A 60,948-nucleotide genomic window follows, 5' to 3' on the forward strand; every position below is an offset into this window, starting at 1 on the left:
CCTCACTTGTTGATTCACACATCTGATCTTTCCATCAAAGACACATTAGAACGCTCAGTGTTGCCCGGCATGGATCTCCTTAAGCCTGGGGGCAAATCCTTCCCTCCATTCCAGGGGTTATCACGTGATTCTCGCTGTCTGCATCCAGTGCTTATATGTGACCAAAAGGCCTCATCGCACATTTCACACCCCAAGTGCATGAACTCATCACATGAAAATGTCTACACCAACATCATTTATTGTGCATGGATGTTTTTCCACCTTGTCATTGCTTCAAAACAAGCATCCAACATTAATGCAGCCACAAATCTTCAAAGTAAGTCCTGTTATGTGATTGCTAAAAGAAAACTGATCCAATAATGCAAACCAGTCAGTTTGTGAATGTTGAGAAACAACTGCACTGTTTTTATTGTGTGAAATCTTGAAAAACATTCACACATACAGTATTGCAATGTAGGCTCACCACTAAAATTGTACAGGATTGTAGTCACACTAATATTATTGTTTCTTGTTGTTCCCTTTTGATAATGTTCTTCTTTAACCATACATTATTAGCCACCAGCAGTCATGTTTTTTTTCATACTCTCAATGCATTGTGGTCTATATCAACCCGTTTGAGTGAACATCGATATTCACTACTTTTCAGAGTAGTTTTGGGTAATTTTGAGTGCCCTACATTTTCGCTCCCAAGACATTCGAACGCCACTACAAAATGGCGTGACACCTCAGTAGGGTGCTATATAGGGAGTAGGGTGCACATTTGGACACAGCCAGTAACTTACTAACTTCCCTCTCCTCCCACGAGATGCGTGTTGCGTTTACTAATAGTCGGACATAAGAGTGCTAAAGAGAAATGGCAAAACCGGAACATACAACACACTTAGTTCGTCACATTATTATAGTCTCTTGTATTGCAAGTCATTAAAAAAATTTATAAAATTAAAAAAGCTTTTGAATTCAGGATGGGTGTACCGTGTTATCAATGTTCAGGATGGATGTTATCCATTTTCTCTCTCTTTTTTTGTGGTTAATGGAACACTATAAGATCAAATAGTAGGATGGAGACGGATTTCTTCTGGAACAACGCTGCTTACTAGTCACACACGCAGCTACAGCGACAACACTTCCTGACAACTTATCAGCTGACCAACACTAACGAATCAGGAGCTAGCAAACTTAAGGTAATTGCAAGTGAATGAGAACAGCAGATTCAAAACGTCAATTTAGCTACTTGTATTGAAAAAAATACAAACATTTATAAATATGTAAACAATAATTCTAGGAACATAAATGCACAAGTAAATATATATTTTAACAAATTAACTTAAATCATACTCATTTTTTAACCTTACAATGACATTGCTATGCTGCTCACAAATACAGTCATTTCCAAAAGTATTGGAATGGCAAAGTCAGTTCACTCAGTAGCACTAAAGCAAACTTCTTTCTTAATTTCTGGTCCTTGGAGCCCTGAAGGTCTTAGATGTTTCCATCCTCCAACACACCTGATTCTAAAGAGCAGGATCATTATCAGGCTTCTGCAAAGCTTGATGATGAGCTGATTATATGAAACAGGAAACAGGAAACATCTAAAACCTGCAGGACTCCGGCCATAGAGGATCAGGACTGAGGAAGCCTGCACAAAATACATTTGATTTCAGCTTAAAAGATGAATAAGAGACAAAAGGTCACAATTGCAGCTTTGATTTATAAGGTATTTACATCAGTACCATGAAATAAAAATGTGGAATTCTGAACTTTTATCTCATAACCATCTTTTGATCCAAAACCAAAATGTCTTCAGTATACAACAAAGGAAAATAGTTTTGTAAGGGGTTTGCCTTGGTTATAGTCCCTGATTCCTTTCTTTTTTTTGGAATCTCAGCTCTGTGATAATACATCTCTTCATTCAATTGTGTGGAAAATTTTGTAGTGTGTACTGTACCTTGAATTCGGTCTCCCCAGGCCACATCGAGAATATAATTTTTATGACTTTGTTCTGCCACCTAGTGGATAACAACAAAAATGTTGCCCTGAAAATCAAGCCATTGAGAGAATGAAACAAAGAACACTGTTCTTCTTTTACTCTAGTTGTTGTCCATTAACAAGTCAGATGTAAAATATCCTGTAGAAGATATTTTCAGGTGACACTAACTTGTGAGTGTGATATTTACAGCTCTACTCAAATACAAATTAATTTGAGGATTGTATTGTTCAGTGTCACTCCCAGGAAAGTGGCATAATTTACAAGCCCTGGAGAGTATTGGACCGACTCTGTGTTGGCAGTAAGACTTGTCAGAGCTGTAAGAGTCAGCAAACCATGTCATGCATAGACTTGGTGGTCTTGTGTAAGGGGAAGACATTTGAGTAGACATGACAGAGTGACAAACTCCTGCACTTCACATTTGTTTGAGTGCAGCAAGAAAAGGATTCCATGAGGAACTTTGAGTTGAGTTTTCAAGTCAAAGTGATGTTTTCAGTCAAGATAATATAGTCTGCCACCTCTGTAATGATCAGATTCCAAAAGAACAACACCATTTTTTTTTTATAACCTTTATTTATTCATTCAGGTATGGCAATATGGCAACAGACAGCAGTTAGAAATAAATAAATAAAAACAAATACAAATGCATACAGTGGACAACAAACTACAGTGTGATATTGTTATGTAATACATTACATCACAGCACATGGGAACTAAAAGGTTCAAACAAAACAGCTAAAAACAGGTGCAGCAATCATGTACACAGTATCCCTCACTAACTTTTCAAACAATGTTATTGGGATGAATGAGGGAGTTTTATTATTGTTGCACAGTGCTCCAGTCATTTGGGATGGAAAATTTAAAAAATCTACCAAAAATAGTGAAAACAACATGGCGGGGTCTTACAAATGAGTGTTTCATAGATTAACACAGACCAGTAAATGTGTCAGTGTGAGTCAAGAGAGGAGACACTGATCAGGGAGTAAACTTCACAGTGGTGTCTGTTAAAGGTAGCTTCAGTGACAAAGAGGCTGGCTACTTAACTGTATATGGTGTCTAGTTTTTTAAATTTAGCAGAATGTGTTACAGTTTTTTACGAGTACATAAACACTAACAACAAAATAATTCCATAATTATCAACACCTTACACTGAAGGAGCAAAACATTGGACCAGATTTTCACCACTATAAACAAGAAGTCAATGATTTGCGAAACACTGAACACACTTTTATACATTAGACACAGAGGTATGTCATAATGTCACTTCCTTGCAATTCCAAAGCACTGACTGACAAATCACCACAAGCATGAGCCAGTTGATTAAACACATGCACATGAGCTGTTTTAACACATGATTGCTTTATTGTAGATAAACCAATCAGGTTTGAACACTACAAAAATGCAGCAGGTATGTTCACCTGCTTTCAACCAAAATGGAAGAAATCAGAGGAAGAAGAATGAGGGTGAGAGGGGGAATCCGTGGAGGACGAGCAGGAGGTAGAGCTTGAGGAAGAACTGAAATAGGAGAAAGAAGAGGACCAAATTTGTCAAATAAAATTCGTGCAACGCTATTTGATAATGTCATCAACCATGAATTGATGCTGAGGGAGGCCTTCCAACAAGACAATGGGTTAAAAAAAAAAATCCAATGAGAATATTGCCTACGATGTTGATTAAATTTGCTGGTCAGATCGAACTAAACCAGGGGTAGTCCAACCCCGGTCCTTGAGAGCCCCAGTTTTGCGTGTTTTAGATGTATTCCTCCTCCAGCACAGGTGAATCAAATGATCAACTCAGCAAGCTCTGGAGAAGCCTGATAAGGATCCTCACCTATGATGGAGGAGGACATTTAAAACACATGGGACTCTGGCTCTCAGGGACCAGAGTTGCCTACACCTGAACAGTGATTTATTTACATTTATTATATTATTTTTTCTTTTTTACAGTAAATTTAACCTGTCCTATTTGTCTATTTTCTGGGCTTTTGTTCTGGGACACATTTTGTTGTGATTGTCTATCTTGACTGATTTTGGTTATTTGAAGATAAATGAATCCTATTTTCAATAGTGTGTAGCATTGATCTTGTGTTTGACTAATTTACCATATTGTGTATTTGTTCTTTATTTGTGTACTTCGCTTACTGTAACTGCTAAAAGTTGATTAAGTAAAACATTGCAGTGTGTAACTGGGTCAAACAGAGTTAAACCTTATGACACGTGTGTATGTCATATGGCAACATAAGATTATTTATTATTTATATACATGTATTTTGAGTTTTGACAAGAGTGATTTCGTTTGCACAGGATGTGAGATGTTCTGCATCTCATGTGCATGGTTGTGCTAATTGTGTGTAGTGTTTTTAAAATCCGAGCCCTGTTTTGGATTTCGTACTTAAGCAATCGTAAAAAACTGTAATGAGGATTTATTCCGGTAGGGGGACCTTAATTTGTTTTTAACTTTGGCGACAAGAATATGTTTCAAATGTAAGTGAACTGTCACGCCAGAGTCCCATGAATTTATAGCAAATAATGAACTGAAGGGTACAACCATTGCAGTTTTTTTTTTTTACGATTGCTTAAGCATGAAATAGAAACCAGGTCTTGGATTAATAAAACAAACAAACAAAAAACACTACACACTATTAGCACAACCATGCACACGAGATGCAGAACATCTCACATCCTGTGCAAAAGAAATCACTCTTGTCAAAACTATAAGCATGTTACGTAAACTTATATAAACTTATCTTATCTTATTTTAGCTTATGAAACACCGGTACACGTTTCATACATACATAAAGAAAGTGCAAATATTGAAAATAGGATTTATTTCTCCTCATATAACCGAAATCAGTCAAATCACAACAAAATGTGTCCTAACGCTCTTAAGCCCAAAAAATAGACAAATAAAAAATACTGTACTAACCATACAGGTTACATTACAGGGTTTTTTTTTCCGATTGCTTAAACACGTTTTCAAAATAGTATGTTTTTTTTTCCTAAACTGCACACACAAAACTCAAAAACCATGGCATCCCTTTGCAAAACAACTCTTTGCCCTCAAATCTTTTAACATGTTCACAAAATGGGACTGGTAAAAAGCCATATTTTTACATGAATAAACACAACTAAGCTTTTGGCTGAACACCAAGCATGTAGAACACTGAAGAGAAAACACAATTATAGGAATGGAAAACACTTGTCCACTTCTTTCAGACAAACATAAAACATCACACGGATTTTCAGACAAAACATCTTATTTTTGTAAATGTCGCCTCTACCCCGACCCACATTCTGATTAGGAAACTGCTTCACCTGGCTCTTCATACACAGCTCTGCTCCTGGATTATGGACTTTCTTACAAATCGCCCCACAAAATGCCACACTCAATCCTCATCTCTCCTCTACTATCACTATCAGCACCAGCTCCCCTCAGGGCTCTGTGCTGAGTCCACTTCTGTTTGTACACCTCGGACTTCACACCCATCCACCCCTCCAACCACATGATCAAGTTTGCGGATGACACAACGGTGGTGGGACTCATCTTAGGTGAGGATGAGTCCGCCTACCGTGATGAGGTCCAAAATCTGTCACTGTGGTGCTCTGCAAACAATCTGATTTTGTGCACAAAGAAAACTACAAACACTACAGCCATCCACCGTTAAGAAGGCCCTGCAACGTCTTCACTTCCTTTAGATTTTAGAAAGAAATCCTTTTCCTGTCCTTTTACCGTTCTGCTGTCAAAAGCATCTTACAGTTTTTCACAGTTCGTAACACACAACACTCGATAATATGGCACAGTTTGCAAAACCCTCACTTCAAGTACTAATTGCTCGTCTCAACACTTCCTTATCTGCATTAGAAATCTCAAAGCATCAACCCACAACACACAATTTTGCAAATCTCTAAACAAAAGAGTAGGAGGCCAAGGAAGAGGAAGAGTGGGACACAGGACAAGAAGGAGGAGGAGAGCAATCATTTCTGATCACATCCGCCCTGAATCATGGTCTGAGCATGAGAGAAGCTGGCCTGAGAGTCCAGCCAAACATCAGCCGTTTCACTGTCGCTGGCATCATCAGGACCTTCAGAGCAGAGAACAGGTACTACAGTAAATCTATTTGCCTTGTGTTCTCTACTGTATAATAGTGTAATACTGCATATCAATAGAATACAGTGTGCTGACAGTATTTGTATTTTGCAGGACAGAAGGACAAACTTATCGGGGCGGGAGACAACGCATTGTTTCTGCAGAGTAGGAGCCAGAAATTGTGAACATGGTGAGAGAAAACAATGTCATCACACTGAAGCAAATCCAGACGAGGATCCTTGCAGACCATGCAATATTCACATCGTGTGTTGCATTTTTATAATTGTTTTATCAATTGACTAGTATGTGTGTGCCATTCAAGAATGTGGCTGTGCGAACCAAATAAGAACACAAGTTCTATTTTGTGAACAGGTAAGAGATTTGAAAAGGGAGTATCAGGTATAGCAGTTTGTGTGTGAGGTTTTCAGGTTTGTGTGTACAATTTGAAGGAATGCATTAGTGTTTTGAGAAACGTTTGTTACCAATTGTGAAAATCTGTAACATACTGTATCATGATATGCAGGCTGCTCTGCTAAGGACAAAATATCACTACAAAAAGTCATTGGCTGCCCTTTTCCACCACACATGGCATTGCTATCACCCAATCAGTACGGATATTTCTCACCTCTGCCATCACCTTTTCTCACTTCTGCCCTCAAGGGAGGCGATATAGATCAATCAGATCACACACCACCAGATTCATAGACAATATTTTCTCCCCCCCAAAAGCCATTCACTCCCTAAATCACCAACGACCATAGTCATCTGTTCATTTAATTTTTATTGCACTTGTATACAGCTCTTAGTGAAGCACTTTTAAATATTGATATGATATGGAGTGGAATTTTTATTGCATTGATGTTGTGTGTTTGCTATGGCTGTTGAGGTGTGTTTGCAGTTTTTATGTGGGAGGGACATGTGCACTTTTGTTGTATATTTTATGCAATAACAATATCTATCTATCTATCTATCTATCTATCTATCTATCTATCTATCTATCTATCTATCTATCTATCTATCTATCTATCTATCTATCTATCTATCTATCCATCCATCCATCCATCCATCCATCCATCCAGCCATCCATCCATCCATCCATCCATCCATCCATCCATCTATCTATCTATCTATCTATCTATCTATCTATCTATCTATCTATCTATCTATCTATCTATCTATCTATCTATCTATCTATCTATCTATCTATCTATCCATCCATCCATCCATCCATCCATCCATCCATCTATCTATCTATCTATCTATCTATCTATCTATCTATCTATCTATCTATCTATCTATCTATCTATCTATCTATCTATAGCATTGTTTTTGTTTTAGCTTGTAATTACAATTACACAAAAAAGTGGTGAAAAATCCGAAAAAAAAACAATTATCCACTCTTTTTACACTACAATATTTTGACAAACATGGGCCAGATTGTTTAAAAATGAATATGATTTTTGTTTTTTTAACCCCACACACATAGGTCTATCGTGTATCTTGCCAAAAGAAATTCATTCAACGAATTAAAAGGACAATGGGCAGGGTAATTCGAAGCATTATTACTTGTTTACACTGTTTTAACACTAGATGGTGGTGGTGTCACTCTCGTTGCAGCTTGCCTGTCTCGCGTGACCTCACTATATGCAAACTTGCCTTTAATTTTCAGTTCACCTTGACCAAAATCTCTTTTGATTTGTTTTGTTCGTGTTTCACTTTTGACCACAGTATGACAAAAACAACCACTGATGGGGATGTGGAATTAAAGGGTCAAATTGGGAAATGTGTTGCTTGGCTCAAATAATTATAGACTCCAAGATAATGTGAAATAATTACTGTATTAGCTTTTCTGTTTTGTTAGCCACTAGTTGTGAAAAAGTCCAAGGAAAATACAAAAATAATAACACACTATGTGCTCTGTCTGGAGTGTATGAAGCAAATTACGTATAATGAACATAACAGTTATGAAACTGCAATGTCTACCTCTTGTGTGCAGTTCAATTACAGATGATTATGAATTACTTCTAGGCAACATTAGCAAGTATCTTGCCAATGTAAATCTTTAAAAAGGCCCATGATGACTTATGTGACATCAGTAGGCCTAGTCGGGACCAGGACTGGTTGTTCCATTCCTCTGTGTTTGTTTTTCATCAGCACAAGACATCAACAAAGTCAATGTTATCGATGATTATTGCTACAACTATGTTGTTGAAATCAAACCACACAGTAATGGAGCCTGGTGGATCCTGAGAAAGATCTCCCTCAAGTCACATGCAAGTTAGCTCCGTGTTGCCAACAGGCCCTATATTTAGTGCAGGAATGTACACAGAGGCCTCGTGGAAAGCGATCATAACAACAAGCAGCATGTGGCACGCTCCTACCAAGAGACAGCCCCCTCTGGATTACAGAGTCACACAGCAGAGACACGAGATTAAAGGGGGAGAAAGTACAAGAAAATGTCAAGGCTCACTTTTTCTGCTGAGTGCCTGCTACAAATACATCGAAGGACCCTGCAGTAACCTTATACTGGGGCAAGAAGGTAAGCCTAGTCATTGGATACATCTGAGGCTGCTCTGCAATGGGTTGGGGGGAAAAGATACTTATAGTTTGATCATTACTTAATTTGAATTTTTTTTAAAAAGCACAGTGCTATGGCTTTGCATTTGAAATCCCTATCTGTTCTGTTCAGAGCATGCAATGTTTCTACATGAGCTAGAGCTAATTGCTGATTTTCAGACTAATTGATCAACATGTTTCTTATTCGTAGTTTGTAGTGTTGTAAAATTGTACAGCATCATACATCTCATAGTTTGCATCTCATTTATGAGAGAAATTTAGATAATGACAATAATTATCACAATAGTGAACAAATTCCTCTGGACATCCATCCATCCATTTTACATTGTGACAGTCATGGCCATAAGGTAGAGCGAGTACACCCTGGACAGGTCGCTAGTCAATCGCTGACCCCTAAGCATTACTGACATATTATAAAAGTTGATATTTTTTATACTGTACACCTTTTATATTGTATCTCTGGATCTAAGGCTGTGTAGGTGTACCTAATGTGATGGCCAATGAGAGGTGGGGCCTATATTTCAATGTTGACCCTTATTGAAACATGTTTCAAATATGTTAATAATTAAATTTTTGAATATTGGTTTTCAAAGCTTTTTATGTTTTAATCAATTCAACACTGTTCAACAGTGTGATAGCAAGAAAACAAAATTATAAGGTCAAGTTTAATGTTGTTTTTTCAGATCTTTAAAAAATTAAATACAATTTTAAACGACATTTGGCCTTTCCTTCATATTTACAGTATTGACCTTTTGCACGTGACGTCACCGCCCTCATGGGAACGCCCCCTCTGGGACGCTGGACGGCAAAAGAGCCACTTGCCTGTATTGTAACATTCAATCTCGTACAGCGTGAAGTCCTTTATCTAATCGATTATCATATAAAATGGTCATATCTTGCTGTGTGGTCGGTTGTACAGTAGAAAGACAAAGGAGTAAACCAATTTTTGCTTTTTATTGCATACCTACTAATGAAGACAAAAGACGTCGATTGATAGCAGCAATCAACATAAAGGACTGGCAGCCCACAAAGTTTTCATGGATTTGCAGCGATAATATTTTGCGAGGTTAGTAGATAAATGTTGTAATTAGTAGATAAATGTTCATACATTTTACTAGTAAACGTACACTCTAACAAAGATTGTAACAGAGGTGTCGAATTGCGTGTTTCAAATCACATAAACGAGCCAGATAGTTAGCGTCCACTCCAACTGCACAAACACACAGCTTAGTTTTAAAATGCACCTTCTTCAAAACTGTTAAGTGCATTCGACTGTTTAAAAATGTGGGATTTCGTCTTTGTGTTTGGAGTTTTTCCACTCTAGAGCCGGAATCATATTCATGAAATTACTGCATAGCTTGCCACTACGATAGTCATTTGTTCAATGCTAGTAAACATAGTAACATATCATCATCACAGCGTTTCAATATAGAACGGACTATTTAAAAATAGGGTGCGAGTGTTGGAACGCGGCCAGCAGTGGCCGGAAACGCCGCTGATGTGTAAAACCCGAAAGTCGGAAGTCCGTGGCATCTACCCTATTATGTTATGAAAGCCTCAATTATAAAAATGTTTTAGGTGTCTGGTATCATAACTGCATTTCTGATGTTTCTAACAAACCAATTTGTGTCCAAATGAGTAAAGAATTTGACGAGTTATGATGAATCCATTGGAGCCAAACACAGTTACCTCAATACAAGTGAATGGAAAAAAATCACCTTGGACTTGGTTCAAAATGGCGGCTATGTCTACACGTCTTCAATCAGTCGCAGGGCACATATAGAGACAGACAGCCATTTACTCTCACATTCACAACATCACTGAGTGGGATCTGAACCCACACTGCCTGCACTGATGTCAGGCGAATGGACTTACATATTTACATGACTTTGGTGCATGCACCAGCAGTGACAATTACCGAAATGTGGCTTGGTGTAATTAACTCATTCACTCCCGGGGCTGTTTTACTGGATTTTGATTGATTTTGCAAGGCCCACAGAATATTGTGTTCTATTGCTTTAAAAACATGAAACCTACCATAGGAGAGATTAGAGTCTCTTCTTTCATCAGGAAAAAAAGTTGTTTTTGTTTGTTTGTTTGTTTGTTTGTTTGTTTATTGAACATATAAGCCAGTAACAGAAATACTGAAATAAAAATATAAAGATTTAAAAGAAAAGTTTTTCTGTTTTTTTTTTTTTTTTACATATACGGTCATCATTAAGCACAGCTTACATGTTCAAAAGGGAGTAGGAAGAAGTAAAAATCGATTCCTACCCCCTTACAAGAAAAAAAAAGCATATATGTATTTTCATCTGTTTCCGTTTTGCAGCATTTAGCATTAGAATATAGCTAAGTTTCATCATTATTCACAAATCTGTTGAAAACACTGGGAAAAAAGCTTGTTGCAACATGGCCCTGGCTGATCTCTTATACTCTTCTGCCACATGTTGGCATTTTTTTGTAATAACTACCATTGCTTTAAGCAACCTCCTCAGGTCAGAAACTGCATAATAGCCTTTTGTATGATTTAGCATTAAAAAAACATTTAAAAACGTATAAACACGTTTTTGGGAGTGAAGTATTGAAGTATTAAAACGTGTTTATACGTTTTTGGGGTTTGAATGAGTTAATTCAAGATATAACTTTGGCGTTTTCTCCCTGCCAACTGAGAATTTGCAATGTGTTTCTCCCCAGGATAGAGAGACCAGCAATGGAGATGTTCCACTACAAAGATAAAGAACAGTCATCCAACTTGCTCCTCCAGCTCAATAGCCTCAGACAGGAGAAACTTCTCACAGATGTGTTGCTTTGTTCCGACAACACAGAGATCCCCTGTCACCGCAACGTCCTGGTCTCCAGCAGCCCCTACTTCCGAGCCATGTTCTGTAACAACTTCATGGAGAGGCGGCAGACCAGGATCTACCTGCAAGGCTTAACGTCAGCCATCTTGAACACTATTATTGACTATGTTTACACTGGCCTGGCTCAGATCAGCATGGATAATGTGCTGCCTCTCATGCAGGCCACATCGATGCTGCAGTATGTTCGTCTTTTCGAGGCCTGCTCCAGTTTTCTTCAGGATCAGCTGAGCCCTGACAACTGCTTGAGCATGATAAGGCTCTCAGAGATCATGAACTGCAACACTCTTAGAGAAAAGGCAAATGCTATGGCAATGAAGAGCTTCCACGACGTGTCTCAATCTGAAGATCTGCGTGAACTGTCTTTACCAGAGCTGATGGGCTATCTGGAGGATGATAGTCTTTGTGCAGATGAGGAACAGGTCTTTGAGACGCTTATTGCTTGGATCCAGCATGACTCTTTATCAAGGCGTGGCGCCATAAATGACCTTTTTAAGAAAGTGCGTCTTCGCTACATCCACCCCACCTACCTGTTCCAGTTCATTGCCAGCAACCCTCTGATCCAGTCCTCAACACTCTGCATCGAGTTCATCGAATCAGTGCGACGCCTCATGTTTTCTGTCAGCACCAAATATTTGGGGGACTCAACAGGCGACTTCAAGCCTATGTGGACTGCACCGAGGCGCTGCACCTACCATGACAATCTGGTGGTGGTTGGAGGAAGGAAGAACAATGAGCAAACCTCAAGAGAAGCTTTGGTGTTTGATGAGAAGTGCCAGGAGTGGAAGCGTCTGGCCAAACTTCCTATCAGATTGTACAAAGCCTCCTATGTGGCCCTTCACAGTGTGGTGTATGTTACCGGAGGCCTAAGCACCAACACAAAATACTGCCAAGTCTGCACAACTGTCTACACCCTCTCACTCAAAACTAACGAGTGGCGGGTGGCCCAGCCCATGCTGGAGCCTCGCTTTAGCCACCAGTGTGTCTCTTACCTACACTTTATCTTCGTCATAGGGGGGCTCGGACCCGATAGACGGATTACAGACAGCGTGGAAAGGTAACATGAGACTGGAGAATTTGGAGTTGGAGCAGTAACTTACAGTATCATCACTTTTTACAATGCTCCCAGGTACAACAGCATGTTCAACCAATGGGAGTCTATGGCCGCCATGCCTGTGGCTGTGCTGCATCCTGCCGTGGCCACCACCAACCAGAGGATCTACATGTTTGGAGGGGAAGATGCCATGCAGAACCCCGTCCGACTCACTCAGGTAACATTCACTGCAAGGCAAAAAAAACAAAACGTTTTTTCTTTGCTGAGCATTTTGCTTCATTTGAGGGCAACTTTGACATTTTGAGAAGGTATTTAAAAAAAAAAAGTTTATCCCAGGTACCTGAATGAAGGGCAACAAAAATATAACAATATAACGAACAAACAATAATTTTTTTAATATTTATTTTATTCACATGTGCATTGCAGCAAAGTGTATTTTCTTTTAATCATTTTAGTGAGGCAATTACAAACACAAATGTAAATTTTTGTTCAAACTTAGCATTTTCTCAATTGGTTGCAATGCTAAAATTGAGCAAAGATAAAGTACAATTTTGAATTTAGCGAGTCCAATTCAAAACTAAAGACTGTTTTGTGAATTCAGATAAATTAAATAACCTTACTGATATTATAAGGATTTTATACTATACAGTATTGATATACTTTTATGCTTAGAGGCCACTCCTCCTGGCTGACATACGCCGTAATGGAAGATAATTCATTTCCAGTTTTGGGTCTGTTAAGCATTATTTTGTATAATTTTCTCTCCAGACACTTACAAAATTCCTGCTATTTTGCTGTTTAAAGTTGGATATACTCTGCTTTAACGTGGTTCCAGCCACACTTCTGTGAAAAGAGTACTCATTCACTCCCAGCCATTTTCACTGAAGCAACCTCCTTCGCTCCTGGCTGTTTTACTGGATTTTGACTGATTTTGCAAGGCCCACAGAGTATTGTGTTCTATTGCTATAACAACATGGAACCTACCAAAAGACAGATTAGAGCCTCTATATAATAAAAAAATTATTGTTGTGTCCGTTTCACAACAATTAGCATTAGAATATAGTTTCATCATTATTCACAAACCTATTGAAAACACTGGGAAAAGAGCTTGTTGCAACATGGCCCAGGCTGAGCTCTTATACTCTGCTGCTACCTGCTGACCATTTTTTGTAATAACTACCATTGCTTTAAGCGGCCTCTTCAGGTCAGAAGCTGCATCAAAGCCTTCTGTATGCTCCAGCATAAAAACAACAACAACATGAAAATCGTATAAATATGTTTTTGGGAGTGAAGGACAAATGATTAAAAAAAACATTTATTCGTTTATGGGTTTGAATGAGGTTAGGGTTAGGTGTTAAAAGATCGGTGTCAATCTTAGGTTAGTTTAGAAATTAGCATGACTTCCTGGTTAAAAGTGTATCAATGGAGGTGATGATTACTTACTTAATAGCCAACGCTCATTGCCAACTAGCTGGTGCTGCATAAATAGCACAGAGCTTGCCTTTACGTTACGACTACTCACGTGGACGTGGCGTGAGCAAGTCCAACATTTTCCGACCTTTTCAGTGTGCCAATTATTGGAAAAATTCTCAGTTTTGCTATAAATGTATTTTGATGAGGCTCAAAATTCTAATGAATACAAGCAAACTGATGAGAGAACGAGGAATACCTGGACAAGAAACAGGTGGCAGAGGAAGCTGATTGGTTGATATAAAGGAAAGGTTGACAAGAACAGGTGGAAACAAAAAACTCTAATGAATGAGACAGGACACAAACCACAAAAAGCAAGACATAACATGAAACAAAACAAAATGCAATCAAAACAAAAGTCCAAATACACATCATGGCAGTGTTTTTGGAATGTGGGAGGAAGTAAAAAACCCACACAAGCACAGGCAGGGAGAACATTCCAAGTCTCAAGAAGCAATAGTTGTTTATTGTTTGGGTTTTGATTCATTTAGTCGATTTCCTTTCATCCACTTCCACCTCTGCAGGTGTATCATATCGCCAGGAACATGTGGTGCAAGATGGAGAACAGAACAGTGAAGAATGTATCCGCTCCTGCTGTTGTGATGGATGAAAAAATCTACATTATTGGAGGTACTGGCCCAGAATAGAATAAATTAGGAAAGAAATGTACAGTGCAACACAAAAGTCTTATGAGTTGTTGCTTTAGCAATGCTATGATGATATCCATACACCCCAGTTTGTTTATTAGAATGACTAGAATTTTGTTTATTACAATACTGCGTCATTACTTGTTAAGATTTATATTTATTCATAATTTTGTTTGAAAGCATAGATGTCCAAGCTGCTTTCATGAAATGAAGAATGCAAAGGAGTGTCTCGTTATTTTTGATCTGGTTGTCCAATTTGTTGATGCCACCCCAGTCTCACATTAATATCTTGCCCGTCGCAGGATACACCAGGAGGATGATCGCATAGGCCAACCGCTTCCTAAATTGTGCCAACTTGAAAGAGAGGAGGATGCATCATTCAGCTACAGTGCTCAATAACAAACTGTATATCACCGGCGGACGCTACATTAACAGCCACGATGTTATTGAAGACTCGGACAACTTTGAGTGCTACGACCCAAAAACAGATGCTTGGACAACAAAAGGGAGTCTGCCGTGTAAACTCTTTGACCATGGCTCTCTTACGCTGACGTGTGTTTCACAGACATGGACAAATTCAAAGCTGAGAGAGTAATTTCATATTGATAAAAGTTGTCTACATGCAGAAATAACTGACTGATTTATAAAATTATATGAATTGTGTTTTGGAGCAGGTCCCCTTTTGGGTTATTTGCTCATAGCTGCAACACTGAAAATATATATTACGTGTGTAAGTAAAACGCAGTCTACCTTGACTTTTGAGTGAGCCAATTTAAAGAACTATAATGCCCTCACACGCACACACACACACACGCACACACACACACACACACACAAAACAAGAAGACTCACAAGATGCTGTCAGAAACCAACTCATGCTCAGATGCATCATGCAGATGAGAGTGTAACCTGCACCAGCTGCTGGCATCCATCACTCCTCGCTCTTAAAAAGCACACATCAAATGCACTAATATTATAGTTATTACACTTTATAAAGCCGTATTGTTTTTATTGTATTCTTTTTTATTATATGTTCTTGTGTTTTTATAAAGTACAGGGCTATTTTTGTTTATTAAAACATGAAACAAAAAAGCTTTTTTGGGTGTGGGGCATGTAATGGGTTAATGCATCTCATTTCATTTCTATGGAGGGGCATTTATTTGATTTACATAATTGCTTTTCCTCATACTTTTTTGTTTTGTGAACATTTTGCCATTTCCTGTTTGGGCTTTATATTGATTCTCTGTATAAAGTTTTATTTGTTCTTAATTTTTACCTTTTCTAAAGGCTGTGGTGTTTGTTTTAACCTCATTTCAATAACAAATGGCTTGCTAGGAAGTCTTTTCTGTGAGTGAAAATGACTTCCTGTGCCAAAATTCCTTTTGTTCAAATGTCAGTGTTTCCTGTGACAACTGAGTAAAAGGAAAATGGCTCCAACTCGTCTCTAAAACTGGAGAAGGTGGAGCTCATTTACATCTCTAATCTATAAATGTGTAAAATAACACCTACTTAGGACACAATTTAACTCTGAGAATATTAAAATTATACTTCAGGAGTTAAAATCTGCTCCCAAAAAATTCAAAATGAAATTTAATTTTTTTTAAACCATTTTTGATGTGCGGATGGGCTCAAGGTGAGCCTCATATGGTCCAAATGGGCCCCAGCTAATACCCATATGGGCATTGGATGGGCTGTTGAATGGGACCCAGTTGGCAGCCCAGATGGGTTGATTTTGTAAGGAGTTTCCATGGTGGTCCCATGTGGGTAAGCCATCACAGTAAATTTTGTAGAGTGAATTTTACTCTGAAAAAGACTATATTCGGCCCCGGTCTAAACAGAGTAAACTTTATGCTTGGAAGAGAGTAAAATATTCAATGAAAAAAAAAATCTCAACAGTTTTTAGTATTTTACTCTCTTCCAAGTGTAAAAGTTTACTCTGTTTAGAGTGGGACCAAATATATTTTTTTGAGTAAAATGTACTCTATTGGGCTCAAGGTGGGCCTTATATGGGCTGCAACTAAAACCCACATGAGCAACCCAGCTTTCTTACATCTGGTGCCCACTCTCGCTGGGCTGATTATGTTATTCCTGATTGTACCCGTAAGGGCTCCTTTCACACTCACACCACATAGTTATTTTGTTACAAGCTTTAATAACAATGAGACCAGTAATGTAATCAATTACCTTTTTATTATTATTGATGCTAAAAAACAACCAAGGGTCAGTGTTCCCTCACTGTCAAACTGAATTATTCATTTTCTTCCTCAAATGAGCCTGGAGTCTGAAGTCCTTGTTGAGGTGGCAAAATGTTGCTAGGCTGCAGACTTCCTTTAATTGGCTTGAAGGGGGAGGGGTTTTCCCATATCTTTTCGGAATGCTGTACACAGCGCTTTCTTCTAGGTTTGATTAATCTTGCGCTATCTAACTTGAAATGGCCAATTAATAGTCCAAATAATACATATTAATTTGAAATATATATATAAAAAAAAATTCTGCATTTTTTATCAAAAATTAAATCTTATTTAATTGTAAAGATATATAAGCTCCACCACCCATGCTGTTATTGTGCAAAATATCAATTTTGAAGATTCAAAATATAAGAGCCACTTATTGCCAGTTCTTAGTTTAGCCCATTTACTGTCCAAGTGGGGCCCAACAACAAAGCATACCCTAAGCCCATGCCCAGCCAAAGCCCAACTAGCCCAAGTGGAGTACATAAGGGCCCCAACTGTACGTGTTTGCTAGGTAGTGACTGGCTTTCTTCCAGTAAATGCAACGTGAGTTCCACGAGCCCCACATGTCTCAACATGTCTGATGTTGCTCATGCAGACCAGACTTTTATTTGGACTAGACAGGTTCTTGGGATTGACAGGAGAGAAAAAACAGAAGCGTATCTAGAGAAAAAAAAACTCAACAAAACTGTCATTTTATAATGACTAGCACTAAATCACTTTCAGCACTAAAATCCACATGAAACTAAAGCTTGGGTTTGACTGAGATGCCAAATGACAGTATTTTTTTATTTCACAGCACATGGAAAATAGAAAACAGATAAAGTTACAGAGCCCAAGTCTGATTTACACAACTATGAATGCAATATAATCAAATTTTCTGATTAGAGGCCCACTGTTTGTTTTAAATTTCATGAGAATTTAATTAAATATTAAACAGCTATAATTTAAAAACCTATGAATACACGAGCATTTTGAGTTATTTTGCACAGTCAGTATCAGTTATTCAGATGACATTTATAGAAAGTCATGTCAGCTGTTAAGTGAATGCAATGTGACCAGCAGGTATTACATTGGCGTGTATTTTATTGAAGGTCATTGGGGCAGATGGTGCCGTTGAAGGCTGCCAGCAAATGAAGTTCAGGGGACAGTGGGTGGAGAGAGTGTGTGGGTCCGTCATGGGGCTGTTGGAAAACTATAGGTGAGCCGATGTTATTTTGAGGCACAAATAAGAGGGCAACTGCGACACCACGTGAGTCATGTGGGCTGGCAGATCTGAGAAGGGGGAAAATCGGCATTCAAGGTTTCACAAGAGAGAATGTGAGCAAATGATGAAACCCATCCGGGAGCAGAAGCAACAGGTGTTGTGCATGAAAAGGGGCGGTCACGATGGAGCAGCTGTCTCATCTGCTCACAACATCACAACAAAAACAGAGATGATGGACTGAGTAGAGGGAGGAGAGATCCACTATTGAGGTTTCCAAACAGCTAGGGACATTCAAAGACCTCCACCAACATGGCATAGTTGCAAGGTCTGGTCGATGGTTGCAGTGGTGTAACCTGGCTTGTTTACAATTTACAATTTATATTACATACCCAGACACATTTTTGAGATGTCTTGAGACGTCTTCTTAAGTCAAGACATGTCTATAAGATGTGTCTATAGGTATGTATTGAGATGTCTTGATAAGTGAAGACATCTATAAGACGTGTCTATAGACTTGAGTCTTTTGATGCCTTTATATGTCTTGAGATGTCTTAAGATGTCTTGAGATGTTTTGGAAATATGAAGATATCTTAAGATGTCTGAATATGTCTGAATATGTCTGAATATGTCTGAATATGTCTGAATATGTCTGAATATGTCTAAAGATGTCTTCATATATACAGTAGAATAAAATAGAATGCCAGTGGTGGGTGGTTGAATCCAAATACCAATAATATCGATAACAAGTCAGCATCAACAAGAGATGGTGTGTCCCAACTACAGGGGATCACACCCCTCATCCTCTTTAATAAAGTCTATTCAGGTGTGCTGGAGAAGAGTTTCCGTTGGGGGGTTGAATCACAGATTCAAGAGGAGCAGTGGGGGTTTTGACCTGGCCGTGGAACAGTGGACCAGCTCCAGACTCTTGGCAGGGTTCCTGAGCGTGCGTGGAGTTTGCCCAACCAGTCTACATGTGTTTGACACCGCGGTGTCAGAGTTTGGTTCACATTGCCTGCAGTAAATCTGAATCCTTTCCAGTGAGGGTTTGACTCCATCAAGGCTTCCGTTTGTCACAGATTCTATTATAACCTTTATGGACAGAATTTCTTGGTGCGACCGAGGAGTTGAGTGGCTGCGGTTTATTACAGTATTACGTCTCTGGTCTTTGCAAATTATGCAGTTATATTGGCTTCATCAAGCTACGATCTTCAATCAGTATCTCCGTATCTGTGGCCATGATACTCAGCCGCAAATGGGTGGCGTGCTCTCCTCAAGTCAGGGATGAGATTCTGCCTCAAATTGAGGAGTTCAAGTATCTTAGGGTCTTGTTAACGAGTGAGGGAAGAAAGTATCAGGAGATCGGCAGGCGGATTGGAGCATCTGCAATGATGCGGACACAGCAACAGTCTGCCATTGTCACCGGTTGATCTACATCCCCACCCTCACCTGTGTTCACGAGATGTGGTTCATGATCTTTTGCGGATACAAGCGGCTGAAATTGTTTCCTTCGCGGCATCTGATGAATGTGCCTCCTTGGCGCCGCCCTGGTGAGGTTTTCTGTGCACGTCACACCAGGAGGAGGCCCCCGGGAACAACCCAGGACATGCTAAACACACGGTTTCCCGGCTGGCCTGGGAATTGTCTTGTGATTCCCCTCCCGGAATTGGATGAAGTGGCTGGGGAGATGGAAGTCTTGACTCACCCTGCTTAAACTGCTGCTCCCATAACCAAAACCCGGCTAAGCAGAAGAAAATGGATGGATTGATTTCCTTTTATCATTTTTTTAATTCTTTATTGAACAAACATAAACAGTTCAACACAAACCATCCTTCAGTTACGAGTTGACTGAACTCTTGTTGGGACTTTCTGTGCCATCTTGTCGTTTGGTCTATTACAGAAGTAGAAGCAATTGCACATCGCAGGATAATTTACCCCCACAGTTCACACCATAGTATGCATTCCGTCATGAAACTATATACACATTTGACCTGTATATTTTGTTGCACATCTGTTTCCTAGTGACTGTTAAATTGAATTGGTGGCAATTGCTGCAATCAATGCTTAATAAATGTCCAAGTTCGAGTCTGCATGTGATGTCGAAGACAAGAATCAAGCATGTGTGTGACCTTTTGCCCACATCAGGGTGTTGCATTAATACCACAACACTAAGCTGTAGAAGCAACCGTTCCAAAAAAAAGCATGGGATTAGAAATGAACGAGTCATACAGTGAGCGTCAAATGATGAAATAATTAAAACAAGCCATTTTCATACATATTCTGCCATTGTCACATTTTCAGGACTGTAAGAAGTATATTGTGATGAACAGAAAATGAACAGATGCAGTCAGTACAACAACACTCATAATGTTGCCCGCATAAACTTGAGATGATCTTCTTCCAAGAAAACAGTGTTGCACACCATGTGCTGCTGCTGGTCACATGTATGTTTTGACAGATTGTATAGTGTTATGAATTATGAAGACACTGAAAATGCCCTTCTTGCAATACAGACATACATGTATGAATACATTCCTTTACTCTCAAGTCCATGGACTCAATCACACTACACAGTATGGGCAGCTATCCGTAGCTTTTTCCCCCTGTCACTGAATTTTCTATGCTTATTATGCTGCAGGACACTAAGGAAGTGAACTTTACACGAGCAGACAGACATGTGGTTTCACTAATCTGAGTCTGTTGACTGAAGAAATGAGGGCTGACCTAGTGCTGCAGAGATCTTTACTTCGACAGCACAATAGAAAGTGTGAAAAAAAACTGAAAATGAAATACAATGGGATGGCCCCAAACTCTTTACAAGATAAACAAATGCACACAATACACAATGTAACTTAATACCCATGCCGAATGAGAAGGATAACTTGATCTATTTATATTACCTGGAGTGACTAAAGATCATGGGAATACACTTCCAAGCTTCCTTGTTATATGTCTAGATGTTTTGTTCTTATATTGAGTGGAATACATTGCCATAAAAAAAAGGGATTTCTCTAAAGACTGGTTTGTGTGACCACAAATTATGTAACATTATTAAAGTGAATCTCAGTTCCAACAAATTATGACAACATTAAAAATGTAATCAATTGTAATTATGGTAAAATATACATTTATATGTGTCTTATATTATATAATAATGTACAAGGTGATTTAAAAAGAATACACCAAAAACATCATGCGATATTTAAAAATAAATTAACTGTAGCTTGAACACACGCGCTATACATACCTTCAAGTGCTCAATGTGACCACCACCAGCAGCACGAACAACATAAAGCCGATATGCGAGTTCAATTGAATGGCGCCAGAAAGATTACGAAACGGCAGCGGTGAAATTGACATCTAATCAAACCTGGATAACTCCACCCACTATCAAATGACCAGTGATTCAATCCATTTCATTATCGATGACATGAAAAATCTAATAATGGCTGCAATCAACACAGTGGACTGCGACATCATGAGGCGCATTTTGGAGGATTTCTCATATTGGCTTGATGCTGTGTGTTCTGCCAGTGGTGGCAACATTGAGCACTACGTAAAACATAAAATAAAAACTTGAAAGTATGTACAACACGTGTTCAAGCTAGAGTTTTCTATTGTTTTTTTCGTTTTTGAAATATTGCCTCATAATTATGGCGTATTCTTTTTGAATCACCCGGTATTTTTGTGCTTAATTTTCTTTGAATAATGTTTTTGTGACTTTCAGCTCAAGCCAATGGAGCACTTTGTACATGGTGGCTAAGTCAGCAGTTGCTCACTGTTATCACACACAAAATGTGGGAGAAATAATCAGTTTCGTTCATTTGTGCTGCTACGGTTTAATAGATACTATTAATAACTGACCAACACCATAAAGAAGACTTTTTACGGCATAAATTGCCGAATTAGCAGCTGCTAAGTTGCTAACATACATAAATAACACTGCAAGACTTGCGTGAATCGTTGATCGACAGGCGTATCGGTGCAGCGTCTGCAGTGACGCGGACTCTGTATCGGTCTGTTGTGATGAAGAAGGAGCTGAGTTTATCGATCTACGTTCCTACCCTCACCTATGGTCACGAGCTGTGGGTCGTGACCGAAAGAATAAGATCCCGGATACAAGCGGCCGAAATGAGTTTCCTCCGCAGGGTGTCCGGGCTCTCCCTTAGAGATAGGGTTAGAAGCTCGGTCATCCGGCAGGGTCTCAGTGTCGAGCCTCTACTCCGCCGCGTTGAGAGGAACCAGTTGAGGCCCCGGGGACGACTCAGGACACGCTGGAGAGACTATGTTTCCCGGCTGGCCTGGATACGCCTTGGAGCTGGTTGAAGTGGCTGGAGATATGGAAGTCTGGGCTTCCCTACTAAAGTTGCTGCCCCCGCGACCCGACCTCGGATAAGCGGCAGAAGATGGATGGATGGATGGACTTGCGTGAAACTGCTAATTTCTATGGCATTTTGACCACACATAAAAGGGGAAATAAATCTGGATTGTACAAACTTGTAAAGCCTTTGTCTGATCAGATTTGAATGCACTCACTGGTAAGAGAGGAGGTAATTCCACGAAGCAGCATCACCGAGTTAAAAAAAAAAACACTCCTGACACTTCATCGGCAATCCAACATGTCCACCTCGCGCATGCATATCATGTTCTTTTCATCAAAGTGACTGTCAATGCTCTTGGGCGAAAAGTTGACGAATAAATGCTAGTTTTAGCCCTCCCCGCCATTGTAGACGGCGGCCGCGGCCCAATTAGCAGCTGCTAAGTTGCTAACGTACCCAACCCTGCAAGACTCGTTTTTGCCCTCATTGCCGTTGTAGTCCATTAACGCTGCGCCACTACTTTCCTGCCACAAGGAGGCGTGTTCAGAGAAATAGTCACGTGACGTCTGGATCTCTATAGACAGAGATGTATAATGACACAGTATGAAGTATAATAACAATCTGTACAGTATCTGAAATTGCATTGTCATTTTTGCTAGTCTCTTTTGTGGAAAAGTACTTACCCAAGGGGTCATAAAAGTCGCTAAATAAATATAGTGAAACGTTTGCTAGGTTGGCAACACTTCAGCCATAGTTACCTTGTTTGTAGTAGCGTCCACATGTGTGCTAACCTGGCAATAGCCAAGTTGATATTGTGATTCATTCAACGGAGTTCTCCACAATATCAATCTGGGACTGCTCCACGGTGTTTTGCTCGGGAAAGGTGGGAAATTCTGTACAGTACTTCAAGCTCATTGGACGATGCAGCATCTTGTGCAGTCTTCCTAACTTTGTTTTGACCAATCACGGCCGTGGATGAAAATGTCGTCTTCATTGTCGTTGTTGGGGGGGTGTAGTACGAACATCTAAAATGCACGAGGCGCCTCTCGCTGTTCAACATTCAACAAGGAAACGGTGAGTAATTCTGTGAGAACAGAATTATTTGCAACGTCCATTCGTCCATTTTATGTTAGTTTGTTTCACACGGTGTCCGTGGTTCCTGGTTTCGTCAAAGCTGCATATCCCGCCCCAAACACAATGTTGCTCTGTGATTGGTGGTTCGGATCGGTGAAAATCAACGGCCTCGGTACAAGATGTATTCTTGGGAGTGAACTCACAAATGCTGCGAGAATTCAAGGTTACAAGGTAAAAAGCACAATTTTCTAAATAAAAGCACTGCATATTTTACATTTAACTTTGACTTCATGGTCACTATGAAGGCGGACCAAATGTGGCCCCTGGGCTGTACTTTGCCTAGAGCAGGGATGGGCAAACTCGGTCCTTGAGGGCCGGAATCCTGCAGGTTTTGGAAGTTTCCCTCTTCCAACACAAGCTGATTCCAATCAACAGGATCTTTATCAGGCTTATGCGGAGCTTGCTGATGAGCTGATCGTATATCAGTTGTGTTGGAGAAAGGAAACATCCAAAACCTGCAGGACTCCGGCCCCCGAGGACCGAGTTTGCCCACCGCTGGCCTAGAGTGTTCTAATGTAACAAAATATCAGGATAACATCATTTTTGTTACTGCTATTTTGCCCATTTTCATTACCCAAACCGTTTTTCCACGTTTGCTGTTCTGATTATAATCCTCCTCTAGTTAGTTTAACAATGATGGATTCATTATCAATATTATTTTGACAAAATAGAGGACCTCAAAATCACATTTACTTGGGTCGGCTTTGTTTGTACCAGATGAACGAAGCACGCGTTTCTTTAGAACACTTTCGCCCGAGTCATCATCAGCAACAACTCCAAACACTTGGCCGAGTGTTTATATTGTATCCTATCCATTTGTAAAATGGATGGGGTGTATTCAAAGAAAACGTTTAATGGATTTAATAAATAAATAAATAAAAGTTAAATACATTTGAGTAAGTTAGTTCGTTTTTAATAGAGCGTCCTCGAGGTAACTGCTCGCTTCATAGTCCCAGCTGCCTGAGACGGTTACGTAATGCCAATGGTCTCTCAAAGCAGATCGAGCAAGCATAAAAACATTCCTTCTCGCGTATCTCCGACTAATATTTATGAACACGTGCATGTGGTGTCATCAGGACGTTCTTGTGTGATGTTGCGTTTCCGTGCGTGTTTTTCTCCCACGACGTTTTGCAACACTCCAGTAGATAAACAAAGCCACGTGCTGCAAGGGAAGTTTCCGAGGTGGGCGGGGCCATCATGCTTCCGGGAGCATTTAAGAAGCTGCGCAATGACAACACCGCAAGAACAACAACACGTTGAAGAACAAGGGTCTAACAAGGAGGGCTATATATTAACGCGTTCAGTGTTTTGTTTACTTCTTTTAGCATATTTACTCCACCCCGAACAAGTTAAGGATGCCTTTCCTTGGACAGGACTGGAGGTCGCCGGGACAATGTTGGGTTAAAACCGAGGAGGGATGGAAGAGGACAACGGTGGACGACAAAAACAACAACATCTCCGTGGAGAGGTTTGTTATCAATCTGCATAACCAAAAACGTCATTACGTTTTGAAAAATGTGATGGAAAAATAGGTGACACTTAGAAGACAGTAACATTAAATACACGCATGTTTGTTTTTCTTATCTGATCCTTTTGTTCCATGCCTCTTCTTCTTTTGCTAATCGCTCATCCTATTAATAATAACCCAACAAGCGAGTGGATTAACGCTGCGTGAGTCACTTTAAAAACGGATTTGATTTCCTTCTGCCACGAACATTTTGTCTTCAACGTGACAACAGGGAGAATGCAATCCAGATGTTTTTCGTGTATATAAATGGGCCAACAGTGTTGTTTTCTAAGAGTGTATGGCGTTTCCCAACCTTTATCGAGGTCAGGCACATATTTTGTGTAAATCGGGCACAACAAAAACGTCACAAAAAGAGGAGACAGTACACATGTTAATTACCTTATGCCATCTAGTGGAAGAGCATTATTTGTTCTGCTTGTCATTATGTGTCACTGGCATCTAGATGAAGAAAGACAATAAGTGTAGTATATGCTGACCATTCAAGTGGAATTGGATAATTTCCCGCACCACATCTGATGATTTCTCAGAGTTTATATTTGTTGTCCATTGCTGGTGTAACTAATAAAAATGTTATCTTTTATGGGTTTTGTAGCTTCTGCAAAGCCGAGCAAGAGTGTTTCATCAAGGAGAACTTGTTGCTTTCTCTCAGCTATGACATGGCTGCAAAGAAGAGGAAAAAAGACCTCATGAACAACAACACCAAGGTCCCATGTAAGTCACACACCACCATCTGACTGATTGTATCACTATACAGTGTCTGTTATTGTTGAGTCTGGATTTATTAATGATGCAATTAAAACCTCCAAGATAGCTTCCAGTCATAGATTGACATTAGATGCTCAAAATGTTTTTTTGTGATTAATTTCCCACCATGTCACAAACTCTATTTGAGGCCACTAATACAAACATTGCGCTTTCTCACAGATTTCCACAGGGAAAAGTGGATTTATGTTCATAAAGGAAGCACCAAGGAGGTAATACATAACCTTAGCTACCAAAACATTTTGTCATTCCTTATGTCAACATGTTGAAAGAACTCATTCGTCCTGTGGAGGGTAACTTGTAACCCTAATACCTTGTTAATTAAATTCTCCCAGCGCCATGGATATTGTACCCTGGGGGAAGCCTTCAACCGCTTGGACTTCTGCAGTGCCATCAAGGACACGAGGAGGTTCAATTATGTCGTCAGAGTGAGTCCTGTCTTCTCTCACAGTCGTCTTTGTTTGTTGATGAGTTTGGATTAGCCACAGTGATGGAGAGTGTGTGTCACTTATCAATGTTGTGCAGACAGTGCTGATGATTTTGACCGACCGAGCCAGTGCATATTTGTGTGTATGAGTCATAGCAATTCATGCTAATGGAGGGAGGTGGGTGTTGAAATAATGTCTTCAAAAAGCAGGATATTGTAAGGAAAAAAAACTGCCCACATATTTGGTGCGGGTTGACAACAATACTTAATAAAGTGCTTATACTGTATATTGTTTGAAAATAGGTTCATCTTAAAGTCACAAAAAGTGATTATAAAGCCTCAAATTCTAGCTATTGCTATACTTATGCTTGATTTGTAATATGGATTTAGCGGTTATAAATAAAACCAATGTAGTAACTTTACCTTCCCACCCTTATTGTCAAATAGCAGCCACTATCCATTCTGTTCCCGGCAAAGCCCACTGATGTAATACATTTCCACATGTGAACCCACGTGAGCTGCATGTGGGCTGGTGTGGGAGGGCTTAACTGCGCAGTGAGTTGAGACCCCTCCTCACAGGCCTCATGAAATTCAACCTGCTGGTTGTCAGGTGATTCTGACTCTGCCACTCTCACAAACACATGCAACTTGTGAATCACATCCTCTGTGTTTTGCACTTAATGTCAACATGTACAGATTTTTTCTGTAATATTTTTTTGCAATGCATCATGCCAAGCTCTCTGCCGATAGAAGGTCATGTGTAATGGACACCTTTTAGTGTAGCCTCCAGAGCTAACGCTAACAATATGTCTGTGTAACACGATCGTCCAGTCTGAACACAACATTCTTGGTTACCGCTTTCCTCTGCCTACATCTGATTACTTCACTCCGACTCACTTTCACAGATCAAATTCTTTGTTAAGAGACATTTAGTGGGTCCGGAGAGAAACATAAAGTTATATCTTATTCTCTACTGTCATGTTAATATCAAGCAGTCTTTCTACTACCATCTACTTTGTTTGTGAAATAATGTGAGATGAGTGGCAGACTATGAAGTGCAGTTTGGTGAGCCACGGGTGCTAAAAGTAGATACGGAAACGCACGTTGTTCTGCCCGGCTGCTCTACAAAGCGCGGTCATAGGATTAGGCTGAAGGAATGCAGCAGGAAGGAATGAAAAAATTAACAAGGTGCAAGCAGACAAACTTAAAAGTTAGCAAAATGATTAATGATTAAAACCAGTACTTTATATACAGTGTGTTTTAATTCATTTATGAAACACCAAAGGAATGAGAATGTCCGGTGATTGTGCAACTTTTCTCATTTACGATGTCCAAGGTCAAACATGTTCTTCCATGATGTCACAGCATGTGTTCCATGCCATCCTGTACGTGCTGTTTGCAAGCGAATGATAACCACACACACACACACACACACACACACACACACACACACACACACACACACACACACACACACACACACACACACACATACAGAGAGATAAATAATTCACTAAATTCACTTGACATGATCAGCAGGCAGTGATTAAAGCTGGTTTTGCCAAGCTTTCTAGTTCCCTAGGCTATGGGCCAAATGCTTCCCAGCAGCTTCTTCCCACTGAAAACACTCATCAGTGAGTTTCATCCCAGGTGGATTTCAGCCAAGCTATTTTTATCAGTAGTGTGTGTGCAATATGTATATGTTTACTTATGAACCCAGTACAAAAACACCCTGAAGTACCAAATCAGTGGAACATAGTCTCTCAGATGACAGCATTCAGCTTATGCTCCTTTCTCCCTCTTCCTGCCTCTTTTTCTGTTGAAGCTGCTGGAGCTTATCGCCAAGTCACAGCTGCCCTCACTCAGCGGCGTGGCTCAGAAGAACTACATGAATATTTTAGAGAGAGTGGTGCAGAAAGGTAAGTAAGCCTTATTACTCTTCTGATCAAAGCAATTTAGCAAAACTCCATTGAGGGTTTTTATTGTGGACGAGGGGCTATGTGGAAATATTTAATAGTTTATTTGCAAGATGATAGGTAAACATTATGTATATATCTTTAAAAAATAAATAAATGAAAAGCACTGCTTTAGCTACATGATTTGGATCTTGTGTCCCAATTATACACAGTAAAATCTGTAGAGTAAATTTTACTCTAGACAGTCAATTTGGTGCCACTCTAAATAGGGTAAAATTTACACTTGGAAGTATTCAGAGTAAAATTTACTCAAAGTATTTTTTGTTGTGTATGAGAGAATTTGCCTTACCCCATGAAAAAAAACCTTTCACTCAGAAATTCTAAGTAAAGGGTTGAGGAACAAACTTACAACCCTCAGCTTGGGAGACTGCCACTCTACCACTTGAGCTATGCCACTCCTACTGTTTGCTTATATCCAAAAGGAGACCTCTTGGAGATAAGTTTCCTGCTGACGAGCAATATACTAACACACAGTAGGAGCGGCATGGCTTAGGGAGTAGATTGGCTGTCTCTCAATTGGAAGTTGTGGGTTTGTTCCTCGACCCTTGAGTGACTTTTAAAAAAAATCTCTCTTCAAAGTGTAAATTTTACTCTGTTTAGAGTGGGATCGAATAGACTCAGTTTAGAGTAAAATATACCGAATTTACTGTGTAGTTATTTTGCTTTGTATATGCTGGGACCCACAGATTAACCTATTTGCAGATTTTTGTACAATTTTATTTTGTCATAATTTTTTTGGGGGCAGGGCAAACTGCATTTTTTGTGGAAAACACTTATTGGCTGTGAATCCCCGCTTATTAGATGGTAGATAAACAAATAAAAACTAGTTAGAGTTTGAGATTTTCTTGTTAAGGTACTATTATGAAGCCCCCTGACCAAATTTAACAGCACAAAAATACCCCACCACCACTCCATATACACAACATTACATACTTTCTGTGGTGCTGAGCAAATGTTAAATTTGTCTTTAGTGTCCATAATGACATTTTCATCACTCCTGCCGTAGTGCTTGAAGGCCAGCAGAACGTGCGTCCCATCAAGGAGCTTCTCCAAACGCTGTATCTTTCACTGTGCGGTCTGGTTCAGGACATGGGCAAGTCTGTGCTGGTGGGGAACATAAACATGTGGGTGCACCGCATGGACAACATCCTGCAGTGGCAGCAGCAGCTAAACAACATCCAGATCAACAAGGTGAGACAAAAAAAAAAGAGGCACTGGTTACAGTCACAGTGCTGTTTATGCAAGTCCCAAAAAATCAAGTGCCAACTTTTTTTGTGGCCCTTCCAGCCAGGATCAACGGGTATGACGCTAATGGAGCTGCCTGCCAGCCTGCAGCTGAACATCATGCAGCGTCTGTCGGATGGCAGGGACTTGGTCTGCCTGGGACAAGTCTGTCCAGAATTGGGGGGCCTTGCTGAGGACCGCCTGCTCTGGAAGAGACTCTGCCAGTACCACTTCACAGACAGACAGGCATGTGGACATTCAGCACAACTGTAAACATACAACTTATTTATTTTTCAGAGCCACAAATATATCTGTGATTTTCTCGTGTCTCCTTTTGTAAATGTTAAATTCTGCTTGTGAGTTGTTGAATGTGTGTTTGTGCATGGGCGGGCATGCGTATTTATTTTTTAGACAAACATCACGCTATTTCAAGATATTCACACACAGGTCAGTTCCAAACATTCATATGCTATCCCTACACTTTCAATCTGTCAGGATGCAATGTTGAAGTCTTTTGAATGGGAATGAGCCATCACCCGTTTCTTGTCAACAAATTGGAAACTGAAAAATGGAAAACTAGCCGTTATCTGCTCTTATATTACATATGTCTTTGTTTAACAAAAGTCGGGAAACAAAATACAATAAATATATTACAGAGCTTCTTCTTTGCTACCTCTTTGGCTGTTGCTGCTTTAGCAGCTTAGGAGAAGGCAAGTGAACAGTAGAAGGACATCTTCCTGTCAAAGCAACGTAAGCTCGAGGGGAAACAAATTAAAGTGATATTTTGTTTCCTAACACATAATAGATGATCAGATCAAGGCTCGTTTTTCAATTTACAGTTTTAAAAAGAGAAACGTCACACAGCTTGTCCTGTTCAATAGACAGCAACACTGCCTCCTAGCGGACAGAGGAGGCATGACTTTTCAATGGTGAATGTTAGAACTGCCCTGCGTGTGAATATCTTGAAACAGCGTGATGTTTGTCTAAAAAAATAATGCGTGTGCCCGCTGATCCATAAACGCACATTGAACAAGTCGCAAACAGAATTTAACATTTACAAATCGTAAGTCATGATAAATGCACACACAACATACAAAATTAGAAAATCGCAGATATATTTGTGGATCTGAAAATCGCACATGTATTTGTGGATCTCAAAAACATGTGAATGTCACGGATTATATTTGTGTGAATAATTTTGAGAGGAGTCCCGCCCCATATTAACGTACTACTTCAGTGGACAGGGAATTTTATCCTAAGCGTGAAAATTCATTCACCACACATTATACTGTGATAGGTGTAAAATCTCAAACACATAATAGTGTTTAGTTTTGAAGCAATAATTTAATGGTGTATTTACTTGTCGTATTGTGTCTATGGTTTGCTGCTTATCAAATGCTGGTGAGCATAGTGTGAACTAACTGCAGTGCCATTATACACTTTAACTGTATGGTATAATTCAATACCACAAAAAAAAATCCCAGTAAAAGTTGTAATTAAGTCTTTTATACCCAAGCTGCAATAAAGCAGGATTCAATCAGTAGAAGAGCGTGAGTGTGTGTTTACTCCACAGAAGTGACTTCACACCCTGCTCACAATAATGCACTTGATAAGACACGACGCTACTACCTAAAGTGGTTTACAGTGTTTGGCAAAATTTCAAACAATAACTTTTTTTTCCCTTCAATTTATTTCATTCATTTTTAAAAGAAAAAAAGACAATAAAAAGCAATGCTCAAATTCAAAGTAAAACAAAAGAATGAAAGGGGACAGAAAACAGTAAAACTTGTTTTGTCTGCCCGTGATCAACAACAACAAAAATGCACAAAAACAACAATACAAATGTCTTTTCTTTTCTAAAGAGACAACACAAATTTAATGACAACGAGCGGTCAAGACTCTTTCGGTGTTACAACAAGATCATTCTAAATAATTCAACTGTGTGTCCTTGTGCTATATATTTTTTTGCAGTAATTGTGCTTTTATGCTTTAAAAAATAATAAAAATACAAATAGACTGAGAAGACTATGTTTTATAATCCAGATTGTTCCACAGACTGACACCTTGAGTTGAAATACATCTTCTTCTTTTTTTTTGTTCTATATTTAGGTTTGGAAAAAATGCCTGTTCCTCTTAATTAGTACTCACTTTCCCTTTTTATAAGTTTAGTTTGTATATTAACTGGTAAAATTTCATGATGGGCTTTGTACAGTATTTTAAGGCGGTTAAACTCCATCAATTCATTAAATTTTAAAGTTTTTAGTTGTATAAATAATGGGTTAGTGTGGTCTCTGTATCCACAACCGCAAACAACACGATTAGCACGTTTCTGTAAAAGAAAGATGGGTTCTGGGTTTTGGCTGCACACCCCCACTCTTCAATGCAATAGGTCAGGTATGGAACAATCAATAAATTATATAACGAGAACAAAGCATTCTTGTTCAATGATTCTATGACCTTGTGTAACACGGCTACGGTTTGTGACACCTTAGATTTGACATATTCTATATGCGCTTTCCATGTTAAATGTTCATCAATAATGATACCTAGAAACTTAAATTCATTAGTCCTTTCTATTTCTATGCCTTGCCGTCAGAGTTGCTTCGACATCCATATTTCTACAACTGAACATCATAAATCTGGTTTTACTCATATTTATAGACAGTCTTAGCAGTGAACCACTTCATAATATTCTTGAACTCATTCTCTATTACTTGTAATACATTGTATATATTTTTCCCGGCATGAAACAAAGTGGTGTCATCTGCAAACAAAATACATTTTAACAATTTCAAAATGGTTCTAATATCATTCACTTAAAGAAGAAAAAGTACTGGCCCCAGAATTTATCCCTGGGGCACCCCACAATTTACATAACTGTGTTTTGATTGCCTACTATTAAATTCAACATATTGTTTTCTATTTTAAATAACTGGCAACCCATTGATGTGCAACGTCGTATACCATATTTAAACAATTTATGCAATAATATTTCATGATCTAAGGTGTCAAATGCTTTCTGTAAATCCACAAAAACACTTACTAAAACATGTTTTTTATCCATGGCTGTGCAAATTTCTTCAGTTAACTCCATTAATGACATGGTAGTTGAGTGATTGGAGCGAAACCCATATTGGCTATTACTTAAAATTGTATACTTACTATGAATTTATTTAATCTTGTGATTATTTAAACTTTGTGACAGTGGCGCGAGAAACAAAAACTAAAGTGCTCTTTTATCTATATATTTATTTAAGTCATGTCTTAAAAAGTGTTGTTCCTTTATTAGATCCGAAAGCGTCTGATGGTGTCAGACAAAGGTCACTTGGAATGGAAGAAGATGTACTTCAAGCTGAGCCGCTGTTATCCTCGCCGAGAGCAGTACAGCGACACGCTGCACTTCTGCTCACACTGTCACATCCTTTTCTGGAAGGTATACACATTTGTTTTTATATTACACCTCAAATGTATATAATCTGGTGGTGGAATGGATTGATCCGTGGTCGGTTCGGATCAGGCCCCACGGTTCGGATCGCACACAATCCACTGATTGGTTGCTGAGGAAAAAACAACAACAAGGTTGCAGAGGGAAAAAACAACAACAACAACAAAGTGCACATTCACAATAGACATCATTCAGACATGTCAAGGAAGCTGAAACATACTCAACACACCGCTTACGCTCAGGGTAACTTCAAAATAAAGTTTGCCAAATAATACATTGACGGCAATGCAAATAGCTTTAGTAGACATTTGCTTTGAAAGGGGGCCACATCGTGGCATGATGGCTAGCTTGCCATTCCTTTTAGACATTCTTAGTTTTGATTGACATTAAAGTTGTGACCAACATCAACACAACGCTATCCCGAACTTATATTCAATCGCTTATTTAGGACGCTAAGAAAGTGCTAATTAATTACGCCATTGTATGATACGGCAGAAGTCTCCGACGTAAGTGGCAGCAGTGGCTAGCAGCTAGCTGTTAGCATTATCGATGAGTGCCTGGCTGGTAGCTGTAAATGAGTTTGACAGCTGGTACCTGGCTTACTTGAATTATTTTTCAATATTCTAGACCAAGTCTCCTTTGTAATTCACTCTCCTTATTTAAAGTAAGGGAATGTGCCTTAAAGCAACATTTTTTTCAGTTTATGTTAATTATGGCGGCGCCATATGGACTGCCTGAAGGAATTAGGACATTAGGACACGTGCATTGTGTTATTTTTGAGCTCACCCCAGCGAGTGAAAGCCGGGCCAATGTTGGTCCTTGACTGTCCTTTTATCCAGGTAGCTTCCGTTTTTCTTTTTTGTCTCCTTAGACAAAACTTTTCAGTTGTTTTGCAGCTTCTGCCAGGAAAGGAGTAATCGTGCGTCAACATTCAAATTGACTTCCATCTTTGTAATGAATGGGTAAAGGGGGAAGTGACCTATGCCATAAAGCAGTCAGCACATTTGTATTTTTTTGTGTGACAGTGCCATCCTCCTCAAAGTTGCTTAGTGCCAGTAAAAATTATACAGACCCCTTCAGGCCATGGCAAAGGTACCATTCAACTATTTTTAAGCCAATGTTTCATCAAAAGAGTTATGAAAATATTTCATTAAGATTTAAAAGTTCCTTCGTGCTACTTTAAATTGCACTTTGATGTATTTTCATTATAAAAAAAAAAAGATAATAGAACTTTGTCTTCATTTATTTTATAAAACTCTTTTGCCCGTTAAAAAAGAAAAACATTCAACTCAAAATGTCAAACATAGCCATTTAGATTGTAGGAACACAACTTTAAGCCATTAATACCTTATTTTACACATGCACCATGTATAAAATAAGAATGTGTCTGCCTCATATTGCACTTATAGGTGTGTTCCTAAATCCTAAAGCGCTTTTGAATTTATCTTTTTTTTTTTCTAAATGGGAAACACGTTTTACAAAATAAATGAAGACACTAAATCCAAATCCTACACGGCTATATCAGGCATTTTTAGTTGCTTTTTTTTTTATTTAATGGGGAAAAGCCTTTTACAAAATAAATGAAGACAAAGTACTATTTATCTTTTTTTTTGTTGCTGATCCGAAAAACTATCCAATCCGTGGCTCAAATCAGTGATCTGATCCGAACCGTGACTGTTGTGATCCGTTGCACCACAACTATAATCTACACTACAGTATAAAGTATTTCAAGTGTTGCAATTTGCCCCCACAGGACACAAATCATCCGTGCACTGCCAACAACCCAGAAAGCTGCACCATGGCGCTGTCCCCTCAAGACTTCATCAACCTTTTTAAATTCTGATGCCCCTCACACTCTCTGAATTACATATGAACAGAATGTACATACTGTACATAAACCTGTATATTTTTACACCAGCATGTATATTCAGACGAGACAAGACTCTATGGCGATCAGGCAGTGGGACAAATATGCAATTGAGATTTTAGTTTTACTTTTTAAAGGTAAGAGTCACTGTTAGGTGAGTGAAAGAGAGCTAAGGAATGTTGGAGCAATAATAATCCTTGTGCAAGAAGTGGGAGCACTAGGAAGTGAGGTAATGCAAAAGTATGAATTTGTTGTGATGGGGTTTTTTTCAACACAGGAATTTGGAAGGTTATTCATACGAGTACATCGGTGAATTTGTGATTTGTTATTGCTAAAGGTGACCACATTGGGGTTACAGTGTTTAAAGCACAGAGGGTGTTGTTTTGGTTTGGCACTGTTATCACTAGAGGCTTCAGTACTGAAGACAAGTCAAATATAAGCAACCGTGTCGCAGTGCATCATGATTTTTTATGTACTTTTTCACTTTTGTAAAGATTTGATACTTTTTTTTTTAATGTTTTGTTCATTTTATGCCGTGGCTGCTATTGCAGTTGTTTATGCCTTATTGCAAAACTTGAAACTGGTAGTGTTGACAGTGGTAATTTTTCCAGATCCTGATGCTGTTTAACAATTATGAATATATATATGTATATTCTGAGAGTTTGTGCGTGTGTGTATTAACATCTTGATTTACTTCCTAAAGCCTCCTGCATGATAAAGAACCATGCTGCATATTTATACAAATTTGGGTTAGTAGATTAGCTTGTTTAAATGGGATTTGAAAGAATTGCAAAACTCTCATAGCAATGCTCAACCAACTGATGTACATACTATGCAATGCATTCTATAAACGATGTTGTGTAAATAAAATATTTACTTTCAGAAGCACTTTGTATTTATTCAACAGAAAAGTGTTTTGCCCACGTTTCTAGAGCATGAACAAAGGCGAACAGCGCTCTCTTCCGGATAAATGGAAAACTGCAAGTGCGTCAAAATTCTGAAAACAAGCTACTCGTCACAGACGGAGAATTGACATTCGACACCCACTGCATCTGCAGTAAGTCAGCATGACATTTTCGTTTCATTGAAAATAACCATGAAAGGGTGGCTGTTATAGAAAACAGATGGCGATCTACAGTTCATAGTTCATATAGTCGTGATTGCAAATGTTATGCTAAACAATTGGTTGCAATAGTTAATATGAACTGAAACTTAATATCAGAGAATGTGCATAATGTTGCATAATTCACTCCTTGTACCATTACAAAAAAATCTTGATACTTATTCAATATTATTATTAGGCATGTTTTGTTGTGTAACACTGTGTTTTAGTCTCCCAACAGGTCTACAGTGTAGTTCTACACACATTCAAAGGCATGGCGGGTGTGCAGTGATCACACACTCACTCACACACATGCAGCATTATGAAGCCAATCGCTTTTCAGACTGCACCCTCACCCGTCCTCTCAGTTGCAGAGTTTGAGGTACCATTGCCTGACTTTGCATCAAAAGTGATCTGGTGTTTTGTCATAATGTAAGCAAAAAATAACTCCTATCACATTGGAGAAAGCAAAGCTGAATTAACGCCCTAGTTATTATACTACTTGTGTTTTTTTCCCCTCATACTTCATGTGCAGTATATTTTAAATACATCAAAAGCACCTTTCTTTCTGACGACATTTTGCCACTTGCAAAAGTTTAACCGTTTCTTATTATTCACGATTGTATAGATCACATCCCTGATCACATCTTAATCATGTTATTCGCAGCTGCAGACTAATAGTTTGACATCAAAGTCTTATACATCAATTAACAGAAGTGCCCTTTCCCGTTGTTAATTGTGTTGCACACAAAGTACTTTTTTTTTTTTAATTGGAGCAGAAGTTGGTCATTGCAGTTGCTCCGGTTGAAACCACAATTCCACCAGTGTCACTCTTCGTGCGTACTCCACAGGTAAGCCCGTGTGAGACTCCTCCATGCATTATTCAAGTCATAGTGTGGCGGTCCTGCAAATGCCGAGTGTTAACAATTAGGTGAGCTAGAAGAAACATGTAATAATGAATTAGAAATACAGTTTTAGCAGAGGAGAAGAAAGTTGCTCAGGGTTACCAGAGGTAGTAAATGTCAGAGAGTAATATTTTCTCTTTCAGAGTTCTGAATAATCCACTCAATAGCATCCCAACCCTAGAGCGCCACCAAGAGAAAAGGAAGATTAAAGGACAGACAAACGTCATACATGGCAAAGCATCAGATGATGTAAAGCAAAAGGTCGTGCAGGTTGACAAGGAAATTTCATGCAACGATATGCAAGTGTGTGTGTGTGTGTGTGTTACCTTCCTAGCATTAGCAGACATTCTCCTCGCCATCATGCCCTCCAGGTAGCTACTCAAACTCACCCCCTTCACTGTAATGATGGCCTCCTGCGTCAGGATGGTGCTGTGGACAAGAAACGTACAGCAACATTTATAAAAAGGCACCTAATAAACTATAGATGGATGTGAAAGAAATAAACTTACACCTCAGGGTTGTCTGGGTGAGGTGTGTAAAGGAGCCTCTCGTCTACTGAGATCAGGTTGGTAAGAGTAATCTGTGGGTTAAAGCAACATGCACCATAATTTCAATACATGGGACCATTTAAATGACGGTATTTCTCCAATATGGGCCTGCACTTTAGTGGCTAAAAGATGTCATGCCCCAATTACTTGCTTGCTGCCGTGTCCATTAGAACAAATAAGAGATGCATCTCAAATAGAAGATTTACCACAACACAGGAAACACAGAGAGCAGAGATTGCAATGTGGAAAGCTGAAGTATAGGTGGACTGAAAAGAGCAGCTATATAATTAAAAATGGCTTCCACAACAGACCTTTTCATAATGTGTGTAAACTATAGACATTGACATACCCCAAAAGGTTTAGGGTTTTCTTTGCTTTACTCAGGAAAAAATATCAAAATGAATCAAGTGGAATCTGAGGTTTAGAAGGAAAAATTCAGTGGATGTCGTAAATAGTTGATGGTACGACTGCCTAGCTGCAGACTTGTTAAGTCCAAACCTCCATTATCGGGTTTGTGGTATACACTTTCTCTCATTTGGTCAGGTTGTCTTGAGTAATTTAGCCACACATAATGAGTTGGCTGCCAGCTGAAGTCAGATCTTGCACACGACACTCATTAAAACACTGAAATTATAAACTATTCCATAGACTATTGATTCCCAATCACGTAGCAGTTTATTGTGTCGTAACTTGTGAAAGCTCTACAGGCGTTCTGTGGAAAATCACTCAATTTGATATAAAGTAACAAGCAGAACAATTAAAAGTTAATCCACTAGATGGCAGAAGAAGGTTCTTTTGCAGTATATACTTGTGACTTGATTGTATACCATGAGTTTTTCTTGGCTCAGTAAAAGTTGGGAAATACTGCCAAAGTGCTATTATTTGAAAAATACACACAATTAAGACAGAAAAGATTTAAGAACTATATAAATATTTGTGTATTGTGTACCATGTAAATTTCTCTAAAACCTAAATGGGCTAGAACACTAGCAATTATCATTGCTAACATCTGCGTCTTTCTTATTATTTACTGTTTCACTATATCAAAATGACTGATATGTATTTAATAACACTATTTTTATTTTTTAATTGGCTGGGGTTTAATTCTACTGGTTGACAGAGGTGTGTGAATTATCCAGTTTGAAAAGCCACTAACTGTTCATCAGACAAGTAACTCCCACATATGGGAAATAATTAAATTTCACACAATGACCCCAAAAATATCATCTGCTTACTAGAAATAGTGTATCTTTGGTTATCTGTCTATGCCAGTGTCATATAGTAACTGGCAGGACTATAAAATGCTTCTCCCACTAGATGGCAATTAACTTTTGTATGCACCTATTGCCAGTTATACAACAGAATAATAATCATAATACAATAATAGCTTTGTGTTCAATGGAGTAATATGTGAGTAAATTGAGAAGAAAAAAAAATCAGTATTCAGTATATACATATTCTTTATGTTGGGTAGTATGCCAGGAATTTTTTCAAATGTAAATTATATGCCTTGGGCCAATAGGTTGAATAACACTGTAATGGTGAAATGATTCCTTGCCCACAAAAGGGTTGAAATCTTCACAATACTAACAATCTTACATTTGTCGAGCAGAGCTCCATCTTTTTCTCCTCAGGGTCGACTATGGAGTGCTCTTTCACGTATGTCTGCAGGTGGCTGGTTCCCAATATCTACAAAAACAATAACAGGAAAGGACAATCAACATAAGTCTCCGAGTAGCTATACTGTGAACAGAGCATGGTGATAGATAGCATGACTGACCGCTCGTACGATCGCCGGTAGGCCCCACTCTGTGCTGAGGAGTCGGTGACTGTGCAGACGTCCTTCTGCGTCCAGGCTGCGGTCCAGCACATCCACGCCCACTACGTGTGGATTCATTGGGTTGGGGTACTTCCTCATGGCGGCCTTGATCACTGTCTCCCATGGGTAACTTCACACAAACACGTACAACATAAACTAACTACCTTTCCTAAAACCTGCTTTAAACAGCATATGAGCCACTTTAGGTGCACCAAAAGATAACTGAACTCCTTGTGCCAGCCAGAGAGGTACAGTATATTCATTTGACAATAAGTTGTTTCCTATTGTGGCTGTAGTTTGTTCAAAGGGCACACACGGTATACAGCAGATAAACTAAAACAAACATTCAAATTCACACTCACATCCATTGCCATTTTATGCCCCCCCCCCCCCCCCACACACACACACACAACCATCGTGTAGCAGGCATTGTAGCATCAGTGAGCGTTTCTCTGTTTCATGTGGAATTCTGAAAAGAAGAAAAAAAGTACAATACCTGAACGCATGCTCTGTGCTCCAAATCTTCATGTTTCTAACGAGATTAGTGACCTTGTCTCTTCAGAATACAGATGTGTTACAATCAGGAGGAGGAAAACGAGGAGCGAAGCCGGTGGAATATCGCCATCAAATGTAAAGTCAGCCTGAGTTAGATGCTCAAGTCACCTTTGGATTTTCAAAATAAAATGGTCTGATGATTGTGTAGCATAATGTAGTGAATTTCGGAGCAACAAATCTGATATTAAAATGACATATTTAAATGCAATAATTTAAACCCTTGGGGAGCACTGACAGTCAGTGATCCAGTGGTTTACACGCCTGCCTCACAGTTTTGAGGGATGCAATTTGTACTACAATATGTAAAACCAGTACCAGTTTAATTATATAAATTATAATTAAAAAATTTTTTTTGAATAGGGCTATGTAAAATGAACATGTACAATTTTCTTTTCCTATAATATCCTTATTTTATTTACAATAAATCAACCAACAACTTTTTTTTCTAGATAAATGACTGAATAATAGTGGTCATATTTTGGGAGGGGGGGGGGGGGTCTAAATTAATGCAACAGTTATTATAGTATTCCTGACAAATACTCTGAATAAAGAATGGAGTGGACAAATATATTAACTGGATAATCAGAATGTTGTTGTAACAATGATTAAAAGCGCATCATAAGTGAAGAGATACAGACTTGTATCAAATACATGAAACAAATCGTCACCCTCTTAAAATAATTGCCTGCGTCTTTTTTTGTGTGCATTTTTTTTTTTGCCTTAATCATCTCCTCGTGATGCAAATGGTTAATTTTTTTGTGTTTCCTGAAAAATCTGAGGAAAAAATGATTTAGGCGATTATTTTAAGAAGGCGTCGAAATGGTCTTGTATTGGATCTAGCGCGTCTGACTGTGCAGTCCGAAATGAAAGAAAAGGAGAAAATATTTTGATGGCACAAATGCTGTGTTTCCTGTTTTACCTTGTTGTACTTGATGTCACTGGGGCATTTGTACTGCATCCGCCTTCCTTTGTGCGCAGGCTTAAAGCATCCTTCCACCACCAACACGCACCCAGCGTAATCTGAATGTAGCTCCACACACCGGAAATTACGTAAGACTTGCGAAAATAAAACCAAGCATTCATTACAGTATATATCTCAGTGCATTCGCCTTTCAGAAGACTACTTTATTTTGAAATATGGATATGAACGCAACCCCGTTAAAGCGTGTGTATTTGTGTGCGAGGAAGTAACCTGATGGAGCTGCTGTGAAGGCTCAGGAGAATTGAGGCAAACCATCGGCTGAGGGTGGTGACAGGACGCCACATTCATGCCATCGCCATATAATTCGCTGCGGATCCGGAGCAATTAAGACTTAAAAAAAAAGAGAGCGAGAGAGTGAGAGAGAGAGAGAGAGAGAGAGAGAGAGAGAGAGAGAGAGAGAGAGAGAGAGAGAGAGAGAGAGAGAGAGAGAGAGAGAGAGAGAGAGAGAGAGAGAGAGAGAACGTACACCGGCCGATTGGGAGGAGGGACCACGCACAAGCTGCATGACCTTGCATTGAATGTCATCATAAAACGGATAAATAACTACAAGGAGAGGTAATGGGCTTCCTAACTGGTTTATATTTTGTGTTATTCGTATTGTGCAAAACTGATCGATAGTCATTTTGAATTTGAATAGCGGTTCGAAGAGAACCGTTCATCATTGCGAAGGTGAAGGCCGGAGTGTATGCCGCAGAATGCAAATGTGCAGAGACCTCTGCTGCATATTAAACTTATTAGTCACACAATGTGATTTGTAATTAATGGTGATTTGGGGTGTTGTATTGGAAACAGTTGAACCAAAAAGAGACCGATAGCGGATGCTGCAGCAGGCTTGGGCGAATGGGGGTGTTGGTGATGGGGGGTTGCTGTTTTTTTTATTAATTTTTTTAAAGGACCATTATATCAAGCCAAAGTGTTCTTCAGTGGTAGCTATGCTCCCCCTGCTCATTCTCCCCCTCCTTCTCTTCCTCCTCCTCCTCCTCCTCCTCCCCCACGCGTCTATTGCCCGTGGTCGTATTCTGGCCGGAAAAAAAAAAGGTGCTGACACATGCGCTGTCCCGGCACATGCTCCGTGCCTTTGTGCGCAATCAAGCCTATAGATTAGGCTATAGAGCATCTATCGTGGTTGGTCCGTGGCCTGCCTGTGGCTTGGTCTGCTTACTAATCTAATACATTAACAAGCAGATACAGTGTTAGCAAGCATGATTTCCAGACCATACTGTATCCATATGATGACAGTGTGCTTGGGATTTGTGCCTATTTTTTAAAAAGTCCACTCAGCTCTGTTTTCTTCATTCCAGGTCATCAGACATGGAGATTGTCACACATCTAATTAATGAAACCATAGAATTCTACAAATGGACCTTAACCATCGCAGGTAATGATGGGTTTTAGTCATACAATGTAAAGTAAGAAATGTTTTGATGTTTTTTCTATAATAACAATACAATACAGTACAGACAGCCTACATGATTTTCAGTGGACAGCAACAATGATACAGATTATTAGTAACAGTTTTTTTTGTGTCAGTGCCCATCCATCCATCCGTCCGTCCATCCATCCATCCATCCATCCATCCATCCATCCATCCATCCATCCATTTTCTTTTGCTTATCCGGGGTTGGGTTGCAGGGGCGGTAACTCAGAAGCCCAGACTTCCCCCTCCACAGCCTCTTCATGCAGTTCTTTGTAACAGATGTAAGGGATATGGATCTTTTGTTTGGGTGTGTCACTGGCGGATGATGTCATCAAGTGATGCCTAAGTACAAGCGCCTACCATGAGTTCCCGCCAGTTGAGGCTCAAACTGTGAACGAGAAGAACGCTGTTGCAGAAGCTTCCCTGGTCGACTCGACACAATTTCTTTTTGTGATGCGAAATGAAGTGTGGTTGGTTCCTTGGTTCAGCCTGTGACCATGCGGACGTTCTACCGGGCGATTATTGTTCTTTCGTGAGAATAAATGACTAGCTTTAGTGAAATCCCTAGCTTTGGCGTGGATGTAAGTTTTTGCCTCTCGTCTGTTCTCTCGACTGTACTGAGCTGAAACATTATATCTTCCAGAGTGATCCCAAGGTGTTTTCAGGCTGGCGGGGCGACATAGGGTTCTAATTTTGTGCCCAGTGCAAGTCTAGTGCTGGGTGGAGTTTTCTTCTTTAGGGTTAGCACAGGTAGAATTGGGCATAAGGAGGTGTTTGCGCCATTTTGGTATGTAACACAGCCGACTCAAATCGAAGCAACGCCCCTCATTCCCATTAAAATCAGGGCGGTGGAAGCGCACACATGCTTGACATTTTAGAAGCAGAAAGGAACTTACTGAGTTATGATGAGAGATGAGATTCCAATCGTGCATCTATATGTAAAGAAGCCAACTGTACCACAATATCCGAAAAAAGCAGAGATGCAATACTGAGGCCCCCAAACTAAAGTACCCCAGCAGAATGATGGAGTCCCCAGCAGGAGAGGTCTCCAGCACTCCTTCAGAGGATTCCAAAAAGCATGGGTACTCTGAACTGATGTTTGGGGTACAGGAACAAATAACAGTGATGAGACCGTCCCCCTCCACCCAAAAGACGGAGGGAGGCTACCCTCCTATCCACCTGGGTAGGGGACCAACATTGCCTTTTTGGGGCATCTGGGGCCCATGGGTGCCGGCCCGGCCACCAGCCACTCGCCACCAAATCCCACCTCCAAGCCTGGCTCCAGAGGGGCTCCGTGACCTGCGTCCGGGCAAGGGAAAACCGAGTCCACCATTTTTATTCATCATCGGGGCTCGCTGAGCTGTCCTTAGTCTGGTCCCTCACCTAGGACCTGTTTGTCATGAGTGACCCTGGCAGGGACATAAACCCCCAGACAGGATTAGTGGGTCACACAAACCCCCCCATCATGATAAGGTGACAGCTCAGGGAGAGGGGCAATGTAAATTTTATTTGTGTAGCACATTTCATATGGCAAACGTAAACTCAATGTGCTTCAGAATGAAAAGCAAGATGGCAATACATTTAAAATACATTAAAACAAACAAACAATAAGCCAGTAATTCCCAACCATTGTGGCGGGACACATTATTGATCAGGCAATCATTTATTTATAACAAATAATGTATCTTTGTCCATCTATCTATGCCAGCAACTTTTAGTGACAGACAGAACAAATAAATGATCTTCTATTCCAGTGGTTCTCAACCGCGGTCCTCGAGTACCCCTGATCCAGTCTGTTTTCCATGTTTCTCTCAGCCAACACAGCTGAGGATCGTTATCAGGCTTCATGCAGAGCATGCTGATTAGCTGATTGTTTGAAACACCTGTGTTGGCTGTTGGAGACATGGAAAACAGGCTGGATCAGGAGTACTCGAGGACCGGTGATGAGAACCACTGTTCTATTCGATGGCAGAAAAGTGTGACGTGTATCCACTTGTGTATCCTGTTGACGCTTTTCCTTCTCTAAAATAATTGTCCAAAATCAAAACAAAGAAGAACACACATTCAGTTGTTTGATGCTTGCCGAAGTGAGGTCTAATGAGGCATGATGCTGAGATCTTGTGTAATATACTGTTGTGGTGCCGAAGCCAAGGAGACGCAGGAGGAGTGTCACAAAAAACTTTACTGAACATCACACACTGACATCACATCACTCCACAACCAAAACAGGAAGTCCGTCACTCTAACTCCCCCCCTAGTCAACACCCTCAACAAACATTAGTTCCGTGGAGGAATTCTGTCAACTAACACCACACAGTACTGTTTTCTCACTTCATTATTTATTTATGATGATACAGTCGGTCATTTTGAATGAGTTTTGTAAAACACGCACGCACGCACGCACACACACACACGCACACACACAAAGCCAAAGTGGCCAGTTCAATGTTCAAAATCTTTCCTACAGACAAGCGGGTGGAAAAATGGCCCCTAATGGACAACCCCTTGCCCACGTTAGCCATCAGTGCATCCTACCTGCTGTTCCTCTGGCTTGGGCCCAAATACATGAAGAACAGGGAGCCCTTCCAGCTTCGCAAAACACTCATTGTCTACAACTTCAGTATGGTCTTCCTCAACTTTTTCATCTTCAAAGAGGTAAAGTTTTAGGTGCCTTTAAAAAAAAAAAAAAAGCATTAAAGTCAGCCGCTTTTACTTCGCGGACAGACAGCTTTATCCTGCAAATTTGATTAACCTCATTTGAGGGCAGAGGTGGCAAATCCAGGTCTGGAAAGTAAAAACACTGCCACAGTTTGGCTTTAGCCCCATGTGCTAGCTAGCGAGCTCCCTAGCTATAGCTCCTCAGGTGTTCAGTTACCTGCCTAAAGCCAATGTGGCAGGGGTTTTACTTTCTGGACCTGGATTTGCCACCTCTGTTTGAGGGTATCTGTCTTTGGATGCTTTCCCTCCGCTTCCTTGAGTGTCTGCCATTTTCTGTTTAATTACCCAACTGTGACGGACTGGTGATTAATAATTTTGATCCTGTAGCTGTTTATGGCAGCCCGGGCAGCAAGTTACAGCTACATTTGTCAACGGGTGGACTACTCAGATGACCCCAATGAAGTCAGGGTGAGTGCCATGAGCCAACCTGTTTGATTTAATATAATGCAAACACAGTATTGTAAAGCAATATTGTTAACTTGTTCTTTTATCCACCTTATTCCTACAACCCATGAGCCTTTACGTGAATGCAAAAAACGACTTCTGGCTTCGGATTTGCATACTTGCAAACAATGCACGCTAGCTTGTTTGAACGACGTAAACCATGTGGAGACACCAGTTTTTGCAGTTTAAAAAAGATGATAACACAATCCTGCTTCCTACAAACGTAGAGAGGTGGGAAGATGAGATAAAGAAGTGGCCAAATATAACGTACAAGTGTATTTGCAACTATTTTCTCAGCCCTGTTGCTTTGGATGGCGAGGCTATTAATTTTATTAAAAAGCTTGAGGCGTACCAATATCTACAGAATAATACAGTTGGTCGTGTTTTGTTCAAAGAGGTTACACTCAGTCTTTTTTAGCTTAAAGAAGATGTAGGGTCCTCCAGGCAAAACCAATCCTTTCCACTGCATGTTCACATTACCGGACGGGGCAGTCTAATGCTTGATGTAAACAAGATTAATTCACGCCACTCGATGTCATAAACTGCATTCAACCTGAACCAATAACGCATGCATGCATCTGTACTTATGTCAACGTCAACATCAATTGCTGCAAATCACTCCCAAGGTGCTCACTACAAATGGTTAAAGGACTGCTCTTTATATATCGCTTTTCACTACACCATATGGTGCCCAAAGCGCTTTACAATTTAAGATCACATTCACCCATTCGCACACACACACACACACACACACACACACACGCACCCACGCCCACACACGCACACACACACGACCCCCCCCCCCCCCCCCACACACACACACACAGTGGTCGGCTGCTGCCATGTAAGGCGGTGCCAGGTCCACTGGGAGCAAAACGAGGTTTAGTGTCTTGCTCAAGGACACTTCAACATGGCCACCAGGGGTGAGGATTGAACCCACAACCTCACGGATGGGAGACGACCACTCTCAGCCATGTTGTTACGGAGCACCAAAATAAATAAATGACTAAAAATGAAAATAAAAACAGATATAAAAAATATAATTCCAAAATTAAATAAAAAAATATTTAAATTGAAATAAAAACAACAACAACAACAACAATATATATATATCCCTAAATAAATAAATAAAAGTCAAAATAAATACAAAAATACAAAACGAGATTCAAAACATAAAAATAAAAATAAATGTCGAAATACGTACAAAATAAATATATAAATAGAAATAAATATCACTCTGTCCTCACATTTATTTATTTCATGCAGCAGATGCTCTGCCAGGATGAAATGTTCAAATTAGAGGGCGGTCCTAAGCGTGTCTTAGGTTTGGACTCCGCCGTTGCAAACTGCCTATCATTGGTCGAGTGAGCGGCTCGGCGAACAAGGAAATCTCGCCGGCTTGCATAAGCGAAGTGCGCATTACGTTTGCGCATGCGTGAAAATCAAGTTTAAAAAAAACTTGCTACCAAACAAAGCCATCATTTGAATGGCGGTAAATGGAGTGCATTGTTTAAACAGCTTTCAGACAAAACAACAGGTGCATAATTTTCATTTTATTCATATTATTATGTTTAGATGTGCCATGCAATGCATATCAACAGTATGGGAGGGAAAACAGTTTGTGTATATAAGCGAAGTGCACATTTAAGTTTGAGCATGCGTGAAATTCAAGTTAAAAAAAAACTTTGAATGGCAGCGAATGGAGTGCTGAAAGTGTTTGCGTAACTGCACACCTTAAAGCTTGCAAGCATTGTTTAAATGGCCTTCAGCCTTAAATGACAAAATAACACGTGCACTTGGTGCCATTTCTAACTGTCCTAATGGAGTTTATAGGCAAAAAAAACCACCATTGCAAAGCTCGAAAAGACGGAAGTGTACGCTTGTAAACCTCCGTTCACTCTTCCCAATTTCCACACAGAAAGATTCTAACGGCCGTAAAAGAGGCTAAAATGGAAATTTTCTTGAACGCATTTATTTTGTCAATATCCTGAAACCGAGGGAACAGACGGAAGCATCACGAACCTTGCTAGCAGACGTAGCAAAACTAATGGAGTGACGGTCATTTAAGAACCTGCCTCTAGCCCCAATTGACCCCTTCAGTGAAGAAATAATCGCGTCCTGGTTTTGTGTCCTCGATCCAACTCCCGGTGCACACTGAAGTGCACACATTCAGCAATATCGGCTGACATGCAAGGTGGCCAAAAGTTTCAAAACATGGGCTTCTTCCAGCCATTTGTCACTTGTCGTCAAGGGGTCAGAAATTACTTTGTCTCCAACGATTAACAATGACTTAGTCATTTTTCATAGCATCTCTCCCTTCTTTGTCAATAAGACTGGTAGTTTTTGAATCGATGCAGCATATGCAAGGGAAGCAAGTTTGTCTTTCCGTTTCTGTCTGTTGCCGAACGCAGTCCTCGTTGTAACAGGCAATCCATGGCGACTACAAAAACGCTTAATTAAATCATCAACTTTCATGCGGTTGAAATCGGTTAAATCTCCAGTTCGCAAGCTGTATTTATTTTTACTTTTATCTATATCTATATATATATATATATATATATATATATATATACATATATATATATATATATATATAGTCATTTATTTATTTTTTAATGTTGGCAGTTTTGGTCCTCCATATGTCACCCCACAATTGACTGTATATAACCCAAACAATACATTGCTGCGACCGTTCTAATAATTTCAGAGGTCTAATACTAAAGGGTTGTGTCTCCCATACACATAAAAATCATAACTGATGTTGATGTTGGTACCCGGTGAATCTTGTCCCGTGTTAACTGTCGGAAAGAAAGAAAGCGGTGGAAACTAGCGTTTTCGCAAAAACATTCCCTTTTCCTCGTCCAGTGTGCTAGTTCAAAACATTACTTTTTTTAGTCACAGATTCATCTTCTTCTTGCATGGGTGAATAAAAGGTGAATAAAAACGGCATAAAGCTCATTGTAAGAAATAGGTGTTTTTGGAAGGGACCTTCTAAAACAAGTACTCTACACACTAAAAAAATAACCTAACAAACAAAAGAAGCCAATGCTCAGGTGATCTGGTTGTAGAAAAAATTTAGTCGGCCAGGTGCCATACCATCTCTTTTCTAGTTCATGTCAAAAGTGTTTTATGGGGTTGAGGGTAAGAGCTCTCGAGTATTTCCACCCCAATCATGGATTTCAGTTTTTTTCACTGTACCCCACTCAGGTGGCCGGGGCATTGTGGTGGTATTTCCTTTCCAAAGGCATCGAGTACCTGGACACGGTGTTTTTCATCCTGAGGAAAAAGTTCAGCCAGGTCACCTTTCTGCACGTCTATCACCACTGCACCATGTTCACGCTCTGGTGGATCGGCATCAAATGGGTGGCGGGAGGACAGTGTGAGTGGCTCATTTTACAACACTGGCAGGCTTTTTACTCTGTGTCCCTCACTATTATAGTTCAGTCTTTCTCAATTAAAACATGAAAATAAGCCATGTCACAGTACATGTTGAAGGTTTGTGCTGACAAAATTATGAAAATACATATGGGCCAAGCTAAGTTAACAATTGTTTCAACCTTTGTTACATTTTCAGCATTTTTTGGTGCACACATGAACGCAGCAATCCATGTATTGATGTACCTCTACTATGGCCTGGCTTCCTGTGGTCCTAAGATCCAAAAGTACCTGTGGTGGAAAAAGTACCTGACCATCATCCAGATGGTAATATGCTTCATTGCTATGAGACTCAGATCATTGTGTAAACGTGGATGCCTTCACACAAGCAGTATTGTATTCTACACCATTAACTTTCTTTTTCTTCTTCCGTTTTATTACTCACACTTTTTTGTCCTGCAACTACTTCCACATTGTTTCGTCTGGTTCTCACCATTCCAACTTCCACATTTTCCCAAAATGCACGCCAACAGGGCTTACATTTTTCTCATTCCGAAAATTCACGGTTTACCCACAATTCCATGTTTTTCACCCCAAAATTCCTTCCCAATGGCAGATTCAACATTTCACATTTACATTGTTTCAAATTGAAATTCAAAACATTTAGCTCATTAATTCACCTTGGGGATGATTTTCAACATGCCAAAAATGACCAATCAACAAATGCAACTTTCGCCAAATGATTAGGTACTCCCGGATTCTTGCCCCGGGCCCCCCCCCCCCGGAGGGGTGGCCATCTTGGACAGATGATTAGGTACATCCAGAGTCTCGCTCCCGCGTCCCCCATAGTGGAGGATGGGGGCATCTTCAACAAATGAAGTGACCCAGGTGTGACCCTAAAACAACAGGAGTGCCCCAAAATCAACAGGAAGTGACACATGAGTGTCCTAAGATCAACAGGAAGTGCCTCAAAATCAACAGGAAGCAAATCGGAAGTGTCCCAAAATTAACAACGTGCCTTAAATTGAACAGGAAGTGACCCTAATGTGTCTCAAAATTAACAGGGAGTGCCCTAAAATCAACAGTAAGTGACACGTGTGTGTCCCAAGATCACCAGGAAGTGCCTCAAAAGAAACAAGAAGTGACCCGGAAATGTCCCAAAATCAATAGGAAGTGCCCCAAATTGTTTAATTGCTTCATTGCTTCCTTGTTTCCTTCCTTGTTTTCCTGCTTCTTTGTTTCCTGCTACCTTATTCTCATTATGCCGCTGTTTTTCCCTCCTTCACCTATTTCTACATTTCTCGACAGGTTCAAACCATTATGGGTCATTCAATATCATTCAATATCATTCTAAATAATTCCATATTTTTTCATTCAGCCTCTCCGCCGTCACATGCAATTTCTCCAGGAATTGCATTTGCTTGTCAGCATATGTACTTATGTCAGTGATTCAAACTTTGTGCTAAACTTATGTACGTACCTATGCTTGCTGTAAGGCTTTTAAATAATAATATAGTAAGAAATATAATTATAAATACAATGTTTATCGGTATAAATAAGATTGAGTTTAAAACTGTCAAAATCTAACAAGACATTTTATATTCTCTATTAACTTATACACTTTCAGCCATTTTCACTGAAGCAACCCCCTTCGCTCCCGGCTGTTTTACTGGATTTTGACTGATTTTGCAAGGCCCACAGAATATTGTGTTCTATTGCTATAAAAACATGGAGCCTACCAAAAGAAAGATTAGAGTGTCTTCTTTCATCAGGAAAAAAGTATATTTGTATCTGTTTTGCAGCAATTAGCATTAGAATATAGCTAAGTTTCATCATTATTGGCAATATTTAAAATAGAAAATTTTTATACGTTTTTTGGGGGGAACAAATGAGTTAATCTGCATTCATCTATTTAACTGAAGTGTTCCACTAAACACGTTGGGGTAAATGGTTTGAAGTAGGGGTGTCGATTCGAAAAATCGATTCGGCAATATATCGCGATGTAACAGCGCGCAATTCTCGAATTGCTACAAAGCAATTCACACCACTAGCTTGAAGGGTTTTTATAAACCCAACCCAGTCACATAAAATACATACTAATGCTGGTTTTCACAAAGGCCTGTGATCCTTGTTAATTGTAAATTAAGTTTAACTCACTGAGGTCCTCAATCTGCAAATCTGAAGTTCTGCATGTGTCTCAGATCCAGTTCCACGTCACCATTGGCCACACGGCTTTGTCCCTCTACGTCAACTGTGACTTCCCTCATTGGATGCACTACTCCCTCATCTGCTACGCCATCACCTTCATCATCCTCTTCGGTAACTTCTACTACCAGACCTACCGCCGCCAGCAGCCCAGGCGCGACGCCTCCTCCTCCTCCAAAGCAAGCAAGGCCATCTCGAACGGGGCCCTCAACGGACTCAGCAAGGCCGCCAATGGCGCGGCGGTGACGGGGAGCAAAGATGACAAACCCCAGGAAAGCACTAGCAGGAGAAAGAGGAAAGGAAGAGCAAAAAGAGATTAGAGGAGGTTGAGGTAAGACAGATCTGCTTTGAGTTCTATTGTGTTAGGCTGCAGAAGACCTAATTTGAGGAAAGGTGGACGAAGTAAATGTGTGATGTATTCATTTCAAGACATGATGAGGCTGGCTTGTGTTGTGAGAGCTTTGTTTTGCTAGCAAGAGATGCTAAAGGTCATACAGAGGCTGAATTGTCACAAATAGGCCAAAATACTCGTGTGTCAGATGTGAAGTTTTACTTCATTTTCTAGGGATGTCAAGTGGTGAGATGGTCTGATGGGAAATAAACAACATTTCCTGGGGTTTTATTTTATTTATTTTCTAGCACATTCAGAACTCATAATCATGTCTGTTTATATTGCACACAGTTATTTCACATGTATAAAGCTGATCAATTGTTCTAAAGTCATAAGTGAGTTGGTAATGATAATGCTGGAGCAACGTCACTCTAACATGGCATTCATAACTCATCACATCGTACATCACTCCAAAAGACAACTTTGCAGTTATTCACCAAATACTGCAGTAAAGATGGAGGAATCTACAGTATGTCAACATCCAATGGTACATTATAAAAGAGAAGGGTAATGTATTATTATTATATTATTTTGAAGTTGGATGTGATTATTCCATCACTTATGGAGATGTTGTTCACTGCAGGTCTCAGAGTGATATAAAAGTGTAAAATATTATATTTCTGTATACATTGTATGTTTTGTATGTCCCTACTTGCGTGTAATGTAACAAAGTGGACCTGATATGTTATTCACCTGGACATATGTTGATTTTTAGGACGGGTTTTTCGTATTTATATCATCATTTTATCACTTGTCTAAGTTGTATCATAGGCTGGTGAAAAAAGTTGTATGCAAAAGGGTCATGTTATTTCACAGTTTTAAAGGTTTTACATTTACTGGCTTGTCTTCAGTCCATGTATTCAGCTGGCTTGAATGTAAACAATCATAAATCAATAATAAACGACAATTGTACTATCATAAATTTATATAAAAAGCGGGATTAATGAACTTCTACAATGACTATGTATATGAACCACTAATGAAGATTAATTGCTGTGCCTGTATAGTTTTAATCAGTACACTTCAGTTTTATTTTCTCTATATTTTTCAGTTTTGTGTACATACTGATTATCTTTTTTTATTATCTCACTGAGATTGCTTGTGTGTATTTGTGTTGTATATACATATTACATTGTAATATTTTGTACTCAGCTTGTTTGTTGGCTTGGACATTGAGCCACCTTGCTTTTGTGTTGTTATCTTTTTCGTACAATATCATACATTTGAACTCAGAAATTAAACTGAATGCTGGTAAAGAAAAAAATGGATTATATTGTTTTGTATCGTGTAATAAACGCAATACTAACTAACTCATTTACCAAAGTAAGATTGCACTACTGCATATGGGCACCATGGCGTACATTGAAAGGAAATGTAATATAAGCACTAGAGGGCGTCATGGTAACTTGGAAATATTGAAAAAAAAAAAACAATCGTTTCAATTCATCAAAAGAAAGAATGAAAAATACTCATGCATGCATTATCGTACAAGGTAGCTCAGTTTTCTCATTCCAATAAAGCATTATTTGTGCACTTTATTTTATTAGAGTGCAAGCGGTGTCAAACATATATTTTGTTCCAAAAGTAGAGGATTTAAAGACTTATGTGATATTAGATGTTAATGAGCCAGTTAGAGCGTTTTCTATACCATATTTCTGCTACAACAGAGTCCACTCAGTTCTGAAATTACAATACGATACGATATACTTTTATTTTCCCCGTGGGGAACTTTTTCCTGGACTCCGTCCAGCTGCAGTTACAGTAAGGAAGAAACAACAGAATAGAAAGAGATAAAATTAAAGTTAAATAAGAAGTGCAGCAATAAGAAATCTTCACAGAAGTATACATGTGTAGAGAAGTACATACATGAGGACTGCACACACCCATATACACACACACACTCCTAAATATATATATATATATATATATATACATGAGTATGTACAGCACGGCTGCATATATTCCACACACACAACATTGCACCATATATCTATTGTACTGAGTTAATGTCGGTTGTTAAGCAGTTTGATGGATGTCGGCAGGAATTAGTTCTTGTAGCGGTTCAGCCTGGTTCTGGGGGCCCTGAATCTCCTGCCGGAAGGCAGTAGCTGGAACTCATGATGCAGAATGTGAGTCGGGTCAGTAACAATTTTCTGTGCCAGTCCGGTGACGGACCGCTCATAAAGCATCTGTAGGGAAGGATGATTCCTGACCCCCATGATCTTCATGGCAGTCCGCACCAGACCGGCAATCTGTGACCTTGACTGCACAGTCAGGTTGCCGTACCAGGCCGCAATGCCGTATCTGATGATACTTTCCAATGCAGCCCGGTAGAACAACAGCATGATCCTCTGCTCCACTCCATAGACCCTAAGTCTGCGTAGGAAATAGAGACGCTGTTGGAGTTTGGAGCAGAGACTTCCAACATGTACCCTCCAGCTGAGTGTGTTGTCAATGTGGACCCCCAGATACCTGTATGAACCCACCTGGCTGATGTGATTGCTTTTAATGATGACTGGCCTGTGGTCACCAACAGCTTTTGGATCAAATATCACCTCCTCCGTCTTCCCCACATTGAGCACAAGATGATTCTGGTCACACCACTGGACACATTTCTCTATTTCTGAGAAATAGTCCAGTGGGCTACCGCCGGCCTGCAGCAAGCTGACGATAGCTGTGTCATCAGAGAACTTAATGATAAAGTTATTATTATTAAATTAATTATGCTCTGTGACCATAACAAGGGAACGTTTTCAAACAAGCCAACAACAAAGGTTTTTCTGAATGAGAATAAGGAGAACACCTCTAAAATATTAATTTCAAAACGAGGCAGGGCACCCCACAGAATTCCTACCCCTCTAGAAGTGTGATATTATGATATGATGAACTTAAGACATGGACTGTATGTGTTGGGCCATTGTGCAATGTGGGCCATCTTTAAGGCCTCTAAGTTCAGGTGTGTGACGTAGAAAATACAGTATTTCCAACTAGATATAGTCCCGGGCTCACCTCCACACACAGCTTGGGTTTTGATACTAGTCTTCTCTAGAGGGGCGGAGCTCTTTTCTACCTTGTCAGTCATCACAGTAAGTGTCAGATTTCCTTGAACAACGTGGTGTCCCAAACGAAGTCATAACCCGTCTGGATAAGGATAAGGTATCTTGAAACTTCATACTTAATATTGGAGTATCACTAGTAATGTACACATAATTTAGGCAACTTACTCACTTAAATTATGAAGAACCTGCAGTGACATGCAAAATAATATAGTCCAACTTGGAAAATTCCAGTGTGTCTACAATGCAAGTAAACCTCAAAATCCTTAAATAGGTTTTAAGTCCTTTCCTTTGGGAAAACTGCACATGTTGGTACAAATTTAAACATCGAAAAATGTCCATTGTTAAATGACTTTTTGGACAATTGTTGCTTTGTTGAATCTACCAACTTCAATCCCCTGTGAGTTGTCTCGCCCAGATTGAGTTAATAATAGTCTATAATTCCTCTTCATTTAATGGCTTTTCATTAGAAACAGCATGATTTACAGCATGAAAATAAGTGTCTGTAGTGTTTTGTAAACACTGGGGACAAATGTCGGAGTCTGAGAGTCCCATTTTCTTCATCATATATTGAGTAATTTATGTTCTATGAATAATTTTATATTGGATAAATTGTAAATTTGTGTGTTTTGTCATTTTAAATATGTTTTCACAAACTTGAATCCAAAAGTCATATTCCGGAGCTATAGATAGATATACATGTCCATTTTCTGTCCCATTGTCCGCGTGCACTCTCTCCGGACATCCACCCAAACGTGTAACGCATTGTATATAGTAGCCAGCCACAACTTTCGGTTTGTGGTGTAAGCTTTCCACTTATAAGACAAAGTGGCTGAATCCGCCATTTATTCCTATGCCATATGGCTTTAACTTATCGTAAGAGTCCATGTGCCACAAAGCGTTGGGTCCTTTGGTATTGCCGCAGAAGACGCCTCACTCTGCGAAGGTCCACACCCTGAGGGTCAAGCAGTTTTTAGATTTTGGCGTCTGGTGTCTTGCTGAACTACAAAGCCCACCTGTAGTCTTTCATCTGTTTGGTTTGTTGTAGCTCCTGGTGGACAAAAGCCAGCACCTCGTCCAGACTACTGTGATTTGTTTCTCCGAAAAAGGCCAAGTTTCTTGCAGTGCCTCTTCAAAGTGCAAATGCTTACTATGATATTGTTAATCTCTGCTAAAGCAATTAGTATCTCCTTGTTTGAAAACCCGACCGAAAAGTACATTTTAACGAGTTCTTCCACCGTAGACATTTTGCAAACTAATTGTGACTTGTGTGGTGTGACACACATGCGTTTCCTTTCTGCCGGCACCACACTTGACACAAACAGCCGCTCGAGTAGGTTCTCTCCAGTTTCTGAGTTTTTTCTCTCGCAAATCTGCCACTTTATAAACTCGCAAATCTGCCACTTAATTGCCCCCACCCACTAAAAAAAAATATTATACGTGGCCCTAATACGCCGTTGTAAAATCTTAACGTATGACGGCATAAATATATATTTTTAGAGGGCGGGGAATATTACGAGAGAAAAACTTGCAAATTTTCCACTTCATAAAGTAGCATATTTGCGATTTATTTTCTCGAAAATTTATTAATTTATGAATGAAGAAATGTGGCTTAAAGGAGGTGGGGACAGAGAAAACCTTGAGGTTCATTGTGAAACACCTGCCACCGACCAGGTTTGGTTCATGGAACATGTTACTACGGTAACTGACCGAGAGCTTAAATTACCTCTTTTTATGAAACAGGCTAGAGATACCTCTTTTTCTCTGGTTTCAATTACCTCCCTTTCTGAAAAGGAAAACGAGTTTCCCACATTTCAGGGTTTCTTGACCCAGAGTTTTCACTAAACCTGCTTTGTGAAATAGACCCCTGGTCAACCAGCGCAGAACCCATACAGCAGCATCCAAATTGGTCATTGACACCTAACTCCCTCTCCAAGCCGTGGAGAAGGGAGGAAAAGAAAGCAGTGGAAGTCACCAGGTGCATATAATTCAGTCAAATGCAAGAGTATAAAAATGAGTCTTAAGACACGATTTAAACGTTGCTACAGAGGTAGCAGCTCTGACCTTTGAAGGTAGGGCATTCCAGAGCACTGGAGCTCGAATCGAAAACGCTCTTGAGCCCGCGGACTTCGTTTTGGCTCTTGGGATCACCAAAAGACCAGCGTGTTGCGAACGAAGGTTTCTTGTCGGAACGTATAGTACTATTAAATCGACGAGATAGGAAGGCGCTAAGCCGTGTAATATTTGATATGTAAATAACAAAACCTTGAAATCGCATCTCAAGTGGACTGGAAGCCAGTGCAAGAGAGAGTCGTCATACAATTATTAGCCTGACTGTCACTATTCACATCTCTAATAAGCTGGATCTTTTGAGTAAAAAATTGCAGAAAATCGTGACCTGAATGGGGGGAGAGCTCTGTGATGTCGGCTGCTGTTGCATTAACATTGCTACTGTATCTATCTATGTATTTAGGATTATTTTTTATTAAGACCGATAATTCTAGAGAGATAATTAGTTTTTGCTAAAACGAGAGATTCTATTTCTTTCTGCAAGCTATCACACCACGCTTGACGGAAGACCTCAAGTTTCGTTGCGCGCCATTAGTGCAAGCTGTCTACATGATTGTTTTAAGTCAAGCTGTCTACATGATTGTTTTAAGTCAAGCTGTCTACATGATTGTTTAAGTGTTTTGGTTACATCTGTAACCCACGGTGTAACTTTGTAAGTAAGCCTTTTCGGACAGGTTTTAATTCTTAATGGCACTCCAGTATCAAAGGTAGTTAACAAAACAGCATTAAAGTTATTTGTGAGATTATCTATTGAACCAGTATAAGAAGGAAAGGTCGCAGTTGCCAGAGGTAGCAACTCAGAGAGCGCAGTAGTTGAAGAACTAATATTATGGCTGATGCATCTTTAGTAATGGTTGCGACGTTGGCCAAAACGTCAAATTTAATAAAGAAATGGTCAGACATAGCCATAGTATTCGACAATATCATTACATTTGAAGTTACTAAACCCTGAGTTAGTACTAGATTTAAAGTATTACCATGTTTATGGATCGCTACATTTATTATCTGTGTGAAACCAAAAGTATCAATTATCATCTGAAATGCTACAGTAAGCGGTTCTGATGGGGAATTCATATGAACATTAAAGTCATTCATATCTTCGTAAGTTACCAAGTCAACCACATGTTCAGAAAAATTAATCGAGGAAGCTAGAGTAAGGTCCAGGGGGACGATAAATAACCACGAGATAAAGCGGTAGTAAGTTTGTAGATTACATAACAAGAACTTCAATTTCTCATATTAAAGGCGTTACCAGAGCGGGAACTAAGATTGAGTACAGATTCAGAACTAAGGGTGAGACCGACGCCCTTTTTACAAGGACGCGCAACATGAGATCCCACAAAGATTGGAGGACAGGCCTCATTTAGCGATACAAACTCATTTGGTTTTAACCAGGTCTCACAAAGACCAATCAGGTTAAGGGTATAGTCCCTAAATAAGTCATTAACTAGCAAAGCTTTGGAAGAAAGCAATCTACTATTTATATAACCAAGTTTTAATAGAGTAAGTTAATCCGAGCTATTTAACATTACGGAGTTGCTAGTCATAATATTAAAAACATTGCGTTGCCTGCGTATCATTTTGTCCTTCGACAAAAATTTCGATATGAGTTTATTACTGTAGCCTAGGAATCTGATAGGTAGTATTTTTTTTAATCAGAAGTAAGCATTTTATTATTGATGTAACCAACCACGGCAGAGTTGTAACCCGCCACCTAGATAGAAAACAAGTCAGTATGTGGTGCAGCAGTACTAGTGAATCTGTATGTAAAGTGCAACGCTCTAATAATCTACATAAAGCACTATGTGTGTTGCATGAGTCTAGCATAGCGCTAGTTAGCTCTAGCCTTACAGACTTCACACCTGTTATAACGGGCTCTCTGATCACCTGTAGCCCGGCCTGCTCTAATGTGCACTGTCATGGAAGGCTCAAACAGTAATCTATATTTCTAGAAAGAGTGATGGCGCCTTCCCAGTTAGGGTGAAGGCCATCCAACCTCAGCAGGTTGGGTCACCCCCAGAAGGAGGGCCAATTATCTACAAACTGAAATCCCTGCTTGCTACAAAAACTAGCCAGCCACCGATAAAGCGAGAATAATCTGCTAAACCTCTCATTTCCTCTTGCTGGCAAGGGACCAGAGACAATTACTCAATGCCGACTCATCTTCCTGGCAAGATTACAAGTTTTAGCTATGTTCTTCTTTGTAATCTCTCATTGCCTAATCCTAGTATCATTGGAGCCAACATGTATGAATATGTCAGAGTAGCTAGTGTTGTGTGCAAGTCCCTGGTGTTTTTTAGATTTTAGATGTTAGCTTCAATGTTGGGTGCTCTGGCCCCAGGAATACATTTTACTGTGGCTGAATTCTTAAGCTTAATGTTGCGAGTGATGGAGTCACCTATAACTAAAATGCAGGAGCCAGTAGACCGAGGTGAAGTAGGGCTAGCTATCTGTTATGCGTCTGAACAGGCTCACCATGGTTAGCAAGCTGCTTAGGGCTAATGCTAATTGGACTAGTAGGCCTGCTACAACCCATGCTAACTGTTGTGTCCGCCAATCTAAATTACCAAATTAATCTGTTCTAGTTGACGGACACGTCCCTCTAGCAGTGGCTTGATACCTTGCACCACCCACAGGACTTCCCGAGGGACACGGTCGAACGCATTCCCCAAGTCTACAAAACACATGCAGACTGGTTGGGCGAACTCCCATGCACTCTTGAGGACCCTGCCGAGGGTGTAGAGCTGGTCCACTGTTCCATGGCCGGGACAAAAACCACACTGCTCCTTCTGAATCCAAGATTCAACTTCCTTTCTTCTGTAAGAGTTCCAAATATGTTAAAATGTTATGTTCCAGAACATCAAGCAAATTCTTGCAGAAAGTAGTTGGCAGGCAGAACCACAAGCGACACTTCTTTCATATTACTCACCTGACAGCATTACACAAGACTAAACCTTTGATTCCAAATGCAATATTTCAGTTGCATGGGCTTTGAATACAGTTTCTCTTGACTATTTCACAATTAGGGTATTGTGAAAAGCAAAATACAATTACGGCCTACATTTTTTAAAACCATTTTGTATTGTGAAGCATCTTGTTTTTGTTTGAAGAAAATACATGGTTTCTGTTGAAAACATTGCTGATTGAGAGAAGATTTTCCGTATTCCCATGTGAGGTGACAGTTATCTCATCTGCAAGGACTTTGGCACTGGAACTGGAGGGTCATAGTTGAAGTCTCACGAACATATTTACCAGCTAAAAATGCACAAAGCGCCTCTCGCTGTTCATCATTCAACAAGGTGTGGCGGCCGTGGCTTAGGGTGTAGAGACGGTCGTTCAGTAACCAGAAGGTTGACTGTTTGAACCCCGCTCTCCCCAAGTCATGTGTTGTTGTGTCCTTGGGCAAGGCACTTCACACTCATTCCCTCCAGTGCTACTCACACTGGTGTATGTAAGGTGCGAATGTTTAGTGGTGGTTGGAGGGGCCGTAGGCACACACTGGCAGCCATGCTTCCGTCAGCATGCCCCAGGCAGATGTGGCCAATTAAGTAGCTTACCGCCACTGCAGTGTGAATGTGTGAGTGCATGAATAATGTATCCATTCCATTGTAGAGTGTCTACAAAAGCGCTATATAAATCTGATGGATTAATATTATTGTTAACAGTGAGTAATTCTGCAAGAACAGAATTTATTGCAGCGTCCATTCGTCCATGTTAGGTTTGTTTGTTTGCCCCAGCGTCGGCACTGGCTTCCTGGTTTCGTTACAGCTGCATATCACGCCCCAAACACAATGTCGCTCTGTGATTGGTTCGAAACACTGGTGGAAATCAACGGGCTCGGTATAAGATGTATTCTCCTGAGTTTGTGAACTCACAAATACCACGAGAATTCATCTTGCAGAGCAAGGTTATAGCTCAACAGGTTCAGCACTAACTGTGTGGTTCCTCCACTCTGACGTCTGTGCAGTTGGAGGAAAAAGTATGCACAGTAAACCTTATGGAATTACTTAAAATTCTGCATAAATAGGTAAAAAAATGCGGTCTGATCTTCATCTCTATCACGAGAATAAACAAACAGCCTGCTTAACATTATGCTTTCGTATTTTTATTAAAAATAACACACATTCACAGGACAGGGTGGAAATGGTAAGATAACCTCAAGGATTCTCCAAGACTTATTCAGAATCAAGTGTGAGACAACCAGGAGTTCAATCAAAGAGACAGATGTTTCCTACAACTGTTCTGGACATTAGGAAAGACACACCAGTTAAGAATTGCCTCTTGTCAAGCAGCATTGCCTGATGTGTATCACGCCTTTCTCGAAAGAGCTCTCACAAGATTTATGATTAAGAATTATTGGTTTGTATAAAGCTGGAAAATGTTACAAAAGTATCTCCATGTTCATCAGCCCATGTGGAGACAAACTGTCTATGGAGAATTCTGAACATTTGGGCATTTTTGACATTTCCGCAAATGCAACACTTCCTTTACACAGGATTCCCTAATCCTGGCCCTCGAGGGCTGTAGTCCTGCAGGTTTTAGATGTTTCTGTAATCCAACACACCTGA

At 39.8% G+C, this 60,948-nt stretch overlaps 4 protein-coding genes and 1 pseudogene across 9 annotated transcripts; 3 read left to right on the forward strand and 2 right to left on the reverse strand.

The window, feature by feature from the left end:
• Positions 1 to 8,328: 8,328 nt before the first annotated feature.
• LOC147171807 (kelch-like protein 38) lies at positions 8,329 to 15,796 on the forward strand. Its single transcript, XM_086078802.1, has 5 exons — positions 8,329 to 8,609; positions 11,347 to 12,562; positions 12,635 to 12,776; positions 14,554 to 14,659; positions 14,979 to 15,796. Exons 1-5 carry the CDS (start codon positions 8,342 to 8,344, stop codon positions 15,002 to 15,004), a joined length of 1,758 nt encoding a protein of 585 aa, XP_085934928.1. The 5' UTR covers positions 8,329 to 8,341; the 3' UTR covers positions 15,005 to 15,796.
• An 8,973-nt stretch (positions 15,797 to 24,769) lies between these two features.
• On the forward strand, positions 24,770 to 35,678 carry fbxo32 (F-box protein 32). Its single transcript, XM_086078553.1, has 9 exons — positions 24,770 to 25,032; positions 25,685 to 25,803; positions 26,017 to 26,066; positions 26,190 to 26,282; positions 28,107 to 28,200; positions 29,264 to 29,448; positions 29,545 to 29,727; positions 32,771 to 32,914; positions 34,680 to 35,678. The coding sequence occupies exons 1-9, from the start codon at positions 24,920 to 24,922 to the stop codon at positions 34,767 to 34,769; spliced, it is 1,071 nt and encodes a 356-aa protein (XP_085934679.1). The 5' UTR covers positions 24,770 to 24,919; the 3' UTR covers positions 34,770 to 35,678.
• On the reverse strand, positions 30,488 to 39,830 carry prelid3a (PRELI domain containing 3A). Of its 6 annotated transcripts, XR_015095378.1 has the most exons (8): positions 39,664 to 39,830; positions 39,129 to 39,297; positions 38,948 to 39,037; positions 37,310 to 37,380; positions 37,127 to 37,229; positions 36,903 to 36,977; positions 33,713 to 36,799; positions 32,995 to 33,038 (listed from the first exon to the last, which is right to left on the reverse strand). XR_015095378.1 is itself a non-coding variant. In XM_086078557.1 (7 exons), the coding sequence occupies exons 1-6, from the start codon at positions 39,693 to 39,695 to the stop codon at positions 36,918 to 36,920; spliced, it is 525 nt and encodes a 174-aa protein (XP_085934683.1). In that variant the 5' UTR covers positions 39,696 to 39,830; the 3' UTR covers positions 30,495 to 36,799; positions 36,903 to 36,917. The 6 variants fall into 6 exon arrangements, 4 of the variants coding, with proteins under 4 accessions (XP_085934685.1, XP_085934681.1, XP_085934684.1 ...); XR_015095379.1 differs by lacking the exon at positions 36,903 to 36,977 and having other exon boundaries at positions 30,491 to 33,038; positions 33,713 to 33,825; XM_086078557.1 differs by having other exon boundaries at positions 30,495 to 36,799.
• A 1,040-nt stretch (positions 39,831 to 40,870) lies between these two features.
• elovl4a (ELOVL fatty acid elongase 4a) lies at positions 40,871 to 52,512 on the forward strand. Its single transcript, XM_086078554.1, has 7 exons — positions 40,871 to 41,259; positions 42,006 to 42,082; positions 44,589 to 44,776; positions 45,167 to 45,247; positions 48,491 to 48,662; positions 48,858 to 48,985; positions 50,860 to 52,512. Exons 2-7 carry the CDS (start codon positions 42,016 to 42,018, stop codon positions 51,181 to 51,183), a joined length of 960 nt encoding a protein of 319 aa, XP_085934680.1. The 5' UTR covers positions 40,871 to 41,259; positions 42,006 to 42,015; the 3' UTR covers positions 51,184 to 52,512.
• Positions 52,513 to 55,243: 2,731 nt separating this feature from the next.
• LOC147171811 (uncharacterized) lies at positions 55,244 to 57,873 on the reverse strand (annotated as a pseudogene).
• Positions 57,874 to 60,948: the final 3,075 nt, after the last annotated feature.

The sequence above is a fragment of the Leptonotus elevatus genome, chromosome 6 (genome assembly GCF_054856555.1).
Source record: "Leptonotus elevatus isolate MCC_2025b chromosome 6, RoL_Lele_1.0, whole genome shotgun sequence".
NCBI lineage: Eukaryota > Metazoa > Chordata > Actinopteri > Syngnathiformes > Syngnathidae > Leptonotus > Leptonotus elevatus.

Bases quoted from the DNA above. Each gene is read 5' to 3' on its own strand.
- LOC147171807 (XM_086078802.1), top strand. From the start codon at position 8,342: ATGCAAGTTAGCTCCGTGTTGCCAACAGGCCCTATATTTAGTGCAGGA. The intron at 8,610-11,346 runs GTAAGCCTAGTC...TCCCCAGGATAG, and splicing joins CCTTATACTGGGGCAAGAAG to AGAGACCAGCAATGGAGATG. The intron at 14,660-14,978 runs GTACTGGCCCAG...TGCCCGTCGCAG, and splicing joins AAAAATCTACATTATTGGAG to GATACACCAGGAGGATGATC.
- fbxo32 (XM_086078553.1), top strand. From the start codon at position 24,920: ATGCCTTTCCTTGGACAGGACTGGAGGTCGCCGGGACAATGTTGGGTT. The intron at 26,283-28,106 runs GTGAGTCCTGTC...TTTCTGTTGAAG, and splicing joins GGTTCAATTATGTCGTCAGA to CTGCTGGAGCTTATCGCCAA. The intron at 29,449-29,544 runs GTGAGACAAAAA...TGGCCCTTCCAG, and splicing joins ACAACATCCAGATCAACAAG to CCAGGATCAACGGGTATGAC.
- prelid3a (XM_086078555.1), bottom strand. From the start codon at position 39,695: ATGAAGATTTGGAGCACAGAGCATGCGTTCAG. The intron at 39,038-39,128 runs GTCAGTCATGCT...TTGTTTTTGTAG, and splicing joins TACCGGCGATCGTACGAGCG to ATATTGGGAACCAGCCACCT. The intron at 37,381-38,947 runs GTAAGATTGTTA...TTTAACCCACAG, and splicing joins TGGAGCTCTGCTCGACAAAT to ATTACTCTTACCAACCTGAT.
- elovl4a (XM_086078554.1), top strand. From the start codon at position 42,016: ATGGAGATTGTCACACATCTAATTAATGAAACCATAGAATTCTACAAA. The intron at 44,777-45,166 runs GTAAAGTTTTAG...TTGATCCTGTAG, and splicing joins ACTTTTTCATCTTCAAAGAG to CTGTTTATGGCAGCCCGGGC. The intron at 48,663-48,857 runs GTGAGTGGCTCA...TTACATTTTCAG, and splicing joins ATGGGTGGCGGGAGGACAGT to CATTTTTTGGTGCACACATG.